A 72,089-nucleotide genomic window follows, 5' to 3' on the forward strand; every position below is an offset into this window, starting at 1 on the left:
ACCAGGAAATCGTGGTTGAGTCTGACCGCACAAGGCCACGTGCTGACTTCCACGGGCACCGTTATTTTTCCAAGGGGCCTGACTTCCTCCCCGCTGAAGCCCACCAGGGGAGTGCTGAAGGTTTTAGTTCGCTCCTTGGCAGCTGTAGCCGATCAAACGCCGACTTGAATAGGATGTCCGCCGAGCTGCCTGAATCTACCAGCACGCGCCTAACCTCGAAGTCGCTGATCCTGAGTTTAATGGCAAGTGCGTCGTCGTGAGGGTAACGAACTCCCCGCGCGTCGTCTTCTGTGAAGAGGATCGGCTCCTCGGTCTTCGGCCTTTTCGGGGGGTTCCGCTCCTCGAGGACCGCTTCGCGAACTGAGGTCCAGGCTGCCGCTGATGTGCATCCCGCCACCACCGAACCTCCCACGATTACATGGATGGTTCCCCGAACTGGCCTTTCTGCCGGAGGCTGTCGCTGCATCGGTTCGGCAGGCCTGCTGCTAGTCTCCGGGGCGTCTTTTAAGTGTTCGCCCGGCTGATCCGCTTTATTGCTATTATTGTTGTGCTGTACAAAGTTTCTTAAGTATCCGCGACGGATGAGCCCCTCTATCTCGTCTCGAAGGTTATTGCACTGCTCGGTACTGTGACCGTGGTCCCTATGGAAACTACAATACAAATTCTTGTTTCTTTCGTTCGGATTTCCCTTTAGGCGAGGTGGCCATTTCACGTATGGGGCGTCCTTGATTGTCATTAGGATCTCGGTCCGCCTCGTGTTCAGGGGCGTGTAATCCGTCCAAACTGGCAGGGGAGCTCGGAACGACTAGTTCGGTTTTGGGTCCCGGGCCGGGTTTCTTTGGTCGGCCGAGCTAGAGGGCTCGCCGCCCCTCTTTCTTTTCTCGTTTCCGCCCTCGGTTCGCTGGTTGATTTCCTCCTCCGTTCTCATGAACTTGTCCGCGAGCTTGAGGAACTCGGCCACGGTCGCGGGCTGGTTGGCTACCATGTGCCATTTGAACTCCTTGTGCGTCACCCCTCTTTTTGCTGCGGCGAGCTGCACCGCGGGGTCTAACCGCGGTATCTGTAAGCATGCCTCATTGAATCGCTTGATGTAGCCCCGTATGGGTTCTCCTTCCCTCTGGACTACCGCGAAGATGCTTTCCTCTGCTCTAGGGCACCGTTTGCTGGTGACAAAGTGTGCAGTGAAGACCTACACGAACTGAGCCCAACACTTCATCGATCCGGGGGCCAGGTTCCTGTACCAAGTGCGGACTACCCCCTTGAGGGTGGTGGTGAAGGCCACGCACATGCATGATTCGCTGGCTCTGGCGAGGTGCATTTGGGACTGGAAAGCGTCCACGTGGTCGTTGGGGTCGAAGGACCCGTCATACTTGTCTAGGGGCGGGAGCTTGAAATCTCTGGGAAAGGGGACTGCCAGGAGTTCTGAGGCGAGGGGGGAAGGAACTGAGAGAATCGGGGCGACTCCTACCTCGTCCGAGCTCGTCTCGCCTTTGCCTCTGAGCTCGGATAACACGCGGGTGGCGGTTCGTCGACTTCGACGGCGCCTTCGCTGCTGAGTGGGCCTTGTACTGGCGCTGCTGGCCTCCATGTTGCCGAGCTCGATGGGCTCGGAGTGCTGGTAGTCCGCTACTGCCAGTGCGCCGAATCGGTTTTCCACCAGTGGGGACTCCGGTTTGGAGACCTGAGGTGCCGACCTTGCGGGCGAGGTTCCTGATCCGCCTGCGAGCCACGAGGTGGGGATGACTTTTCTTTCTCTCCGGCCTGGGGACGAGGCCTGGCTGTTTGGGGGATTCTGGGGCCTAGAGGCCTTTCCTTGGTGGAGGCGCCCATCCTGCGGAGAGGCCTTGACTGGCTTCGGGGCAGGGTGGCGAGGTGGAAGCAGTGGTTGGTTCGGTGTCAGTTGGGGGAACTGCTGTTGATAGTGGTATTGGGAGAGGTTGTGCAACACTTGGTGCTGGTGAAGCTGGTGTTGCTGGAACTGCTGCATCTGGGCTTGCATTGCCCGCATGCACTGCATTAAGTCGTCCAACCGATTTTGGCTAGCTGCCAGGGGGACGGCGGTTGGTTCAGTGAAGGTAGTCTCAATGGGAAGAGGGAAGGGGATGTTTGCGGGAGGTAGGCTTACAGGCGCCACTGCTTGTGGCGTAGTCAGATTGGGGATTCCATCCACCGAGAGGGGGATGGTGAACTGCCCAACACACACCACGGGAACTTGGGGCTGTTCCCCAGTGGTGTTTGTCTCTGTGTCGCGTCCGGCGTTGCTGGATGAGGCCATGAGTATTGAGTTTCTCAGAGAAGAAGAAAAGGGTATGAAAGTTTTGGAGGGAGGCCTTTTGAAGCGTTTCCCACAGATGGCACCAATTGATGATGCACAATCTGGCCGGTCTTAGCTGTCGATGATCTAGCCTCTGAACTGAGTAACGGGGACCTGAAACAGAGGGAGAAGAGAAGCTCCCGGGAGAACCCGGCGTAAGGGCTCCGAAGCTCAAGTTAGAATCCTTCAAAGGCAAGATAAACCAGATAGCGCGAAAGTTAGCATACCTCGTTCCTGGGGGGGTAGAAGCCTTTTATAACCACCTCGCGCACTCACTTCCAGGCTTCCGTCAGGTCGGGCATGATTACTTCTGAACTCCTGCCAGTTCGGATGTCATTTCCTCTGGCTGGACAGAACCGCCACTGTTCCTTTTGTCGGAGCCGTCTCTGCGGCTTGTGACGACGGTTGCAGGTGGCGGTAGCAGGAAGCCGTTTGAAATGCGGCTGTCAGGCGTCAGATCCCAAATCAGTCAGGTACGTCGCCCTTGGATACGAACGTCTTTGGTGTCAGGTACGTTTGGCTGGCCTGGTGCTTTGGAAGTGAAGTGTTGGAGTGGCGAGCGAGGTGTCTTGAGTTCGGTTTGGAGTGTTCCGAGCTGCCATGGGCCAGCTCGGGTCAGCTTTGTGAGGCTTGGGGCCCAGTATAGTTCGTGCTCCTTGTAGGGAGCTCGGGTTCTCAGTAGGGAGCTCGCTCTTAATAGGGAGCTCGGATTTTAGGGAGCTTGGGTTCTTATTTGGGGTGCTCGGACCCTTAACAGGGAGCTCACTCTTAACAGGGAGCTCGGGCTCCTAGTGGGGAGCTCGGACTTAGGGAGCCCGGGTTCTTACTTAGGGAGCTCGGACCCTTAACAGGGAGCTCGCTCTTAACAAGGAGCTCGGACTAAGTACAGCGGTCTGGAGTTCGGGCTCGGTAGTGAGCTTGGACTTGGTTCCGATGTTCGCTTTGGGCGCTCTACTGTCCCGAGCTGCTTGCCTTTGCCACGTGTCGGGCGATCGCGAGGTCGGGCCAAATTTCCCTTCATCAGTTTTCAAAATCGGACCTGTTGATTTTGGTCAGCAAACTGCTGAAGTGAGTGGTTAATCGTTTGAACCATTTGAACAGTTTTGACCATTTTTTATTTTTTTGTCAGAATGGGTTAAGTATTCAGTTCGAATGGTCAGACCGGTTGACCCGATAACTGAACCCCTGACTGATTCGGTCACCGGGTCAGTTTTGAAAACCATGATTTTGCATAAAAGAGGGGTCAGATCTTCTAAAGATCAAAGAAGCAGATGCAAGAGCAACAGCAATTTCTACAGCTACATCGGTCTGAACCAGGAAAGAAACAGAAAACACATGCAAGAGCAGCTACATCGATCCGAATGTGGAAAGGAACAAAAAACAGAGGACGGGAATAAACACAATCTGAAACAAAAGCCTGAATATAAATGGTTTCCAAGATTAGCGGTAGCTTTGAGATGGTAATCAATAGCCTAACGAATGTTTGTACAAAGGATTGTCATTGTCCCTAGCTCTCTCTCCCTCTGTTGCTCTGAATGTCTGTATGAAGGATTGATTTGTTTGTGGTGGTACTTTAAATGGGATAATAACTAGCTTGACTGCATTAGTAAAAGGAACCGTTCTTTCTTTTTCTCTATACATTTGATTTGACAGAGGGTGCTCGTATTTCCTTGAGCTTTTGAGGGTTTGGGTGGTTGTCGCTCGCAAAGAGGAGGGCTTTGATTTGTTAGTTGAATCATCCGATGGAGTATCCGGCAGCAGCTGCAGTGACGATTCCGTCAGCTGATGTCGTGAACCACAGTGGCACAGAGGTTGAGATTCAGAATCTTCAACCGCAGTCACCTTGCAATCACCAGAAACAAATTATTTGAATTGTGAAAAGCATAAAGATAAAGAAAAGGATAATATTGGGTTTTGAAAAAATTTATAGGCCACGTGGTGTCACATGTCTACAGATTCTGACGGAACATTAGTGAATGCTAATGATAGAGGTAGAACTAATCAATTGTAAGAAATTTACCTTTTATTAGTCAATTAACTAAACCATCTGAATAGTTTAAGAAATTTGCCCTTTATTAATTTACAAGGCAAAAGAGTTCAAATTCCATAAGTTGCTTCTGAAAGCAGAACACGAAAATAGCTTTTTTTTGTCACAAACTGTTAACGTGATTTACAAAGAGGTTTGGATCATTAGATGAATTCGGTCTAATCCTCCCACCTCTTTTCTATTTTCGGATTATTCGTTTGCTTTCAACAGCTTCGATCTTTCCACATGTTTGTGAACTTCCACAGGCCAAAAAAACATGTCTGAAAAAGATCTTTTAACGGCTTCCTCTCTGTTATGTAGGCTGTGTTTGATTGCAATGCAAATAAATTTTTGTACTGATACAAAATTATGGTAGTACAAATGATTTGTGTGTAGATTTTAACCTTTTTTTTTTTTTTAGCTTATTTTATTTGATTGCATTACAAATAAAATAAAATAAAATATGATGCAAAATAAAGTAAAACCTAAAGCAAAATTAAACCAGAATCTATTTTTTTTTTCATTTGCACTCCCATGCATTTATGTTAGTGCAAATAAAATTGCACTACAACCAAACATAGCCGTTGTGATTTTGGGTGTCTCCTTATTTAATTTGATAAATGGGGGCATGCTCTGAGCAATTTTAACTTCTTAAACATACAGATTTGCTTTTTGTATGCATTTAAAAATGCATGAATCACCGCGACTGGAATATGTTCATGGGTCCCAGAACAGCTGAACCCCATTTATAGTCTTCCAGATGTATGAGGTTACGACTTGTGGCTGCGTTTATTTTTGGTGTAAACTCCATAAATTTAAAATTCAATTGATGGAATTCAAATTTGACGATTTAAAATTTTATGAACCATTGGAACATTATTAGACGTGATAATTGATATAAAAGCATATTGATAAATTCGATATATAATTTATATCGATTACCGATGGAAACTCAGCTGATGGGTGCATGAAAATATGGGTAAATACAAATCGATGGTGGAATTTTGCACTAAAAACAAGTACGGGTAAATACAAATCGACGGTGGAATTTTGTGTCGATTCACATTTACACTGAAAACAAATACAACCGTAAGGCTCATAAAAGAACAAATATTGCCACTACAAAAAGACATATATTACCACCGCAAAGTGCAAACTGGCTGGTTGGTAAGGTTCTGCTAGTTGTAGGCTTGTAGCGGAGACTTGGGGTTTGGGGGTTATGGATTGAAGATTGAGCCCATTTTTGCTTAGAAAAGCCCATATGGCTCAGATCATGATTGTACCCTATTATGGGTTGAAGATAAGCATCACTTAAGAGGCAATATGCAAAGAGGGAGAAGAAAGATCCACCAACCATAGTCTTATATCACTCAAAAGACATAGGTACAGGTAAATAACTCCCAAATCCTTCCTAACATTTATGTAAAAGAATTCCTAAAAATCACTCAAAAACGGAGGTAAAAAATTCTTCTATGCAAGAAAATCAAGAAGACAGAAGTGGTTAAGGGGAGTTGGGTAGGAAATCCCGTTTGGGTTAAGGGTCGTTTCTTTGGGAAGAATTTCAAACAGAGGGGTTACTGGATGTTGGTTTCACCTACCAAGAACGTCTGTGAGCCATTGGCAAATGGCAATGTCAGTGACACCGTCAGTATCGCATTGGCGGCCTCCCTTCACCATATGGAGCGAAATGGAGGTAGGGTTTTGTTCCTTTTGGATTATACATAGATGCACAATACAACGTGCGTGTGTAGCACTAAATTACTTTCCAGTACCATGCATGCTCCCAACAGTGTGCCGATAAACCACTACAGTCCCACATTGGGAACATCTCCTTTGTATTTGTCTTTCCAGTGCGGATCTGCTCCTCACAAATGGATGCTTAATTCTCCTCACAAAGAATGAAAAGAGTAATATCATAACGAGGGTGGGTTCTCTATTGTTATAAGAGCTATCGCATTTTGACAACATAAATTAAAATGCTGCATTACATAAGATGGGTGAATTCGTCTGTCCGTTAATCTTCTACTTTGTGAGTGTCCCCTGACTTTGGTCTTCTGTGAGCAACAGACGTAGAAAATATATATTTAACTGCACCAATAAACAATAATGGAACATGGATTCTCGGTGGCCTGACATAGATAGCACTGCACCAATTAGCAATAACGAATCATAGTTTTTCGCTGGCCTGACATAGACGAAATGTACCAATAAAAAGACATAGATGAGACCCCACGTCCATGCTAACGCAGCTGAATAGACCAGGCACGCTTCGATCATATTGCTTGTTGAGTTAAACAATGTTGCTCGTGGTCCTAATAATTTGCTATCAAGGGGAACCGATGGGTGGGTCCAGTCCCAATTCAGTCCCATTCGGCCATCCACTGTCTGGTCCAATCTTATCATCACTTTTTTTTTTTTCTTTTTCTTTTTCCTCTTTCCAGAATTGGAAGACTAGACATATGTAGAAGGAAAACTTGGCTGAAAGCGTAGAAGAAAAGGCATACACAGCGTTTTTCTGATACACAAAACAAAAAATCAAACAATCTACAGGATTTTTTTGGAAGCGAACAATCCACAGGAATAGTCATAGTCATAGATGAACAAGAAGAGAACAAAAGTAAATTGTTTCTTGCATTTGCATCCAACGTAACTTCGACCTACCACCCACCACCACGTTGAGAAAACAGAAAGAAAGCAATTTTCTTACGATGAGTAGAGTAACAACAAAACCCATATTGGGCTTCCATAGCAGGAAAAAGAAAAAAAAAAAAAGGAAGGCCGCTCGCTTTCAGTTTCTCCGTTTAATGTGATCATGAGAGAGTGACAGTGTTGAACAGTTTGGACGTTTCGCACCCGAGTCCCGAGTGTCCAAATGCGTGCACCAAGTGATGAGTTGTTCTAAGAAGGCTGGCTAGATTGGCCCAGAACTAGAAGGTTGACAAGTGATTTTTTAAAAAGAAAATTGAAGGATCGGAATCAGGCTATCTTGAGGTTTTTTTTTTTTTTTCTTTTCTTTTGTTGTTCCAATAATTAGTTGGAGGATATTGATGAAGTTGAAATTTGTACATAAGCATCATCCCAATTGCAGAAGACAGACACAACGGGAAAATTGATTTTAACCATCCGATTGCAAGAATGATCGAGGCGTTCCTTAACATTATTCAAATATTCTTCTTTTATTCATAGAAATAAATGCAATTTGTTTGAGGCTGATTCTTGAAATAGGCAATCTGTTAAAGTGGTTCAATTCACTGGATTCAACGAAATGTTCCCCTCAAGTTAGATGGCCAAGGTGCCATGAATGGACCCTAATTACAATTCATATTTTAAACCTAATTTATTTCAATGCAAGCGAAGCTGTATTTGGTTTGAAAGAAAAGGGGAGAGGAAGAGAAAGATAGAGAAACTGTACAACTTAATAATATTTTGAAAGCTATCAAACCATTATTGATGGTAGGAAAACCTGTACAATACATCAATAACGACATTTATGGAGGCTTTCACCAATGTAATGGTTTGAAAACTATTCATTTCAAAAACCACTTATAGGATTGGTACCGAGTGGCAACATTTCAGCCCAGCCCAGAGTTAAGGCCAGCTTGATCTCAGGATATTGTACCAAGCAATTAGGGATAGGGGTGCAACTTGAGTGGGCCCAATCTAATCCTGGACTGACCAATCCCGTAATTTTATATGGGCTGGGCTTGAAATTTTGGTCCGCAGGTTGGACCTTGGCCCAAAAGTTCAGGATTTTATATTTTTTGGGATGGGCTAAGGCCTAACCCTTGGTTAGCCAAATCCACCCTGACCTTATTTCAACCCAAGCCTAACCCGACTGAGATATATGTATACATATAAATGCATATTTGCATATATATATAACATACTATTTTTTTGGTAAACCAAAGATATATGCAAACTACTTCAATTTTTAGCTTGGGATGATTGACCAACCCAAACTCAATTGAAATGCATCAAAATTTGGTGTGAGCTGAACCCGAGTCGAACTGTTTTGACTTCACCTTAGAATGGGACGTTAGGCCCAATTATTCGGATTGGGCATGGGTTGAGCACACACCCGACCATCCCGCCCGACTTGCACCCGTAATTAAGGACAACAATGTGTGGGGCGGGTTGCCTTGAGAGTCTGGATTGGAGCTAAAAAGAGATGAAAGCTAAAATAGTTTTCTTTTTGCATGAAAATGAGTAAAATGAACATTTAAAGAAATTTATTTAATTTCAATTATTCAGGTATACAAAGTCCATGCTGTCACAGGCGTATACAGCGTGGAAATACATGTTTGTACATTTAAATATCTATATAATGAAAACCCTGACAACTATATATAGAATGGATTAGAATTAGCGAATATTAGATGTAAAGATTCGACCAAACCAATTAAGCCGATTTCCTCGAAATGATATTAGGTCATAGAATTTTTTTCTTTTTTGAAAATATGAAATATAAGGGAAGAGGACCCAGTGCACAGCCAAAGCACAAAGCACAAAGCTGTGTTCTTCTCTTTATCTAATTAAACTAGCTCGTTCCATCTTCACCTAGATTTCCAACTTTCCATCCACATCCACATGTTATTCTTTTCTTTGTCCACCACTGTCACACTCACACCCCAAACGGCCACCCTGTCTCTTTTTTTTTTTCTCTCTCACACACACACAGATACACCTCGCAGCAGATGCTCATGCGCTGAGTACTGCAGATTGTAAAGCAAAGCACGTGCCTTGGCTGGTAACAGAACAAATTGGGTATAAGAAGACGACAATTTTAATGCCAGCCCAAAGGTTGCATGCATTATGCAATGCCCACAGGCCACAACCACAACTGCGAAAAAAAAAAAACACAACTTCATTCCCCTTGCGGACTCCCCACTCCCCACACTCATTCACATCTCCCAACTTGGTGCTCTCCACCTTGCGCGCAAATACGCAATGGTCGAGTTGTGGTCGGTGGTTCAGCTAGCTCCTGCCTCCTGGTCCTGGCCGGGCCGGGCTGGGCTTTTCAGTCTTTAGTGGGTAGCAGAGGAATAACTACGCTTGAAATGATAATGATTCATTGACCATGAAATTTTGTCAACTGATTCACGTCTTGTTGAACTGTTAGTTCGAAGACCATGGCAGGATTGTATTTGTGCCCACAGTTCTAATTCATTCTGCTTGTGGCACTGGGGCCACTGCCACGTGCACATTTCCTTAAATAAAATGGAAGCATCCATCCATTGGCGCATGTTAGTGGACCCCATATATAATATAACAACAACCCATTAGATACACCATCTGAAATCAGCATTCACGTCATCACGTGGTAACCACATGAACCATATTTGATGCGCCAATTCCAGAGCCCATGTTCTAATAACTTCTTCACACATTTTCTCTTTTTATTAATTGGACAACACCCACCCTGACCCTTTTCAACTCTACAAGATTAACAAATGCCCATTTATATTTCTAATGTCCCTAATTACATACTAATGAATAATTAGTACAGTAAGATTAAGATAGGTACCGCTAGCCTTGAACAAGGGCTTCCATCAGCTTTCCTATTTGTATACATCGATATATAATTATTATATATTAACCTCTTCACTTGTATCTAAAGCTGATTAGTTAACTAATCATCTCATTTATGTGTACTTAGACGGCGTACACGCTCAACAGTCTTAACTCCGATGCATGCCCTAAGCACCTGATCATTAAACTTATATAGAGACCCTCTCGGTTCCGATTGGGCTAGTCACATTCGGTAGATCGGTTCCGGTTGGTTCAAAAATTGGTTTTAAATCTCTCGGCGGTCATGTCTTCGGAGGCGGACCATAGCCTTGCAGCTTCGTGCGCGTTCGACCCCAGTTTTGAGCTTTTAGCTTCGTTACAATCTATGAAGTACCTGCCTGAGACATCTACCAGTCTTGGATGAGTGGCCACGTAGCAAGTTGTCGCAGCAGCCTGAAGATAATACATACATATTCACCTCATCAGATTAGATAGGTTCCCCATCATAGTTCGGGACTGTGGTTTGTCGATGAACAGTTAAAAGGTAAGAGCATTACCTGAGGAATCGTTTTCAAGAGCTTCGAAGCCAAGAAGAACACCAGATCTGAAAATTTTTATCAACTGAACCTTTCAATGCTTGAAATTCGGAATACACTAGAATATCGTTAGATATCAGATTATTAAAATATGTAGTTGACAACTCGCTTCACCTGTAACGAGGCCTTCCCGATCTCTGGTTAATCTTGTTCTTACTATCCCCGGATGAACGCAATTCACAGTAACATTTGCCTCCATTTTCTGAGTAAAGAACAAACGAATTCAGTTAATTCTGCGTCACAGACTAATAAAAACGAAAATAAAAGGAGAAAATAACAAAATTTCTCTTTTGTTTCGGATAAAATAATCACCTTTAATCTGAGTGCCAGTTCCTTGGTGTGGAGAACGTTGGCGAGCTTCGAGAGAGCATAGGCACGTGTGGCATCGTAGTGGCTGAAGATGGAGACAAATTTCAAGAGAGGTCAAAACCATTTGTTTATTTTCTTCAATCAATCCAACGAGACAATCTGACAATTCCCGATTCACTTCCTTCTTACCTTTTCTTTCTGGTGATAATTTCCAGATAACGGATTGCATCACCGGAAAACCAGCTGTGGACCGTCGACGACACGTTTACTATTCGGCCTTGAATGCCTGTAACTTCTGCCGTCTCAATCATCTTCTTTAGTAGCATTTTAGTCAACAGAAAGTGACCTACAAATGGCAAAAGAAATTAGCTAAGAACAGGGAACAGGAGAGACGAAGGTGACGGAAACGGAAAGAAGAAAAGAATCGAAGAAAATGGAAATTGTCATTAATCCCTGTACCCAAATAGTTAGTGGCAAATGTCATCTCGATTCCATCTTCGGTGACTGCATGTTCGTGGGAGAATTTCCCGGCGTTGTTTCTGAAAACGAGAAAAAGAGATCGTTCGTTCGATCGATCGAACCAGATAATAAAGTAAATAATAAGAGGAAAAAAAAATAGAACAAGTTTAATTTTCTTTTACTTGGGTGCTGACATGACTCACATGAGCAGATTAAGAGGCAAGTCAAGAGATTCAAACTCGGAAACGAAGGTTCGAACGGAAGAAAGAGAGCTGAGATCGAGAGCCATGACGAAGATTCGAGACTCGGGAAACTCAGCCAGAATACGAGCCTTGGCTTCCTCGGCGGCTTTCAGGCTACGAGCTGGGAGAACAAGCCTGACACCACGTTTCGCTAAAACCCGTGCCGTCTCAGCTCCGATCCCAGAGGTGGCGCCTGCAGGTAAATCAAGTGGTTTAAAAAACAAAAAAGGAGAAAGACAGAGAATGCCTGTTAACGTGAGAGTAATGTACATGAAACTAGGGAAGTGGGGGTTACCTGTGATAATAGCGGTAATGGAGCGGAGATCGGGACAGGCTTCGGTGACCTGCTCCGTCGTCGACTTGGAGCCGAAGCCGCTGGGGCCGACCGAACCGAGAAGGTATTTTACTGTGTCGAGCATTTCACTATTATTACGAAAGGGCTAAGGAATGAAGGAAGGGGTTAATGAGGTGGTTTGTTTGTCTGGTTTGGAACCAAGTCCAAACTCGAAAGAACGATATAGATGGGATTATAAATAGTTGGAGGAAGGGGGAGGAGGGGGCGTATGGACGAAAGAGATGGAGGGAAGAAGACTGCCTCTTTGTCATTGGCTTGATTGATTGACCAAGATGAAAACTTCGATGACTCAAAACTCAAAAGCTTCTATATTAATTTATTTATGGCAAATTAATATAATTTATCCGAACTAGTAAACTAAACCAGTGTTAGTAAAGTAAAATATATTGTATTCTATTAATACAAAGTAAACTTAGGAAGTACCCGATAATACAAAAACCTCCTCTCAAATTTTGACAATCATAAAAACCTCCACTATAGAAACGATGGAAAAGAGGGAGAGAGTAGAGAGAGCCCTGAGTCTCTGTCATCAGCGGGTCCCAAGTGCATTGTTTAGAATGTAGATAGTAATAGTAGTATACCATCCCATTCCCATTTACCCAATATTTGTTTTTTTCTTTTTTTAATCTTCCTGTTTTAGCTTTTTAAAAGAAGTTTAATAAATCTGTTAGGTCTAATGATTATCCAATCAGGCGGATGCTTCGTGCAATTATAATCTGTTAGGTCTAATGATCATCAGTTGGAATGCTTAGCTTAGACGGTGGGGGTCCCATCTATTACTCTAACCACCTCCCCGCCAAAAAGAAAAATGCCGGAGGATAATTGGATAAAACCGTTGGTATTGGTTGGTTATCTTATGATCGAAATGGAACCAGGAACCTTGAAACGCAAATCATGAATAGGAGGAAGAGGGCGTAACCACGTGGGCCTTTGGTTATTGCTACTTGGGGGGCTTTGAATTTGCTTTGATTATAGAAAAAAAAAAAACTAAAAAGCAGCCATCAGTGTCAGTGGTATATCTTAACTTAACTGCTGCTATACTTTAATGAAAATCTCTTTGGATTAATTACTTGTTTTTTTTGGTTTAAAAATAATAATCCGCATTGTTTGGTTTGGCAATTGGGCCCTGATAGATGTTAATGCGCATCTAGCATCAAATTAGCCTCCTCCAGGTGTCCGGCAACCACTTTCGCAATATGTTTCATTTTTGTATTTATTTTGTTTTTTTGTACGGCGACACCACCAATATCCGAGTCTTATCTTCTACCCACGATAACTTTGCCCCGTATATTCACATATGATCGCAGCCACACAAGGAAAACATCTCATATTATACAAGGGGTAGTGATATCTGAGTAGACGTGGTCAGAATTATTATGGGCAGGAGATTCGGATTCCCAATTTTTTTCCCACCGTGTGAAATTGGAAAGGGATCAGAGAAGTAGAGCAGAGCAGACGCAACGCCTGTGATATGTGCGAAGCAGGTCTGAATGAAAGTTGTAAGGAGTGAGAGTGCTGAGGTGTGAGAAGGGTGAGAGAGGAAAGTCGGCAACGGTTGAAGGCTTCGAGTATTTAGCACGTGACGTGATTGTAGGGGAGGTAAGAATGAAATACAATGGTGGCACCGTGGCACACCTGTCGTAGGAAACAACGCCAACGTGATTAGCCCGTGAGGGCTTCCAGATTGCAAATTTGCAATTGATGGGTTTGTCATTTTGCGGAGGGGGATTGGTCAAGTAATTAATTCCATTCCACGGGACCACGGCCTTGAATTCGGCACTTCTGACCAGGTGCCGGTGCCGACTGCCGAGCCTCCTGGAGGGGGACTAAATGCTACAGTACAGCGGTACAGCCTACAACCTACAGGCTACAGGTTTTGATCACGTTCGTTTCATTCTCCACTCCTCCTCTATCCTTCCCTTCGTCTTTTCTTTCCGACCTCGATTTCATTTCCCTGCAAATTTAATTAATTGTTCATTTCTAAAATGACATTCCTACCCTTTCATCTATCTTTGTAGCCTACAAACTGTTCCGATTCTCAAGAGAAAAAAAAAAAAAAGTATTTTACTACTCACTTCTCACTGACCTCGCCCCTTCAACCTAGCTAGCTAATTTCAGCTAGGGTACAGTCACACTTTAGGGCGACGAGCCCGGCTCTCTTGCCTGCAACCCCGAAACCATAAACTCTGCTCAAATAGCATTAGAGCTCTGTTTGTTTGCAAATTGCAATATAAATCTTAACCAAATGCAAATTTTGCATCTGTTTTTTATTTATATTTTATGTAATACATTTTTTTATTTCATTTGCACTTATTGATAGTTCAAATTTTGCATTTCATTTTTTCCTATTTGTTTCTCTCTCATATAAAGTGAGAACCATATCGATCATTTTACTTTCATTGTCTTATTAGTTAATCCTAAACTGAGAAGTCACAATTGTATATGTCTTCCAAGTGTTTTAATTTCATGCAAATTGAAGAGGCACAGTGATGTGCAAGAATGATGACTCAATAAATATAATTTGAACTATGACCCACACATTAAAAAAATTGTCATGCTCAAAGTCTCAGTATTCCAGCTAGAATGATATATGTGCCCAAGCCAAGAAAAGAATGGAAATCTGCATGCTTACCAATAAGGTCCCCTCCTGGTAGTAGCCCTTCAAAAGATATCAAAAAAATAAAGAATGGAAATCCTGATATTCAAAATAACCATACCTCAATTGTGGTTTGCGTGTTGAAAATATGTAGATATGTAATCCTCACGCTCTGTTTGTTTTATTAGAACGGAATAGAAAATTATGGGAAATCCAAAAGAATAATTCATAAAATTCCTTAAAAACTTTTCTTCGGCTTTTGAGTTCTCTCTTATTTTCTAAAAAACCAAACATACCCTTAAAGTTACTATGACTTTCTAGGAATTCATATGTGCCTCATGAGGACATATGGATCAAAATCGTATCATAAAAAAAAATTGGTATCATTATTCTCAAAAAGGAAATGGTATCATTAATAATTTATTTTGGGGGAGAAAAAAACAAAAATGGTTCACAGTAAACTCTCCTTATTCTCTTACTTTTTTACGCACTCAAGAATTTCACTTTTGTGAAGAATAACTATAAGAAATTAAGTAATAAACCAAACACGGCATTAATGATGCACAATTTCTCAGACATTTATTTTGTCTTGGAATAATAAACAAAGATGATGGAGTAAGAACTTTACAGTCTCGTGCCGGGCCTTGTGACATCATATGCCATCATCCACAACAAAATATAATGAACAAATATACTACGGCTATAAATGGATCAGATCTGATCACATATTTTTAGAAACAATTTTGATTCCTTAATTTGAATTCAAATGTAATCTTATACTTCCAATTGAGATATGATTAAATTTGAATTTGGATATTGAATAATATCAACAAATTAAATTAAAAATTATTAATAAGTGAAATAATAAAAAAAAACAATATTATGTAAATTTGGATATTGATCCAATTGTCATTAGTAAAAAACAACACTGAAACTATCTTCATTAGTAGATATAATATAAATTTTATGTAAATAGAATTTATCGACCTTAATTAGATGAAATTCAAGTTCTTCCAAATCTGTTTATTATATGTAACTTATGTATCGATCTAATTAAACCTCCACAAAATTTGATCTTTCCCTATAACTTACTTCCACTTATATACTATAGAATCCAAAACTTCAAAACTTTTGGCCTTCGGGATATCCTCTAGCCTCTTGTTTCCTTACGCTCCACTTGGTTTATGAGATATGGGAAAGGAAAAAGAAAAAGTAACATTCTCAAATTTGATGTCATGAGATGGGATGGGGAAAAGATGGGATTACTCTTGGGAAGTGAATCACATCACTCTGGAAAAGGAGGGGGAAATTTGTTTAATATTGAAAAAAAATCACCTTGTGGTATTTTTAAGAGTTAGCATTAGACTCATGACCTATTAATAATTTTTTAATTATTTAATTAAATTAACTAAAAACTAAATGAAAGAATATAATTGTTATCAGAGACAAAGGAATGAAAGAACTCTGAATTATATTGCATAGTAAGAGTAATTCAAGTCATGTTTACAGAGACTATACAAGGTAGGATACAGCTTTGAGATTAGACAAATCTCCCAAGAATCAAGCGGAACCAAAAATCCAGTTCCTAGAATCATGTAATCACGTAATCACGCTACCCCCCCTCAAACTCATGGTGGCATGGTAGATGTCACTTGAGTTTGGAAACCAGATCATGAAAACGATCCAGAAGTTGAGCTTTAGTGAAGATATCTGCAGTCTGGTCAATGGAGCTCACAGAGGCGAGACGAACAGTGTCACGAACTAAGTGTTGTCGAATGAAGTGACAATCATTTTCAATGTGTTTAGTGCACTCGTGAAAAACAACATTGTGAGCAATTTGGATTGCACTACGGTTGTCACAATGAATGGTTGTGGCTGTGGAATATTGGACACCCATCTCTATTAATAACCAACGAAGCCGCAGTTGTTCTGAAGTGGTGTCAGTGAGGGCATGATATTCTGCTTCTGTACTAGATCTGGCAGTGACAATTTGTCTTTTGCTATGCCAAGATATAAGAGAGTCGTCAAGAAAAAAAGCACTAATATGTGGTAGAGCGACGATCAATAGGATCCCCTGCCCAATCAACATCTGAATAGTCAGAAAGATCAAGTGTAGAGTGTGCTGAAAAGTGAAGGCCATGAAAATGTGTACCCTTGATATAGCGTAAGATGCTTAGTACATTGCATAATGTGTGGAGCATGGAGCTGACATGAACTGATTGACTAAATGAACTGCATAGGCTATGTCAGGGCGAGTAATAGTGAGATATACTAGACTGCCAACCAATTGTCGATAGTGAGTAGGATCATCAAGTGGAATGTCGTCCATGGGAGTTACCTTCACATTTGGTTCAAGAGGTGCAGAGACAATTTTTCTATTTGTTAATTCAGCACGTGAAAGAAGATCATAAGTATACTTTGCTTCGGAGAGAGTGTAGCCTTCAGGAGATGAGGAAACTTCTAGTCCCAAGAAATAGCTAAGTGGTCCAAGATCCTTCGTTTCAAATTGATGACTAAGAAATGACTTGAGATTAGTTATGCCAGATGTATCATCACCAGTGATGATCATGTCATCAACATAGAGCAAAAGCATGACAATGCCATTATTAAACTGTCGTATAAAGAGAACAGAGTCATGTGGACCGGAAGAGAAGCCAAGGTGACTAATAGTGGTACTGAACTTAGCAAGCCATGCATGTGGTGCTTGCTTAAGTCCATAAAGAGCTCGACGAAGTCGACACATCTTATGTGGAGGATGCGAGTAACCAGGAGGAGGTTGTATGTAAACTTCTTCTTGTAGATCACCATTGAAAAAAGCATTCTTTACGTCCATTTGTAATAATTTTCATAGGCGTACAACAGCAATGGCCATCAAGCTTCGAACAAAGGTAAGACGAGTAATGAGAGGTTCGAACAAAGGTAAGACGAGTAACGAGAGCAAAGGTCCCCTCATAATCAATGCAATATTCCTGAGTGAAACCTTTGACAACTAAACGAGCCTTGTAATGCTCCACAGACCCATCAGATTGAGTCTTAATTTTATAGGACTACTTACACCCCCACAAAGGTTTTTCCAAGAGGAAGGACTACCAAGTCCCAAGTTTGAGTTTTCTCTAGTGCCTCTAACTCGTTTGCCATAGCTTGTTGCCAAAGAGGGTTAGAACTTGCTTCACGAAAGGAACGAGGTTCATGTTAAGAGACTATGGTAGAGAAACAATGACAAATAGTGGGACGAACAGGAAATTCTCTTACTCTAGTAGAGCACCGAAGAATTGAGGTAGATTCAGGTTTATTAGAAGATATGGGCTCATCATGTTCATGAGGAGTTCCACCAAACGAGGCAGATCCTCCAGGAGAGGCCATAGGTGTCGAGGTAAGTGTGTCATCACCCTCATGAGTTGAGATTACATCAGATTCATTAGGAAATAATTCAAGAGAGGGGTTAGAAAAGAAAGGATTACTATAAGGATGAGAGACTTGGAACATGGAAAGAGAAGAAAACATGATATGCTCTCAAAAGACAACATGGCGAGAGATCCGAAGACGATTAGAAAGAGGGTCCCAACAACGATAACCCTTATGCTCAATTCCATAGCCAAGGAAACAACATAGTTGAGCACGAGGTTCTAGTTTTGTACGTTCATAGGGTTAAAGAAGAACAAAACAAGTACAACCAAAGGCTTTCAAAGAGTGATAGTCGGGGGATTTACCGTACAATCGTTCAAAAGGAGACATATGATTAATAACAAGGGAGGGAACACAATTAATGGTATAGATAGCCATGAGAACAGCTTCACCCCAAAACTGTTTTGGGCGGGACACAGAGAAAAGAAGGAAACAGGTAGAGTGAAGAATGTGTTGAAGTTTGCATTCTGCACGACCGTTTTGTTAAAAGGTGTCTGGAGAAGAACGTTGAACAATGGTCCCACGATGCTTGAGAAAAGTTTGAAATGAAGTGTCAAGATATTCCATTGCATTATCCATGTGTAGTATTTTGATGGTCTTAGAGAGCTGTGTTTTTATCATGCAGCAAAGGTCATGTGAATTTGAGGCAATTTAGATCGATGCTTCATAAGATATAACCATGTAAGATGGGAATGATCATCAATAAACACAACAAAATACCAACGACCTCCCATGGTAGTTAGTAGTAGGGGAAGGTCCCCAAACATCAAAATGTATTAATTCAAAAGAGTATGGAATCACATGTATTAAAGGATAAAACAGGTTATTTAGAAATTTGACAAGGTAAACAATCAAAGGTTCTTTCCTTTACTGATCCTAACAAACCATTGGAAATTAAATGATGAACACTGCTTATAGGGTTGTGACCCAAACGGAGATGCCAAAGATGTAATGAAGAATTTGTAGTAGCAGCTGATGTGAGAAGAGGAGTCTTGGGTGGTATGTGAAGAGAGGTGAGTTCGAACATGCGCCCAACCTTACGGCCTGTCCCAAGAAGCTGTCCATTTTGTGGATCCTGCACTCGATAACTAGTAGCAGAGAAAGTCAATTCAAGACCAATTTCACATAATTGACTGACTCAAATGAGATTTAAGATAAGTTTTGGAATCAAGTATGTGTTTAGCAATGTAAGATTAGATGTGGAGACATAACCAACATGACTGACATGCATAGGAGATCCATCCATTTGCAGTTTGTATGGTGGGTGCATTAGGTGCAAAGGTCTTGGAAGAAAGGACCATGGAGAAATACCTAGCATAATAGACAAAGCAACATGATTACTGGACGAGTTAGATAGAACCTATTTAAGTATGACTTCCAAGTCATGAAGTGAGATAGTGGGTGAGGGTGTGGAGCTTTCATTAATGGATTCAGTAGCTGCAGCAGAATGTGTAACAGAACTGGAGCTATTTCCAGACTTGGAATAATTTCCCTTGTACCGATTAGGTCTAGGAGGTCTAGTGGGACAGTTTTCAAGAATATGCCCCAGTTTGTGGCAATAGCGGCATTCGACTGTAGAGCATTCAGAGATAACATGACCATTCTTTCGACATTTTTTGTAGAATTTCTATCCACTATTGGTTTGCTAATATTGATTGTTCTTTTGGAATTGAGAGGAAGTTGCAAGGACCATGTCGGTGTGCTGAGATTTAGTGTGCCCAGCCGAGTTTCTTTAGAGATAAGTTCAGAAACAACACTTTCAAGAGTAGGAAGAGGGCTTCGATGAAGGAGAGAGACGCGTAGAGACTCGAAGTCAGAGCGCAATGCCATGAGAAACTGAACTAGGCGCAATTGATCTCAATGTGTGATGTATTTGATAGCATCCTCACCACACCCCCAATCAGGTTTTGATTGAGCTAGTTGATCCCAAAGAGATTGCATTTGTGCAAGAAAATCATTATTGGACTATCCTGGCTCTTGTTTCAGATGATGAAGATTACCTAAGAGTTGATACTAATGGGCTAGATCAGTGGCTCTTGTCTTCATATCACCAGTGACATAATGCCAGAGCTTGCATCTTTTCAGAAAACTACGCATTCTTTGAGCCCACATGTTGTAGTTGGACTCAAAGTTTAAAATTTCGATACGATACACCCGATATAGGGTGTATCATATCATATCGTATCGGTAGCGTACTGACGAAAAAGATTTGCAAAAGTTTATAAGAAACAAGTGTGAATCGTTAATTTTTATTAAAGATTTCTCAAATTTTGAAAAAGTATGGCAAAAATAGGTAAATTTTTTCAATCTTTTATAATATCTTGTGATTTCTTTTTTTTTTCTTGATTGTTTAAATTTATTTTGATCTATAACTCTTACATTCAAAATCACATTTTTTTGTGTTATCAGTAGTTTTATAGAAATTTCATGAAAATATTTGGGGAAAATATAATTTACAAAAAATTTGAAAATGTAATTTTTTCTCTACTATAAAGATCAAATATGTTTTAGATCTATGGATTTATCTATGATATCCATAGAGCAATTGAAATTTCTTCTTTAATATTGTTTTTCGATTTTTTATATTTCTAGAATTAAAAAAATAAATAAATCATAATTAATTATATTTTATCATTTTATCACAACAATTGAATATATTATGATTCTATGGATGATCTACCATATCCATAAACCAATTGAAATTTCTTCTTTAATAATTTTTTTTTATTTTTAGAATTTTAGAATTAGAAATAATTAAATAATTAATTATATTTTATCATTTGATCACAATGATTAAATATGTTATAATTCTATGGATGATCTATCATATCTACAAAGCAATTGAAATTTCTTCTATAATAACTATTTTTTGAATATATTATATAATGTTTATTTGTTTTTATAATTTTTGGAAATGGATAATAAATAATAATTATTTAAATAGTAAATAATTATTAATTATATTTTCACATAGAAGTTGTGTCAATGCATGTTTTATGGTTGGATAGGAGAGTTCGGTTTTTCTCATCCCATAAAACATTAAAACTTAAGAATTATAATTTATAAATTATAGTTAAGCATAGGATTTTTAATGAAATTTCAATTAGCTATAATATATTTCTTCATAAAACCATTAAAATATATTAATTAATTTAATGTATATACACCTCATTGAGGTCTTATATTTAGTGTTGTCGGTGTATTTTTATGATTTATTAAAGTATTTTTAGTGTTTCCAAGCGTTTCTATGCGTATCTTACTTTTTTTCTAATACGCATGCATATCTAAGGCATATCCCAATATATCTCTTAAAATTTCCTTTCCAATACACTTGGTGTTTCCGATACCTTAAACCTTGATTGGACTTATTCAAAATAGTGGAGATAGGTTGAACAACATCTGATTTTTCCATGACAACAGAACAAAACAAGGGAGATTAGTAATGAAAACCAGGGGTACTAACCTAAAACTTTGGGAGATGGTGGAGAGAAACAGAAGTATGCTTTTCACATATTAGATATCGATGGCTCTGATACCATGTTATCAAAGACAAAGGAATGAAATAACTTTGTGAATTATATTGCAGAGTAAGAGTAATTCAAGTCATGTTTACAGAGACTATACAAGGGTATTTGTACCTGTAGAGATGGACTATAAAAGGTAAAACTATACAAGGTAGGATACAACTTTGAGATTAGACAAATCTCCCAAGAATCAAGCGGAACCAAAAATCCGGTTCCTAGAATCATGTAATCACGTAATCAAGCTAACAATAATTAATAAAAATAACAAAGTATTAATTAACTAATAAAGTGAAAAATATAATGCAATTAATGTTAACAATTAATTAACTAAGTATTTATATTAATTAATTAATAATTAATATCTAATTAATAACTAATAGTAAAATATAATTTTTTAATAACAACAAACTATTAAATAATTAAGTAATTAATTAAAAAATTATTAATTAATTGATAATAAAAATATTATTTTATTACTTCATTAATTAATTAATGCTTGTTACTAGGGCTAATTTACTCACTATTTTCTCTTTTACAACCAAACAGTAGAACACAAAAAATAAAATAAAATAAAATCCACCCATCTTCCCATTCTCGTCTCCATCCCATCCCATCCTTTTCCATCTAACCAAATTAAAATATTTTCTCAAACTAAATACAGCCCTAAGAATACATACAAAGAATAGAGAAAAAACAAAAAAAGAAAAAGAAAGCTCAAAGAGGTGCGTGTTAAATCTCCTCTGTCTATATTGTTGTTTTTGTAAGCTCAGATTCATTCGTTGTTGATTCCTGAGCATAAGATATCAAAGGACACTCACAAACCGTCAATTTAGTGGGTCAGGATGTAGTAGGCATGTTAGGTAAGTACAATGAGTGAGTACATAATAGTTGTGTGATACATGTCCTAGTTAATGTGTCTTTCATCCAAACGTTTTTGTTCCATTAGACAGGAATTATCTATTATTTTATTTTCTTTGTCAAAATAATTAAAAATAAAAAGAATGAAAAGGGAAAATGTAAATGCATCCCAAATCCCAACGTGTTTAGGTTTTTCTTTTTATTGTTTTTATTTTTAATTATTTTGACAAAGATAATAAAATAATGATAATTTCTGTTTAACGAAACAAAAACGTTTGAATGAAAGGCACATTAACTGAGGCATGTGTCACATAGATATTACGTGCTCACTCATTGTACTTATCTAGTGTGCCTACTACATCCGGACCCCAATTTAGTAGGGTATAACGATCGAGGTTTATAAGATCTTTGCGATATTACCACAACACTCTAACCAACTAAGCTAATAAGCCACATGTAAAGCTGTCAACGGGTTGGGTTTAGGTGGGATCCAGGTAGAACCGCTCCTGAATTGATTATTAATCAGGACACTATCATAGACCCAAAACCGTCTGGATTAATAGTTAGGTCTACCAAGTCAAGGCTCGATTATACTCAAAATTATATTGTTTATTTAAATAATAATTTAAAATTTAAAATTTGACAATATAACCTTAAAAATAACAATAGAAAAATATTAAATTATTTATGTTAATAAATTAAACATTTCTAATTAATATTATCTAACAAATTTATTACTTTAAACATAAAATATGATAAAAATTTATCAAAATACTATATATATTTTAAAAACTACTTGGTTCTAGATATGAACCAGTTCAGAACAAGCAAAAATTGGAAGCACTAAAACCACTATAATCGGTTAAGTCAGTCAGGTGTATGAGGCAGACCCTACCCATTGACAGCCCTAGCCACATGAAATAATCTTCCAAGTTGTATAGACTGATAGTTTTTTTATACCGGCATGCACGTCTACTTTTTTTTGGGGGTAGAACCGTAAAGAAATACAAACGGGACTGAACAAAGAAAACGAAAAAAGAACAGAAACTCGCCAACAAGCTGGAACAGAAACAAACAGCTACCACCTACACCCTCTTTAACAAGGCTCTACCCCAAGCATGGAAGAAACAGATCGAAGAGCGGCTTTCCTAAGATGTTGAATGCTCCTCACGAGCTAGATTCGCCAACACGTCCACTGAATCCAATTCAGCCCCCTATCTTAAGGTCTGGATATGCTACCCTCACATTGTTCTTACACCCTTACCCATGGGATAGACAGTGCTCACACCCTATATTCACAGCAGCTAATAATGGTGTATTGGGAATATCTCTCTTTTATTGAAAGAGATATTTCCTATGCACGGCTGCAAATGTGTGAGGACGGTGTGATCATGGTTTGTAATTACTGAATCCGAGTTCTATCATAACACCCTTCCTTCCTTCGTTTGCCATTTGCCAATATTGATGTATGCGCACGTGTTTACTTTGCTTTTGAAAAAAAGGTAAAGTGGAAAATCAAAGGAAAAAAGTGTTTTCCTTTGACCGCCGCGTCTTAAAGTATTGTCTTGACTATTGAGCTTAGCTGAGGTTACAGCGAACCGGCGGGTCCCGCCATTTGTGATTTGTCCAACCGAAGTTGATTAATAAGGCTAATCAGATTTTCTAATATGGATTTTTATTTTTTCCAACGTTTGGAATCACGTAGCAGGGTGACTTGTGCTCCACGTAAGTTTGACTGGAAAAAAAGAAGAAAAAAAAAAAAGCCTCTTCGATTAAAGAACCACGACACTATCCAATGAACAATTAACGAACTTGTTTGGAATCAATAAAATGAAGACAGATTAGGTGATAGGTCCCTGCGTAGGTCCTGCCTGATTCCAAATCAGGGGGGGGGGGAGGGCACAGAAAAAGAGAAAAAAATGATAGCACCAAGGCAAAAACCTTGACAATTCTAATGGGTAATTTTTTCTTTTTTAAAGTGAATTTTTTATGATTAAAAAGGGTCTATTTTATTATCTTTGTAGTTTTAAAACTTTGAGGGGGGCACTTTGCACTTGCATGCCATTACCTTAATTAATAGGACAAAAGAAAAGGGTATATTTTTTTTCTGTCTTGGATTTAAGAAAGTTGTTTAGCAAAATAATGGAATAGTTGAAGGGGGGCAGTGGAAAATCTTTAGGGGATGGATAGATGATTCGATGAGTCAATAAGCAAAGAAAGGGCCTTTTTCTAATAATTAATGAAATTTGAAACTATAATCTATAGAAGGTGTGACAAGACAAGGACCAACACCCTGATAGGCCGGTTGTCCATGACTGAAGAATATGCCCGCCGCACTTGCTAAAAGTTGATACTATCTTAATTAATTTTGCTGTGACGGGACTTAAATGGAGGCAGGCCATCTATTGATCTACCCGTTTGGAAACCTGTCTCCGTGTCTCGTCGCGGCAAGGCAACGTCTAATCAAGGCCTCTCTTGAATCTTCATAACCTGGGCCGGATTAGCCCGAATTCATTCCAAATCGGATGAGTCATGTTAGGACTGTAATATATATGTATATATAAATCGATTTAATTTTAGGTTGGGTTTAGGTACACTTGACGCCTCGAGAAATTCCATCATCACGTCTTCTTCATCTCTGTACGTATCATTATTTTATATATATATATATATATATATATATTTGTGTAAACATACTACTCTTAAAAGTTAAAACACCATAATATTGGGGTTGTACATGTAATTGTCACCAATGAGCAGTTTAGTTACTTGTACCCTTTCGTTTCATTTCAATTTATCTGGCCCTGATCATCCCAATATCCCCATAGCCAAAACTTACAATGTACAGTTCTTATTATCTCTGCCCCTGAGGCCTGATCGGTTCGGTACTTATTATATAGACAAAGTGCGAATTTCATTAGAGGTCACCTGTCACAAATTGACTGAATAGACATCCGGGTCCGGATCTCTTGCACTTTCATTAGAGGTCACCTGTCACAAATTGACTGAATAATTGCAAGAGAAAGTGGAGGAAAAAAGGTGTAGGGGGAGATCCCGAGTCTTTTTCCTCCAAATTTGTCTCGTCTCATGTACAGAACAGATAGATCATAGATGCACCTGGAACTAGATGCGGCCCAACTAGACCTACCTACCCATATCTGTTTCTGCCTTTAATCTTTATATTTTATTCATCTCTCTCTCTCCTCTTTCGTGTTCTAATAAATTTCTAAATATATATTCAGTATTCCATTAGCCCCAGCCTAATTTTGACTAGTGAATGAGAAAGGCTTGAGGGAATCTAATTCGAATCCCGCCAGATCTGACCTCCATTTGTAATTGAATACTGCTACTCTTCAATCATTGGCACGCTTCTCTTTTCTGTGCAAGCTCCGAACGTCGCCCATGGCCCATGCCCCTCTTCTCCCTAAAACTAAATTAAAGCCATGGTTACACACACCTACCCTAGACGAGGACGGAGAACCTTTTTCTTCTTCTTTTTTAATTGGACTCCCTTTCCTTTCTCCTTGTTAAACATGTCTTAACTACAAACTGGGTTGGTGGTTGTCACTTTACACTAATTCTCTTTTCAGTCAATTCTCCTTTTATTCCTTTCGGTTTGGCTCTTTATTTGTATTTGGATTTCCTGTGGTGCTTTAATTTGGGTAGTGAAGCCCATCGGATTGAAAGTAGAATTGCAAATCGGGCTGCCTGACCTTGAACACAAGGTTTTTAAAAACCCGACCCGGAATCAGATCCATTCTGACCACCAGTTCTGAGTTGATGGTTCGATGATCTGATTTGGATGGACGACTCATTCCAACTAAAAAAATTAAAATAAAAAACGGCCAACACCATTAAATTTGGTTTAATGAATCGACAGGTAGATTGTCTAGGTCAATGGATTACTAATCAATTCAGCAGTTTTTGGCCAAAAACTAGGTTTGGAGTAAAATAAAACCAGTTACTTGAATGATTTCCGGGTCAACCACAATTTAAAAATACTGCTTCAACGAATTTCCCAACCCAATCCCACACCTTGTGAGGAATTTTGGTTGCTTTTTAGCTTTCTTTCACTTTCCTCCTCTTGGAAAAAATAAGTGATGGATGAAAAGAATGAATATAATATTTCAGAAACAACAATGCTAGGGCTATAAATGGATAAGATCCGATCAAATGTTCTTGACTTCTTGGAACCAATTTTTATTCCTTAATTTGGATTCAAGTGTAATTTTATCCATCCAATTTAGATACGATTAAATTTGGATATTGAATATTATCAATAAATTAAATTAAAATTTATTAATAAATGAAGTAAAAATCACTCTTATGTTGTATATCCTCAATAAAATGAGTTGAAAATAATTAACTTATATGAGACTTGATCCAATGGTCATTGGTAAAAAAACAACATTTAAACTATCTTTATTAGTAGATATAATATAAATTTTATGTAAAATAAAATATATATCAATCTTAACTGCATGAAATTCAAGTTCCTGCAAATATGCTTATTATCTTTAATTTATGTATCTATGTAAACATCCACAAAATTTGATCAGTTCTTGTATTCTTCTACTTGTATACTATTTCTAACACGTATATCTTCATTTGGAGGAATTTAAAACTTTTGGCCCTCGCAATATCTTGACTCTCTGCCTCTTGTTTCCTTAGACTTCATTAATTAATGATTAATATCTAATTAATAACTAATATTAAAATATATTTTTTTAATAACTAACAACAAACTATTAAATAATTAAGCAATTAATAATACAACAAAACTGTTATTAATTAATTAATAATATAATAAAAATAATAAAACCATTATTTTATTACTTCACTTATTAATTAATACTTGTTATTGGGGCTGATTTTCTCATTATTTTCCCTTTCACAGCCAAACAATAGAACACACAAAAAAAAAAATCCACACATCTTCCCATCCAATTCCATCCTTTTCCGTCCAACCAAATCTTTTCTCAAATCAAATACAGTCGAGCCTGTAAATAGATCAAATTCGAATCGAATCAAGCTAGATTTGAATTCAAAACCAATTATGAACACTAATATTCGAATCCAATTCGATATTCAACACATATCAAAAATTCTAGTTCCAATTCAATTTTGATTATCAAATCGAATATTCGATTTGATTCAAATCCGACTGACAATTTAACTTTTTGAATATGAATCCAATTTGATTAATTGTAAATCATTGTAAAACATTATCTAAATCAAATCTATTGTAAGGAAAATAAACATTGTTTAGACTTTGGCATTCAAAAATCAATTTACCTTGAGAAAAGAGGCAGGAGATTGAGATGGAGACTGTAGACTCTATGGGCGATGGGCCAAGTGTGATGGCAGCAATCGTGCGTTCCACCAATGCGAGTGCAACAACAGTAGTGGCTGGTATGATGCTAGACTATTGGGACTCTCGCAATCTTATTGGTATTCTTGGATTGAGCAGTGGTGAAGTGATGAGCTAGAGAGAGAGAGGGGATGGGATGAGAGGTGGTGGTGGCCGATGACCAATGATGGTGGTTGCTCGAGTGGTGGTGAAGGTGCTAACTATTGAGTCTAGACTCGAGAGAGGAGAAGATGAAAAGCAAGAGAGGACTAAGGATAGATAAAGGATGAGGGCGGTGACCAGTACTTGACCCCGAGTCGTTGATGTGGCCAGTGATGGTGGTTGCTCAGGCTGCGGCGACGAAGGGAGGGTTAGGGTTTGAAACTTGAAAGTAGGATGACTTTGAGAAGGAATGAGAGAGATGGAGAGATTTGATTGAATCAATGAGAAAGGAGATTTGAGAGTCTCGAATTTACTTTTTTAATCGGTTTGGATCAATGTATGTCTGAATTCGATCCGATTATTTAATCGATAAGAAATTAATATTAATATCCAAATTCAATTCAATTATATAAAATCTCATATTCAAATTCGGATTTTCGAATAATGTTTACAGGCCCACCTAAGAATAGATACAAAAAATAAAAGAATAGAAGAAAAAAGTAAAATAAGTAAAATAAAACTCAAGGTTGTGCCTCTTAAACCTCCTCTGTCTATTGGTGGAAGAAGGAAGATATCAAAGGCCACTCACAAATAGCCATTGGCCCATGCAGGTCTCGAACCTACGACCTTTGCGTTATTTGCGCAATAATAGGCCACATGAAATATCCATAGGCTGATAGGCTTTCTTCTACACGCATGTATGGATTGTTTTTAGGGTAAATTTCATAAACTATCCTTATGGTTTAGCAAATTGATTAACTCTACCTTTAATGTTTGAAAATTGACTAAGTGTACCCTTACTGTTTCTGACAATTGAATAAGTGTACCCTTAACCATTAAATATGGACGGAAAAGGTAAAATGTTCGTTATACCCCTATACAAATCTTCTTCGCAAATAGGAGAAGATTTCTCCTATTTTCTTCTTCCTCCTTGACACCAGTCTGTAGATCTGGGACGTTTCAGAGAAAGAGAGAGAGAGAGAGAGAGAGAGAGAGATTGAATACAGAGGAAGAAACGACTTTGAACAAAGAACAGAGGAGGAAAAAACTCACCAACCTCTGGTAGAAGTCCATGGTGGTTCTAGAGCCGTTCGTTGTTGGCCGAAGTCGATTTCTGTTGAACCTCCGCTGTTCGATATTTGCAGTGACCGCTGTCTATGACGATAGCGATGGCAACCTGTCTGAGAGGGATTGAGTTAAGTTAAAAACAGGGATAAAAATATAATTTCGCATAGGGGTATAATGGGCATTTTACCTTTTTTGTCCATATTTAACGGTTAAGAGTATACTTAGTCAATTGTCAAAAATGGTAAGGGTACACTTAGTCAATTTTCAAACAGTAAGGGTAGAGTTAGTCAATTAACTCTATATTTATATATAATATAAATATATTTATATATATTTATATATAATATATAAATAATATGTGAGATATATTAAATATATGTAATATACATATAAATAATATATTAATTTGTTTAATTAACCGCTGATTTTTTCTATATTGATCCTTCGTTTTTCAGAAATACCAAATTGAAACCGAACCGATCAGTTTGATTAACCATATTTTTTGTTTGTTATTTTTTTATGAGCACCCCTACGGCCTACCAAAAATTCTTTTCAGCCCCATGTCTTACCACCTTCTTCCTTTGCCATTTACCGGCGTGTGTTTTCTTTTACTAAAAAAAAGGAAAAAGTGCTTTCCTTTGACCGCCACATTATAAGCTACCGTCTTGAACTTAGCTGACTTTATAGATAAACCGGTGGGTCCTGACATTTGTTTAAATGGATTTTTCTGACACTGGACTGAACCGTTATTCTCCCTTTTTCTTTTTTTCAATTTTTGGAATCAAGTATCAGGATGACTTGCTTTCGACGTAAATTGTCAGTATTTATAGAATTAGTTTTGAAAATTTAGGCCATGTTTGATTTACTGTTCTACGCCTCATTCTCTTAATTCTTATTCATTCTAAGTAATAATTGACAAGAATGAATAATTAGAGTATTGAATAAGGTGAAGGATATAACATTGTTTGAAAATTTAATTTCTCCCTATGTTTGTATCTTGAGTTCATATTTTTAAGTCAATGAATTATAGTTTTTCTCCTTCTCTCATGATAAAACTACAAGTAGTAACCTAAACTCTGATCCTGGTGCTATGTAGAGACAAAATTTTAGGGTCCATTTGATTTGCAGTTAAAATTGGAATCAAAGCTCTTTGAAATTGGAATCCCAATGGTCTACTCCTATTTAGTTCAGATAGGAATGAAAATAAAAATTAAAATCAACAGAAATAGGATTTCATTGCCAAGAAAAAAACAGGGAACATGTTGACCCCATCTTCATCCTCCTCTTCTGCCCAAACCCAAAACAACACTATATACCAGCAACTGTTCCGGAAGTTGCTATTGTAACAAACCTAAACTTGACTGCAATTATTGCTATAGCCTGATTACTATGAAATTAGATCGACACAACTATTTGTTGTGGAGACCACAACACAACTATTTGTTGTGGAGACCACAATTTATTCCCATACTGAAAGGATTTTATGCTGTGAGATTTGTTGATGGATCGATCTGTCCATCACCGAAATTTTCTTCTGATGAAAGGAGACTCTGCACAACTGATGAATCCAGACAATGCACTACGAATAAATTTTAATTTCATATAATACATACAAAGCTCGGTAGAACCCCTTTTTTTTTCTCTCAAGATTTCGCTGTGCATTGCCTCCCAATTATTTAATTGACATGCCTCTCAATTCCGCTTTAATTTTGAACAGAATTCCACTGGTCTGCCGCATCTCTAATTCAAATTCAGCAACTGGATAACTCGTTCAATCTCTTCGCTTTCTTAATTTCCCCTGGAGATCAATAAATGGGTCAGATTCAGATTCGGGTTGAATACTCAATCCAATTGGCCCACTTAAATCCTGTGATTATAAACAACACAGTTCTTCCTTAGGTACTTTGACCACATGTTTAACGCAGCATGTAACATTGTTAACAAGACGGTTGATGAAAAGTTGAAAATTCAGTGGTTCCTTGCAAATAAAAGACAATAATATGTTTAATCAAATGCAGTGCTAGTAATGTGCAAAAGCAGAAAACTTTAGAAAAACTCCATGCAGCAGGATCACTTCAAAGTAATCTAGATCCTGAATTGACCTCCGGATCCGGATCTCTTGCACTTTCATTCATCTCTGACGATCCGACCACATGAGTATTTACACACATCAGAGGACACTTGTCACAGATTGACTGAATAATTGCAAGAGAGAAAGGAAAAAAGTGTAGAAGATCTGGAGTATATATATATATATATATATTGAAAATTAATGTTCGAATTGGAATTCGATTAATTAATTATTTTAAATAATTAAAGTAATTAATAAATATTTAAAATATTTTATTTATATAAAATATATAAATATAAATTATTTATATATTATATATATAAATTAATTAATTGATCAAATTTGAATATTTATTCAATTAAATCAGAGGATATCTTAATTCGATTTAATATATGAATACAATATCCAAATTCAACCGATAATAATATTCAAATTATTCAAATTCGGTTTAATTATGTCAAACCCAAAATTCAAAATCGGATTTTCAAATAATGTTGACATCCCTAATAACCATTAGCCCTCCTCCTAGTCCTTTTTCCTTGTTAACCAAAGTCTTTCCTACAAACTGGGTTGGCGCTTGACAACTTTACACAAATGACTGAAGAGAATAAGACGGCACCGATTTCAGGCAAGGCATGCGAATAAATTTCTAAAGTTTATCTTCTATAACAAGTGAAGATATGAATACAGAAAGAACAAATCTCTACTGCTGGAGAAGATTTGGGATTACCCTTGGGTTCCGGGGCTGCTTGGATTTAGGATCCAAGGCCCGAGTGTTGGTGATAACAACATTAGAAGGGTTAGGGATCTGATTGACCAAAGCACTAGATCTTGGAAAGAGGGGTTGATAAGAAATACTTATCTCCCTTTGTTAGCAGACAATTCTGGTTATAAACCTTCCCCAGTTTGAGAGGGAAGATAGGCTGTTTTGGATTCCAAATAAGAAAGGTGTGTTTACAGTTAAGTCCGCTTACCGTTTAGCAAGACAACAGTCTCTCCCCAAATTTAGAGAACAGAAGTCTGTGGGCCATTATGTAAAGCCTCCCCATCCCTCAAAAAATCAAACATTTTGTTTGGAAGGCAATTCTGAGGGGGCATTTTTTTGGATTTTGGGAGGGAGGAAAGTTGGTCAATGGGATTTTGGTTTCCATTGGCCAATAATTTCATGTTATTTTTTCAGATTAATGTGGGGAATAAGGAAAATTTATTTTCCTGGGCCATCTCCTAGGAGAAAATAACTTTCCCACATAGGAGAAAAGTTGTCAGCACTTGAATGAGACAAGAATAGCTCTTTTAATAATGGATTTTTATGGATAAAATATTCATTGCCTTATTTACCTGAGAAATTAAAGAACATGGGTATACACTTATCCAGATAAGTATTTCCCAAGAAAAACTTACCCAAATAATTGCATTTACCCGGATAAATAATTACCGAAAAAACAAAAGATGCCTAAATGCTTTACCCGTCAGAAAAAATCTCCTTAGTAGACATATCATTGATAATGCTACCTGCCCCATATGCCAAAACAATATCCAACCAACTTTCCATCCTCTTTGTTCTTGACAGGTGTTAGTTTGGGAGTCAATTGTGCCTAAGATTCCCCTCCGATGGTGATGACCCAAACTAGAAGTGTCATGGTTTAATTTGTGTTCAGCCCAAAAAGAAGAAAAGAGACCTGTCTTTTCCGGCCCTTGTATTGTGGAACATATGGCTCATGCGAAATGACCTTTCAATGGGAATAATCCAAATATGTTCTTAATTATTGACAGGATTCAGAGGTAGTGGCAGAACCGTCAGGATCTGAAAGTTATATCATCACAAACACATTCCCATTTTACAAACGAGGCTGGGTGGATCTGCCCCGATGAAGGCTGGAAAAAGGTCAACGTGGATGCAGGTTTCTTAAGCCCAGGATCTGCAAGTTATGGAATTGTTGTTAGAGACTGTTCTGGTCGATGTTTATCTGCCAAATGTGGTCCTTTAAAAAGCTTGTTCAGCATTCCAAGCTGAAGCTCTGGCGTGTTTTGAAGGTCTCCGCCTAGCAAAATCACTCTTTTGATCAGGTAGACTGTCTTGCCTTGCTTCAGATCTCTCAGTTGTTTTTATACATTCGGGGAGGAAAAACAACTCTGTGGCTCATGGCCTGGCTAAAAAAGGCTGCGTTTTGGTTGGTTTTTGGATGGCTGATTATCCAAGTTAGTAAGTTGGTAGTTGAAGCTTTTGCAATCTGATTTGCTGCTTTCTGGTTAAAGTTATGGTTTTTCTGTGTTTTCCTTAGGTTTTTTAGTTTGCTTGTTTGTTTCTGATTGTTTTGCTGTTCTGTTTATCGTGAATATGTTTTCCAACAAAAAAAAGAGGATTGAACAAAGATTGAGGCATGATATTTTTTAAGCCCTAGGTAAATGCAGTTACCTAGGTAAGCTTTTCCTAGGAAATACTTATCTGTGTAAGTGCATTTATCTATACTTTTATTTCTCATATAAATAAGGTAATGACCATTTGTCATAAAAATCTATTATTAAAAAGGGTATTTTTGTTCCATTCAAGTGTTGGCACCTTTCCCCTTAGGTGGGAAAGTTATTTACCCACCTAGGAGATGGATTATCCAGGAAACTAAACTTTCTTTGGTCCCCATTATGGTTTTCAAAACCGGACCGGACCGTGTGGTTAACCGTTCAAATCGTTCAAACAGTTTTGACCAGTTTTCATTTTCTAATTTTTTTGTCAAAACGGGCCGACCGTTCAGATCAAACAGTCAGACCATTCGACCCAGTAACCGGACCCCTGACCCGTTCAATCTCTGGGTTGATTTTAAAAACTATGGTCCCCACATAAATCTGAAAAAAACAAAGGATTCTTGATCAATGAGAATCAAAATCCCATTGACCAACTTTCTCCCTCAATGAGAACACATGCAACAGAATTTTTTGCTTTTTCATTTAAATTTTGAAACGTATTCTCCTCCACATGTTAAGGGTGATGATGGCTCATGGACCGTCCTAAACCCAACCGGAACCAATCATGAATTTAATTGTGTTAGTGATTGCACCCTCGGTGTTTTTCCGTCCAAAAATTAATTATATCAATTTATCAATGTGAGAATTTTTTTAATTATAACTTGGAATTTTTTTTTAATCGGGTTAGTAGAAAACAATCTTTCATTGGCAAACAGATACAGTCAACACCATAGAAGGAAAAAACATTACCGACCCCAAGAAACAATCATGAAGCAAGCTAAATACCAGGCTATATGAGAACTAAACATCAATAAAGGATTATGATCTCTTTACCAAAAAAATAAAGGATTATGATCCACGATTTTGTTGGAACATTTAAAGATTATTCTAATAAATGCTTTTACAAGATGATTCATAGACAGGCTATATTGGATCCGATTCTATTACAGCCCTAGTCAACAAATAAACACCAAACATCGGAATCGAGTAATCACCGCAACATGGTACTTCAACTTTTGATAACGGTTTTCTTTTTTTTCATTTTGTAATCTCATTAAGATACTTGCAACTAAAAAATAATAATAATTGCAACTTTATGAGAACATCTGATTTAATAACGAGACAACCAATGACTACAGCTTCAGAAATTCTAGCTCTCATAGTCATATGACTCGTATCCAAGGCCTCATTCTTAGCTAACCCCAGGCTATTTTTTTGAATCTTCCCTCCTTGCAACAGCACAATGTAGCTGAAACCAGACCAATAGCTGGACCCACTGCTTACTACTCGGCTGCACTTCTTTTTGAATAGTTTCTGGAAGAGAAATCTCTATCCGTCACCAACTCTCATCGGTATTTTATGAAAAACCTTAAAACTCTATCAAGTCAAGGTTTCATTGTTGAATATATACCTGTTCCCAGCTATCCAAATATCCAAGATGCACAATTTCTAAGAGTGTTAATTTTGGTTACTCCAGAGCTCCATCACAGTATCCACTCCTAGAATAGAATTTAGGCTGTGCTTTGTTTTTAGGATGGGAAGGGGAAAAAATAAATATTCTCAAATATTTTTCCCATCCCATTGTTGGCCTGTGGTATGTTATGAGATGTCATGGCTTAACTCTTGGGAAATGGACTCGCACCATTTTGGTGTGAAAAAATGGGACAAGGGGAGACTCGTTTGACATAAAAAAGCACCCTTTTTACCAACCTCAAAAATGGAACCACTTTTCCGTCTAGGTGATGAGCTAGTATGATGAATAAGAAATTAGCAGAAAATATAATTAAATAATAAAAATATAATAAATAGATAAAATACAAAGCAATTGAAAAAATATGATAACCTAATAAAGTTCAAAAAATATAATAAATAGATTAAGTGTCAAATAAAAATTATTTTTATATTCATCATAATGATGAAAATACTATACAAAAACCCAAAAATGAAGAGTTAATATTTGATCTCCGAGCCATTAATTGGGTCAAATGGTGTTCAGTTCAACTGGCTAGTCATTGGGTTGTCAAGTCAACTTTTTGCAAACAAATAGTTCATCAATAGTGAAACGGACCTGAAATTTAGGCCAAGTGTTAGGTTAATTGGTTTGACAAACTGTTCAACTATGGTTTGAATATTTCTTTGAGGATGTTTGGCTCCATTTTTTATACTTGTGTGGCTGCAAAACCGAAAAATGCAATTAATAAGGGCGTTTATGACACAGGTGCCATTAGACACTACGTCAGCAAATTGCCAATAAACGCCTATCCATTTCAGAACAGGAGGCACAAGAATCGATGTTTGCTTTTGCAAACACAATTCGTATAGATGAAATTAATGAAGCCTTTGCTGATGGAATGCTTATGTGGCAGGATTTACTCAATAAACGTAAACCGAACTAAACACATACTTTGTTAAAGGGGATGATGTTCCCACTATTTTCCCTTTTGCAACCAAACGATGGAATGTATGTAAACCCATTTTCCCTTTATCAAATGTAGCTTGGAGTCTTTCAACAATTCAGTTCTCAGAGAAACAAGAACCAAACCAAATAGCTGCTGCAAAAGGGTACAAGAACAGCATATGCTCAATTCTTCCTCCTGACCTTGACATCTTGGACAGTCTCAATCCACCCAAACATGCTTTTTAACCAACAAGTTTCTCACTGCAATAGCTGCTGATACGCACCCTAATAGAAAATCCCTAATTCTTCAAGGCACTGACAACCCCATATTATCTCTAATAATAGATCTGACTAATGGGTAATCTTGGGCATTAGTTCTCTGTTCAAATGACACGTATAAGCATCAAATGTAAATGTAGTAACAACCTCTTCCACCCCCCAAACTTCAGCTTCAAACATTCACATTCAAAAGAGAACCACAAGCACATCGCAAGATCATCTCAACATCTATCCAGCTCATGCCCAAAAATACCCTAATATCATAAACTGGATTCCATCCAGTGCCAATCACAATCAGATCATTGTATGAGCAAATGGTGATTTTTTTCTTCGAAGAAAAAGAAAACTAGACGAAAGGTGACAAGAAGTCACCTGAGAGAATAGCACAACACGACCACTAAAAAATCCAACCCAACCAACAATAAAAACAATCCACCAACCTCCCTCAAGCCTTTAACATGATATACCAATGAAAGAGAAACCAAAAACTCAACCTTGGCCCCCCAAAACAACACCATTTCCAGATTCCAGACTAAAAGGACCCACCCCAGCTGAGAAGAAAAAATAAAATCCCCCACCATCCACCCTTTTAATCATCTGCATGACTCGAGAAATCATAACCACTTCCAACCCCCAAAACAACCTTGAGCTCAGATACTTGACTTCTGAAGAATCGCCTTCAACAAGCTTGCTTCCTTTATTGTTGAACTTCTGAACTTCTTTACCTTTTTGACAGGCCCTACACCAAATGCGCTTCACATCAACCTTGCAAAAGCTTTAGACACTGAAGGTTTGTCGACACTTTAACTTTCAAAAGTGTTCCACTGTGTGACTATCTTCTAAGGCCATGATCATGAATTCCACTTCTTCACCCCCTTCCCTATCAACCACCCCATCAAGCCCCGTAATCCCAATTTTAACTTGACTCTCCATAACCCCTAAATTGAAACCCTCCTCATCATAAATCAACTTCTTTTCCACTCTTTCCCTTTCTCCCGTCTCTTTAAAAATCTTCCTTGCAAACTCTTCTCCTCCTAAAAAGGATAAACCTAATCTTTTACTTCCACTTGTTCACCAAATCCAAATCAACCAAACTCATCACAACATGTGTTTCATCCATTGTAACTTCCTCTTCTTGATTTTCTTCCCCTTCATTTTCAGATCCATCTTCCCTTTCATTCAAAGGTCTTGTTCTGAACTTTTGATTCCTGTTAGCCAACTTAGCACAGCCCACACCCTTACTCTCTTCCACCAATTTAGATTCCTCCTCTGCCACAAAAAACTCTTCAGTGTTTGTAATGACCATTTGTCCACCCCAGGAGCATTCCATCCATCTCAAGTTGAACATTTTCATTACTGTTCCTATCAGCTTCTTCCCTTTCCACCCTTCCCTTTCAACGAACCCACATTGAACAGCAACAATCACTCTTTCTCCCTCAGTAACCATCTTCTTTATCTTTTTCTCTTACATCCTCCTGTATCACATATCCTGTCAATTTCTCCCCTACAAATCATCCACCTCCCTACTAACCTCCCCTTGACATCCCTCCTTTTTCAAGTCTACAAATCTCCCCCCCTTCCTTGCAGCCCCACCCTCTCCATACTATTATCAGAGAACTCATTTTGGATCCTCACATCGGAAGATTGCATTGTAGCTTCCAAACACGCACACTGATATTAACAGAAACCCCCCCCCCTCAGTTTTCTTTCCAGTTGGATTGACCCTACTTAAACCCCACTCTTTTGAACTATGGTTCAAACCAACAGCCTTATCGTTGTGGACAACCCTCAGCTTTTGTACAAAAACTAGATACACAACGCTTGAGTTTCCAAGCATTGGTGATTATCAGCTCTGCCACACAGAATGTCAAGTGTTCTTCCTTTCAAAATTTGCAAGGGTTGAGCTAATACATAAAGCATTCCCAGTGATTACTGCTTTTCCAATATAAAGTTCAGTACATGAAGAGTCTTCCTGTATTGCCCAGGCTTCACCAACCGTCCTAACAAAATATCCCTCAAGACTGAACAACATTGCATCCATAACCACCCTTTCCCACTTTTATGTCTTTGTTTCTGTGTCTACTTTCACACTGTTGATACCAATTTCTTTTTTTTCTTTCAATCAGTAACTGTTACTTCATCAAAAGGATTAACACATCAATACATGAATTGTGAAGTGTACAAATTGAAACTGGAGATATAACAGCTCTCTCCAATACCAAAAGGCTTACAAGTGAGCCCAAAATATCTGATCCCTCCCAACCCCTTGCTTTGCCAAAGAGTCAGCCATGTTGTTAGCCACCCTTTGCACCCATTGGATTCTAATATCCATGCCCCTGGTTATCCATTTAAACATTTTAAACGTATTTTGGCACATCTATAAATCACTCCCCTTGTTTAGTAATTGCTTGATCACCAATTGTGAATCTCTTTCAGAAATCAGTTTGTGCACATTCAGCTCCTTTACTCTATTTACCCCTTCCATAACTGCCATTACCTTCAGCCTTCAAAGAATCACCAGTGCCAACCCGACCTGAGAATAGTGGCACAACATGCCCTAACTCATTTCTGAAAATGCCTCCTACACCTGAAGGACCTGGGTTCCTTCTCCTTCTTCCGGATGCCAATCTATTAAATTGCACTGTCTGTTAACAGTTATGCCCCCATAATGCTTGATTCTGATCCCATAGACCCACCTTCCCCAACTTTCCCATCATTGTCAAGTAAAAGAAACACAGCCTGGCAGACTTGATCATACAAGCTGATCACATTCACAGCATCTCCCTACATAAATCAATACAGTAATATGGTGAATTAACAAATTGAACTGCAAATGCAAATACACCCTCTATCATTAATGACTTCACAACATCTCCAAATTTTTTTGTTGTGAATAGGAAGAAGCAGCAATGGTCCCCCAATTTCTGACAAAGTCCACCTTGAAGACCGAGGAGAGAGAAGAGCTTTGACCGCATGTGCCACTCTTATAGTAATAGTTTCAATAATTGTTTCCGAACTCCTCTCCACTTCCTAAAAAATACTCTTATTTCTTTCTTCCCATACTGTCCACACCACTACTGCTCTAGTACATCTCTACCATAACAATCTACCCCTCCTTTTCCTGCTTCTCAACATAGCAGGGCTAAACAATCACTCCAAACTGTCAGGGGGTTCCCACCTACACCCAAAAAGAGAAAAGAAAAACCACTCCCAGATACAGCAAACAAAGGGATAGGAGATTAAGAGATAGAAAGCAATCTCACCATTCTTCTTACATAAACAACACCAATTGGGGGACAAAAACCAACTTGGTCTTTTCCTTTTCAGCAGATCACAAGTATTAATGGTACCATGGAAGACTTCCCAGCAAAAAGCACCAACTTTCATGGGGATAGGAAAGCACCAAACTACCTTAACAGGAAAGGGGGAAGGAATTGTCCATAGAGACTTATAAAAAAGGATTTACATGAGAAGCACCTGTGCGGATTAAGGGACCACAGGACTTTCAGCATTCATCAGGTACTCTAGTTCTAATTCCCCAAAACACTAATCTAGTGTAGTCTTCCCCTCCTAGAAACAATAAACCCAACTTCTTGCCAACTTGGACTCCAGTTGTTGTTTAACGGAATGGATCATTTGAAAGAGTAATTTAACCAAATGGAACTCTTTTAGGCTACAGAAAAGAAGAGGGGGTTTTTTGTCCATAATACTAAATTTATAAAGTAGACACATGCCAGATAAGTCACGCCTCACCAGGAAAATGGTAAGGTCGCTTTTCTCAACATAGTAGTATAAATGTATGCTTACTGAAAGGAAAAAGATATAATATGAGAAAGGGAGAGAATCTAAGCATCTTTCTTTGGTTAATAAGAATATAAGATATAATTAGCAGAAAAAAGGGGAACCCAGGGTAATGGCCTACTCCAAAGGTGAGAAACCACCTCAAAGCAAATGTTCTACAACTCTTTGATAGTCCATCCTACAAGAGATCTCATAATAAACCACAGCAGTCATTATGTCGTTTTTACTTTCTAGAATAAGATGTTCCAAACTTTCAATCAGTCACATATCTCAATCCAAATTCTTCACTCAAACTTCAAACATAAAAAGTCTAGGTCATCCACAAAGTGGGCCATGATCATCTTCTATGCTATTCCCTAAATGTATATGTGTGGCATAAAGGTTAACTCCTATCAAACCGTAGCAATTAAGGATATGAATACCTGGATCTATAACCAAATCAACAAGCTTCCAACAGCACAACCAATTCAGAGAGAGAATGAAAGGAGACATCAATCAGTTAAGAAATTAACTTGAGAAGGAAGATCAAGTCAATTGCAGATGGAATGATATGGATAATTTTAATAGTTAAGGAATCAGAGCACGTACGAATGCGAAAATGGTTCTTGTTAATCTAACTGGAATAGATAGGCCATATGATGCACAAAAACAAAAGTATGAAGAAAATAGTAATAGTTAGATGTAATTATCAAAAAAAATGGTAATAGTTAGATGTATGATAAATTAAGATATCTGAAGAAAATCTCCCGGATTGTGGGTAAAATTATGACATGCCATCTTCTATGGTCACGCTTTGGTAAAAACCTGAAAGAAAGAAAGAAGCATACATATCGATGTCATGACAGCCAAAGGCTTCTCCGTTTAAATTTAATCTTTTTTTGGATAGTGATTTGATGAAGACAATAAAAATTAGCAATATCAGACAATTAAGGGTGGACGTGATAAAACCAACTGAGGGATGTTGATATTCATTATGAAAATGAGAAGGTAATAGACCAAATTCTACAACCAAAGAAGTATTCATCCTCTTATGTTAGAATTAAATGAAAACTTTGATCAAACAATTCCTAACAAACAGATAAAGTAACCTATCCCATCCAAAATAACAAACGAAGAGAAAAAAAAAAAGAAACAAAGATAAAGGTATGAGAATTGCAGGTTGCAAGTTGGCAATTGCCACACATCCGAAGCCAAAAAGATATTGAAAAAAAAGAGCAAGTATAATACCAGATAAGCATACAGCAGAATTGAATTACTCAAAGATAACCCGTTCTGCTAAACTTTCTAGGTACCAAAAGGAAACACCATTTGATACAGATCTCTATTTCTACAACATCTTGGGTGCAAATTTGGATCCCCAGTTTCCTATAACCACCCCATAGAAGAAAAAATAAAAATAAAAAAAGACAAAAAGAGGACAGAGATTAAACATAGATGTCTTGCAACAAATACATAGGAACACAGATCTTGGATTCATATATGCGACGACGAACACAAACTGCCCGAATTTCTACAAAGCGGAGGGGACAGCATACCAGACAAGAGACTACAAAGCGAGAAGGGCAAAATCACATGTTAGATAAGACCATCGACATGACGTAGGAAACGGGGGAAAAGTACCAACACCGACCACCGATCGATCAAACAGGGAGCTTATCATTATCGTTGGTGTCAGGGCCATCGTGGATAATCGGCTGGGTGAGCATCAGAGGACGATCCTTGGCCTCTTCATCATCGTCGTCTTCGATATCTTGGGTGCTGAGGTTGATGCAGGAACACCTCTCCAGCGAAGCGAAGAACGCCGATGCAACACTGGTGCCCACCCAATTCGCCATGCGATCGAGCTTTTCGCATGATATGAAGCTGCTGTTCTCCATCTTCAACGATTCAAATTCCTATTGTCCTTTTTGCCTTCAACGCTTTGAAACCCTAAGAAAGAATGAGAGAGGATTTACAAGATTTAAATGATTTTTAAAGCCCAAAGGAGAATAGGAACCCGGGGGGCCGGAGTAGACGTGAGTAAAGCGCGTGAGCGGTTTTGGATGTTTGTTTGAGAGAGAAGAAAAGATGCATAATAAATCCACACCACCTATGTTTTCGGCAGCGGGCTGAGTTGGGCACATCCCATTTTTTGAACGAGAAGGAGTACACGTCCTTTAAAACGACAAAATCACCCACGTATGTTCGACTATTTAGTTGTTTTTTATTTTAATTATTATTTTTTTTTATATTAAAATGAACCATCCATTCGAACCGAACTGCTAATCTATAAACTGGTGGCCAAACGGTTCTAATTTTGGGTTAGTATTTAAAACATTGTTCTCTTGTTCTCATAAGAGTAGGGATGGATAACAATAAACGATCAACGATGTAAGAGATTAGAGAGGGAACATCAGAACAATAGATTAGTGGGAGATGAAAATAAATGGATTAGACTTTTGGCATGGTTTGGACGGGAAGGCTGGTAATTCTAAGGGGGCATTCTTTTTCTAAATTTTGACGGGGGAAGTTGATCAATAGGATTGATCAAGAATCCCATACTCTTTTTTAGATTCATGTGAACATCAAGAAAAACTTTATTTTCTTGCTATCTCCTAGGTGAATAAATAACTTTACCACTTAGGAGGAAATTTGCCAACACTTGAATGTGACAAAAATGTCCCTTTTAATAATGGATTTTTATGGATAAAATGGTTTTGCCTTATTTACATGGAAAATAAAAGAACATGGGTAAATGTATTTATCCGGATAAATCTTTTTCTGGGAAACACTTACCCGAATAAATAGCTTATCAAAAAGCTAACGGACCTAAAGATGTACACATCAATTGATTAATCATAAATAAAAAAATATATTTATTGTGAGAACAATTTTATTGGATAGATAGCCAATTTCACTCTCAAAAAGGAGACCAGATTCAATCATTACAAAATTTGAGCTCATATCTTCCTCACAACACTTGCAGTTGTGCATTTGGAACATTTCAGTGCTTATGTTTTTTAATTCATATGAAGATACTCCCAATTCAAGGCCGTAAATTTTGTGAAAACGGTGTGAGGACAAATTTTTGGAGGATGAACCCGATTCCTCAATTCTTTTACATAAAAGGTAAATCTATGATATAAAAAATATATAATATTGAAAGAGTTTTGACCAATCAAAAATCCCGTAAATTTTGTTGAACGGTTATATTTTTTTGGACATCATAGTCCAACCCTTTAGATAAATTGGGTTATTATTCATAAGTAGAAGCTGAATAAGTTTCTTAAATCAAATAAAACAGTTACCATTTCTTCTTTGAAGGACAAAAAGTATATGTCAATAAATTTATTGAACAAGAATTGACTTCAAATGGCGTGAGACCCATGGTAATAATTACCAACGTTTTACTTGAATTCTACGTATTAGAATTTATCAAAATTCGTGAAAATCTACTAATCGATCGTTATTATAAAGTGGTAACCAATTAGATGAATTTATCAAAATTTGTGAGATGGTTTTGATTAGTAAAAGCTTTTTTAGTATGATCATGTTTCTTCCGGCAGTATATATTTTTCTATTTTATTAAAGCACAAATTGAGATATGGTGCGAGACCCAAACTAATTGAAACTAATTGAAATTCCACTCAAGTTGAAAATATATCCTTTAATACAAATTTCTAATCTAACTTGGCGTGGGTCTCATGCTTTTAAATAGAGTGGATTATTACTTACAAAGGATGATTCAATTACTTTGATCAAATAGAATACCTAATCTAAATTTAAATTTAGCATATAGATAATGGATCCCAAACAAACTACCTAAGAACAGTGACCCTATATTTAGGTGACGTTCAATATGGCTGAACAAACCTCGGAATGCTGAAAATATTGTTTTTTCAGTAGTCGGAGGTCCCTAGGTAGCATCTCCGAATACATCCTCCAAAAACTCCAAAAACTTCAAAGGTGAAGCTATTTAGGGATGCAAATGGATCGGATTAGATTTAAATCAGGGTATATTCGAATTCAATCCGACATTGTTCATGTTGGATTCGATCGGATCTGATAGGACTTGATTTGAATTTGAATTCTATCGACAAGTCGGATCTTCATATCTGATCCGATCCGACTTGTTTTCTTTAAAAAATAATAAATTATTAAAAGAAAAATAAAATATATTAATTTAAGTAAAGTAAAAAAAATACAAATATTTTAAAATTATTTTCATCATATATATACATATTTTTTATAAGAAAATAAATAATATAACAAATTATAAAAATATAATATAAAAAATATATTTATAAATAAATAATATATATTATATTTATAAATATATAATATATCGGATCAGATCGGATAGGAGTGATCCGAATTAGATCCAACCCAACCTGAAGATCTGAACAGGAGGTGATCCAAATTTGACCAAATGAGATGAAATCTTGGATCAACATGGTCTGATCCATTTGCACCCCTAGAGCTACCTTTGAGCACGTTTGGAGGTAGCGGACACATTTGTTTCCTACCGATGTCCTTTCATAAAGTTGGAAAACCCAAAAATATTCAACATCTTTGCTTTGATTCTTGCACACAGCCACAACTAGAACAGGAGAAACACTTAAGGTGTCTTGCATAGGAGAAACACTTAATGTTTATAAATATTATTTTATCTTAATATTTTAAACTAATTTAATATCAAAGTATTTTATAATCTTAATATTTGAAGACAAATATTAAGATTTTCAAGACAAATTAAAAATAGCAAATATTATTTTATAATATTTCTAATTGATATTATTTTGATCATTTTAATCTTTTAATTAATATTGTAATCTTATTTATTATTTATTATTTTCTAATTTTACTATTTCTTAATATTTGATATTTTTATTATTTTATAGTTTTATAATATTATAAAATTTTAATAATTTATTGTTATATAATAATTTAAGTAACAATTTGAGGGATAAATTTGTAAACTATACGTTTTTCAGATGTTAGAGCATTTAGATTATGGAACAACTTTATTACACTCAGATATATGCAAAAACAGAAAAGCAAATTTTCTTTGGATTGCTTTTAGAGCTTTTTCGGACATTTTTTTTTGCTTTTCAGACTTCAGATTAACCGAACCCCACCTTAGGGTGGTCATCAGCTAATTAAGATGTGCCCATTGGCTGATTTATCAAAAATAAGGATGTGTCTTAAATACTATTTTTCCAAAGTTCCCTCTCTATGTTACAAGTCTTGTACAGGATTCCATACCTTTCTCCTTCAAACCTACAACCTAAATGATTGTTCTATGTAAAAACTAAAAAGGTAGAGATATTGCCTTTGGGATCGTCTATTTTGTCTTTACATTTTTTATAGGAACGGGAGAAGCCAAATGGCAGCAGTGTCTTACAAAAAATAAAATAAATATTGGCACAAGGATGAGATGTTTGAAAGTGTCCTTTATCAAAATAAAAGAATATTAATAATACCAAAACAATATTCATTTGCTTTAATACAAATTTCGGGAAAAAAATCCAATGGAAATAGGAGTGTAACTTGGGCCAGGTTAGCTCAAACCTAACATGACCGAATTAATTGGGTTAGTTTAAAAATTAAGTTATGGTCACAGTTAAAACCTATAAATTTGACTTCAAATTGTTTTAGGGTTGAGACATTTTAATTCAAAATTGACATGTGTTCATATTTGTGTATACATATATGCATGTATGTTTTTATATGCTTTTAATTAGTCTGCTGGTTGTAGTTTAAAAAAAAGCTTGCTGGTAAATCTCAAAGGCTGTGTTTGTTTTTATTGTAAATGTGAATCGACTTAAAATTCTACCGTTTGTTTGCATTTGCCTGCGCTTGTTTTCAGTGTAAATACAAACCGGTCTAAAATTCTACTCCCAATCTGTATTTTCATGTATCTGTTTTTTTTTTTTCAGTGTATGGTTTACTTTGAAATTTGATGTAAATCTCTCTATTGATTGACTTTCCCATTGATAATCGATGTAAATAATACATCAATTTTGTTGATGTACATATACATCAATTATCACAATTGAAAATGTTCCAACTGTACACAAAATTTTAAATCCATCAGTATACAACTCAATTGATTGAGTTTATATTGATGAAGTTTACACCAAAAATAAACCCAATCTAACTGATTGTAGAGGATTTGGTCTCACCTACATTGGGGTTAGGCGTTTAGGGGTTACTTAAGGCTTCATGTGTTAGATGCATTATTGAACTTCAGATCTGTTGCCCACAGAGAATATTATCAGCAAGGTTTTAAAAACCAACCCGGGAATAGAATCGCTTTAATCATTAATTTCCAAGGTCAGTGGTTCAACAGCTCAGGTTGAACAGTTCAAGTGGTTTGACCCTTAGATTCGATTTTTTTTTCTTTTTGGTATTGTAGATTGGAATATTAGGGTTGACATATATATATATATATATACATGTCCCTTCTTTTATGAGAAAAGAAAGAGAAAAGTGATCGTCGGTTGAGAAAACAGGAAAGAAATGAAATAAAGGAAAGTAAAGATAAAGGAAAGAAAGTAAGGAAGGAAGAAGAAGGAGGAGACAACAACGCTCACTGGTGATGATGATGGCAACGACAACGTTCACGAACGATGATGATGGCAGCAGCAACGATTCTCTTTCTCTGTGACTTCAAATCTTGCTTCTCTCTCTCTCTCTCTCTATCTATCTATCTATCAGATCTCAGTGATCTCAGACATGAGATCATCTCAGTCCCTCCCCCATGTCTCAATTTCCTTTTTTTTTCATTAATAATCTTAAAAAATTAAATATTTTTTTATTAAACCACAAAACCATTGCCTAAGTTGAACAGTTTAGCGGTTTGACCATCCAGGTCAGTAGTTTTCTAACCAATTCAACATTTTTCTTTAAAAAAGTGGCCTTGTTCAAAATCGGACCCAAAAAGCATGACTGCTTCCCAAATCAAATGGTTCAACCATCTGGTCTGGTCCATTTTCAAAACAATGGTTATCAGTAACATAGAAGTGTAATGTGGGTCGTGTAACTCCTGTGCAAGTTGGGGGTAGGGCCTAGCATAGCCCAAGCCCGTGGCTGGGCTTTGGATCAGCTAGACTGGCCCTATTCTTTAATTTTCTTTTTTATTTATGTTTTTACTACAAAAAACAACAAATTATAAAAAGTAATTAAAATTGACAAATTCAATGATTACAATAACAATTTGAAAAAAAAGTCATAAAAATTTATCCCATATGAATAATTAATTCATACAATAAAAGTAATATAATTAAATGAAATTAAAAATTACATGAAATTAAAAATGCTATAATAAAACAATTTAAAATGTATTGGGCCATGTCGTGCCAGCACAACTTGTGGGCCAAAAACCCTTAGCCTAGCCCACCCCTGTTTGTGTCAACCTATGGGTGGCCCAATCCGTTTTACACCTCTACAATATTAGACTATCACTACAATTGTTCATGGTGGCTTTATGGGTAATGTGGTTACAGGACTTGTGACCAATGTTTTAAAAACCGACCTAGAGGCTGAATCATTTTTGCCTTCTAGTCTCAGGTCACTAATTCAACCGTCTGGGTTGAATGAATCAAACTGTTTTACATCATCAATATGTAAATACATATATATATATATACATATGTTTGTACAAATATGTATAAATATACATTTTATTAATAAATAATATAAAATTATATTCTACATATGTATTATTTTATATTTATCACTAAGTCGAATGGATTAATAATCCATCTATCCAGATTGAACGATTTTTAACCAAATCATTAGGTTTTGATCATTTTCCAAACTTTATTAAAACCAGACCGAAATCTTTATGAGATGATGGTTTGAACGATTCAATCAACTAGATAAACGGCGGGTTGAAAACACTACTTGTGGCTTGTGAGTGTAGCAGATCCGAGAGCTGTCGAACAACCGGGAGCTGTCGAACAACGACAACCAGCCAACCACAGTTTCATTATGCACTGTGAAGTGCGTGGGTCATGTGAAATTATGAATCACTTTTGATATGGCGACGACAGATTTGGACTCGCCGTGTTTTTTTGACGAGTTTTGATTGACTAGCCACAGAAGATCTGGACTTGAAGATAGGGATCTGCTGAACTGCACAATATTCCACGTGTCGTGAGACGTGATGGATAAGACTTAAGAGAGATAAAAAGGCACAGATGAGGGGAGACAGGGGCTATAAATCGAAGACGTTAAATTCGCATTCGACGTTTGGGAAGCTGAAATGGCAACTTTTTCCATTTCTTTGTCCAGAAACGGCTTACCTCTTCAACGCCCTTCCGCCATACTTCAAAAATCTAGCAAACAGAGATTCCAGTCGCCTATCCTAATCAAGTGCTCCAGTAAGAACGCCTCACTGTCACTGAATTTTAATTTCACTAAACATTTTCATAATTTTCCTTTCTCCCTCTTTCTTGATTTCTTCTCTGAATGCACTGGGCCGTATTTGGGTTCCGAAACCCTAGATCACAGCACAAGTTATGAGATTTCAAGATAACAGTGCAGTTTATAACTCTATAATTGCTGAGGTTCCAGTTGAATTTTGTCATTGGACAATGGTTCTTTAAATTCAATAATTTAAAGTTTCGGACATTTTTCTTTTAAAATTTGTACATAAACATCTGAAACGTACGAGAATTTTTTTGGGTGAATTCTAAAATCGGTTCGAGAAATATGAAATTTAAGATTTTTTGCATTTGGAAGGCAACCATGCTAGTCTTTTCAATTTATTTTATTTTTAAGCATAGGCTACTAATTGGCTTAATTCTCTAACGTAATTTAATCACCCATATTCTATTTTCTTATTTTTTTAGTTTTTACTCTTGCCCTCTGCACTCCCCCTCCCTCATCCTATACTAAAAAAATAAATCTTCGTTCTACTGTATTCTCGTTTGAGGTAACAATCTATTTGGTCACAATCCCAAGTTCAATTACTGGATTTTTTAATTTTGAGTGGACAAATATAATTTATGTTCATTTTATCTTGGTGCAGTTAGTGAGGACAGGTCTGGACTCCAGCAAAATTTATCTCCATTATTGGAACTTAAGAATGTAGCTTGTGGCTTGTTTGCTGTTTGGGCTGTAACTACTGCCTCACCTGTTATTGCTGCCAGCCAGGTTAATAGCATGTTTTCATTCTTAATTCCATTCCACATTCAAACAAAAAACTGTAATAACTTGTTGACAGTGATGCCCCAAAAGACCCAAGTATACTGTTCTTCAGTAGATAGCTACTCAAGTAAACATCAGTAGCTGACTTCTGTTGTGTATATATGTTTGTCTTTTTGAGTTTGCCAGCTTTCCATCTGAGCCTTAGCTTGACCAAAAGACCCAGCCGATATTAACTGCTATGTATACACTATTACACTGTGATAATGGTTGTCGTCAAGAAAAGTGAAACCTGAATTACTAGTATACCTGATATTACAAGAAATTATAGATGGAAATTTATTTGTTTGGCTTTGGTTGACCAAATCTTAATAATATAACAAGCATAATACTTATTTAGCTCTCTGTTTTTGGCTCGTTGAACAGCCATTTTCCACGTCATCCTACTCTCTTTTACAAAATATGCATGTTCCTTTTGTTACTCAATTTTGTCACTCTGGTTGTGGTTGCAAATATCAATTCTGCTAAATTCCATGCATTATTTATGTGATTAATACATGCTAAATTCTTGTTTATTTTAAAAAGCAGGCAAGGTTATTTTGTTTAATTGCACACCCAATATCTTGTTTGCTTTGATATGACTCCATCATCTTGAATCTGGTTTGCAGCGGTTGCCTCCATTGTCAACAGAACCAAATCGCTGTGAGCGTGCATTTGTTGGGAACACTATTGGTCAAGCAAATGGTGTTTATGACAAGCCAATTGATCTCCGCTTCTGTGATTACACAAATGACAAATCAAACCTGAAGGGGAAGTCACTTGCAGCTGCCCTCATGTCAGATGCCAAGTTTGATGGTGCAGATATGTCAGAAGTGGTCATGTCCAAAGCTTATGCTGTTGGTGCAAGTTTTAAAGGTATCATTTATTTTTATTGTTCTAATTAAGTTCATTTAATTTGTTTTCCTTCATCTTCTAGGGATTGGATTATCATCCTGATGACTAGACCTGTTCATGGGCCAGGCTCGGGCTTGGCTTTTGCCAAATTTTGAATGGGGCCCGGCCCAAAGCCCAAGCCCGAAACAGTGTAAGTCAGGCCCGAAGCCCGGCCTGTGAACAGGTCTACTGATGACTAATTGGTTCAACATGCTTTTATCTCTATGAAGGAAGACGATACTTTTTAGTTGTGTTTAGAGTTGACCCTGGAGGTCACGCATCTTCTCCAGGAAATTCAATAACTTGTCTTGTGTTAAATGTTAGCACTCAGAATTGTGAAAATTAATACAAGTATGGTTATAGGAAGAAGTGACTGATATGATGATTCAATGTTGCTGGAAAAATACCTTTTAGTGTCATGTTTGCACATCGTACTCATGTTGTTGATGTCTATTTCTGAACATCATTTTCCTAAGGACCATAGTGGCTTCCTCCTCTGGTGGACAGTATAGAGTGTCATTTGAGGGTTAAGAGTGGCAGGTTAGAACGTTTCACCTAGGGAAATTTTATGTCACAATTCACACCAAAGATTATGAGTCCATATATAACACTTAATTAGAATATTTTGTTTTAGTTATAGAGGCTACAGATTTGTTAGTATCACCCCAACTTATTATATTGGCCACAGAGGTCAAAAGTGGGTTTTGTCATAAGAACAACCTCTGTTATCTACCTAAGGAGGATTCCACCATGATCCCTTTCCCCAATCTTAATGGAAATAACCATTGACTTGTAAGCCACTGGAGGACATTATTAGCTATTTCAATTACTCTTTCTATTTCCATTTGACAAATTTGATGCCTTTTTAGGAAATATTGACATCCATTTGCTTTTTGTACGAAGCAAATTACTCTGGTACAAAATGTAATCCATTGAATTCTCTTGTTGACTAACAAGAATGCCCTGAGAGAAGTTTACAAGGCCTAATTTTCTTAGCTGGATGATATTCTAGCTCCTGACACTCGTGCAAGTATAACTGTAATAATTGGTTGAATAAAAAACAAAATCGTGAAGAACAGTCAAACATAATTACAAATACTAGCCAACCTAGCTAATGCACTATTGTTAAATTTTAAAGAGCCAAGAATACTGCTTTATCATACATTTCCTGTATGATGATGCCCTTGCACAGGTGTAGACTTCTCTAATGCAGTTCTGGACCGGGTGAACTTTGGAAAAGCAAATTTACAAGGAGCTGTTTTTAAGAACACTGTATTGTCAGGTTCCACCTTTAATGAAGCTCAACTAGAAGATGCAGTGTTTGAAGACACTATAATTGGCTACATTGATCTTCAGAAACTATGTGGTAATACAACCATTAGCGCTGAAGGAAGAATTGAGTTGGGATGTCGGTAACCGGTGTTTTAATTTTCTGTTTCTTCCTTTTTATCTTTTGCTTACCTCGTCCATACCAAGGTCATCAATGATCAATGCTGGGTCTCTGGGCTGCCATGTATCCATTTAATACTGCAGGTTCCTTGCTTGGTTTTGTTGATTAGTTTACAAAACATAGAGGGAATCGATCATGTAATGTTAAGGCAAGCGGCAGCTTTTCTTTTATTTTTATGTACATTTTGAAGATATAATTTGGTTGTCCATCTGTTTAACTTTTACAAGGAACGTGATTTTTATTTTTTATTTTTATTGTTGATTAATATAAACTGTGTAGCATTATATGACGTTCCTTTCTGATTAGGGTTTGACTTTGATTTGGGAAAGATATGATATCTAAAAAATTTCTGACCAGTAAACTAGAATTATCAACGTGGTAGTCAATCAGTATTATTTATCAAAATTCATGAGTGGGTTTTGAAGAGTCCCACATCATAGATTTTCCCTTCTGATTATTGTCCGAAAAGAATGGCCTCGGTCAGAATATTTTCTTTTTCTTCTTTCTAGCCTCCATCGGAACGGCATACCTGATAACCAATCATCCCAACCTACCAATGGGTATTCATCAAAGTTCATGCCCATCCGGCATGAAATTGCCATGTTGAAAAATAGGCATAAGTACATTATACGGTCCAAACTTTGTTTATCACCCCTTCTATAAGGAAAAAAATTAGCGTTAAAGTTCAAACATATGGCATATACACAGAGAAAAAAGGAAAAAAAAAACATTGAAATGTAAAAAACAAATTGTTATTCTTATCAATTATAAATAATATTAAATTCAATTGATTGGCAAACAAGCGCATCTGGTGTAGTGGTATCATAGTACCCTCCCACGGTACTGACCGGGGTTCGATTCCCCGGATGCGCATGTTATTTTTCCAACAATGAACAAGGGCATCCTTTTTAACCCGCTTGTTTTAATTTTCGATATAGTTTTTTTTAATTTTCTATAATTTTTTTTATGTTTATAAAATAATTTTTATTTGTCATACTTATTTTTGTTTAATATGATGAATATATGAAGAGATGTATCCAAATGTTTTTCACAATTTTTTTTTTGTATTTTTATACTTTTGTGTCTTCTTATCTTTATTATTATTATTATTATTATTATTATTATTATTATTATTATTATTATGACATCAATGATTTAAGGATTAACACATTTTACCCAAAAGGTTGAATTGTTAACCCTTCACCAAACAAGAAAATAACTCTATTTTTTATTTGGTTTTAAATTTGTATTTTATTTCTATCATCAATAAAAATAATTATTATTTGTCACACTTATTTTTCTTTAATATGATTAATTAATAAAGGATTCAATTAAAGAATGAATTTAATACCTTAAATATAAGACTTAATGAGAGGGAATTAAATGAAGAGAAATGTAGTAGTTTAAATTACATTGTGTGTGATAAAAAAATACATTTTGTGCCTCTGAATGTTAATAGAAGTTAACACCTTAAAATAATACTTAACTAGCAGGGACCGTGCGATGCACGTGATTAATTAAGCAAAAGATAAATAATAGAAAGGGTCATTTATTAAAATACCCTTATAGTTTCATGGATTTACTAAAATCTATCCTATAATTAGCATTTTACTAAAACACCACTTATAATTTAAAATGGATTTAATCAATCTTCCACTAAATGACAATGGAAAATGATAGTGTTGACCCTAATGTTTATTTAAATAAATTTAATTAAAAGAAAATAAAAAAAAATACCATTTTCGCCCTTAATAAGACATAGACAACCACTATATTGGCTATATTTGGTCAATTTTGTTTTTTATACAAAAAAAGTGTTAAGAGTATTTTTGGAATAAAAAAATGGGCCTAATGGCAAAACAAACACTCCTTAATGAAATGTTGATTAAGTGAATAAGTTGTAAAATATATGAGATGTTTTAGTAAAATGAAAACTATAAGGTATGTTTAAGTAAATATGTAAAACTATAAGGTGTGTAGGAATGGCAACGGGACGGGGATCATATTCTCCATCCTCGACCCCAATTCTAAAATTAACCCCCATCCCTGACTCGATGGGGATGGGTTCCCCGTGGGGACCCAAATCCCCAAAATGTATTCAAATAATAGTATGTTTTTAATAAATAAAAATTTTAAATTAGAAATAATGTTTTAAATATGTTTTGATATATATATAATTGGTAATTAGGGTCGAGGTGGGGTGGGGACCTCAATCCCCATCCCCGACCTTGGCCCCGATCGGGGATTCCTATTAATCCCCATCCCCGACCCCGGCCTCGATCGGGGATTCCTATTAATCCCCATCCCCGTCCCCGTCCCCGCCCCTGCCCTGCCCTGCCCTGCCAAAACAATCCCCATCCCCAGCCCCGGGTCGAGGAAGTCGGGTCCCTATCGAGGATGGGGAAATTGCCATCCCTAAAGGTGTGTTCTAGTAAATGACCCTAATAGAAACACATAAGAGTATACAATTATTTTGTATTTTCAACTTTTTAAAATAAGTAATAATTAATCATATTTTATATACTACTTTTAATATAATTTTTATAATACAAAAATAACAATAATTAATTTCAGTTAGGTTTATTCATCAAACTGATGAAACCGACCAACTCGATTAACTCGACCCGAGTTGATTGGTTTTTCTAGTATTTGAGGTTGGCTTTGGTTCAAAAATTTCCCAATTCGACCAAGTTGGATCAATTTCACTTTGGCCATTTATAAACTGACCAAAATTGAATGACTTAACCATGGATATATATTAATATTCTATATTTTAAATAATTTTTAATTTGGAAAAGTGGGAATTTTCCCATGTTTCTAAGTCTAAAATGTTTTATATCATAAATCTAATTTTTGAATTTATTTTTTAATAATTGCACTATAATTTTTAAAATTTAATTTTCAAGTTTAAATCTTTTGAACCGATTGATCAAACCAAAAAATTGACCCAAACCGATACAACTTGAGTGGGTCGGTTTTCACAAAAGGTTAGTCGATTTCAGCTAACCAACTCCCTAACCTGACCAGGTCAATTTGGTTGGTCAAATAGCTTACGATCGAATCAAACCAACTCATGAACACTATAATTTCAACTAAATTAATAGTCTTATCTATGATAAATAACAATAGTTTAATCTCCAATAATTATTGAAAATTTATAGCGAAAATACACAATTATTGAAAATATATTGATAATGAAAAATACAATAATTATAGAAATTAAAAAATACAATAATTACTAAAAATATATTAACTTAGTCAATAAATAGTGTAATTTCATATAATAGTTTAATATCTAATAAATATTAAACAATAACTTATAACAAAAATACAATAAATTAAATTTAAGAATTTCAATAATAGTAATTTAATCTCCAATAATTATTGAAAGTTTTCTGTTGAATAACAAAACAAAATAAATTTATACATAATCATTGAAAATACATTTATCACAAAAAATAATAAATATTAATTTTAGTATATATAACTATATGATAAATACAGATTAAGAGTTTAAAATTATTATTAAGAAATATTAATTTTTTGAAAGTTATTTTCTCGAATTATTACTTGATATAAGTGAAATTAATTATTTACAATATTATGTAAAAATATTAAACTATTATTCATTTCAATATTATGTTATAATTACGTTTCTACTTTTTAGAATTTTTAAAATTTATTCGATAATTTCTTTATATTAACTATTTAAAATATAGTTATGTTAAATATTTTGTTATTCAAAATATTTATTTATTTAAATACTTAAATAATATGTAAATATTTAAATTTTAAGATATTAATTATTTATTGAATTTAATTGTCCATAAAATCATAATTTATACTATTATTACATAATTTCATTATTAATTTTGTAATATATTAAATTATTATTAATTTCACTAATATGTTATAATTATTTTTATACTTTGAAGATTTTTTTAAATTTATTACATAATTTCGTTATTTTAACTATTTAAAATCTAGTTATGATAAATATTTAGTTATTTATATATTTAAATAATCTATAAATTGTTTAAATTTTTTATTTGAATTTTATTTATTTAAAGCTTTTACATATTATTAAATATTAAGAAAAAACATTTAAATTGATAATCCAGAAAAACATAATTTAAATTGTTAGTACATAAATTCGTGATATATTTTGTAAAAATATAAAATTATTTTTTTTTGTGTTTTTAATAAATATTTTAAAGTAATTATATAATTTTATTAGAATATTTAAATGATTCTTAAATTTTTTAATCCAAACTTTCTTTAGAAAGATATAGATGAAAAGTAGGGGAGAGGATAAATAGGAATTAGAGATAATTTAGAAGATAAATAGGAATTAGAGATAATTTTAGAGAAAGTGGGGAATAGTGGGGGAGGTAGTTTAGGAGAAGAGATTATTTAGGTTATTGGGAAAGTGCATCTTCCAAAAATGACATGGAATAAAAAAAATAAAAAATTCAAAAAAAGGAGAAAACTTCTTGTCCTTACAATTACATTTCTTCTCATAAATATTGGGGTATTTTATTCCTTACAATTACATTTTTGAATGAAGAGAAATATGTTTATTCAAATTACATTTTTGTCCTTACAATTAGAAGGGATCAAATTAAAAAATTTGGGTATTTTAGTCAAACAAAAGATACACACTCTCATTCACACTTTTAATAATAATATAGATTATAGGGGATTGCTTACATAAATATTGTTTCATTTAATTTTATTTAGTGCCACATGCATTATTAAATTATTAACATTTAAATAATTTCTTAACACTTTGACCCATGTCCTTTTTGGTCTTCCCCTACCCCTTTTAATCCGTTCAACTTACAACAGATCATTTCTTCTCATAGGTGCTATCAAGGGTTTTCTCTGCACATGACTAGACCTGTGGTGTGGGTTTGAGCTTTTGCTTTTGCCAAAATTTGAATGAATCCAGTCCAAAGCCTACATATACACATGACCAACAGACCTTATACCTAACTTTAAGAAAAAAAATCATACGATTTAAAACAAGCGTCGTTTTTTTTTTTTGCTTTTGTTTTTTGCCTTATGTGAATGTTAATGCTATGCCCATGCATGCATGCCATGCTAGAGCCAAATTGGACTTTTAAGGCTGAGGCCCATACCAAACCCAATGTTTTGCTGGTCCAAGTTTGCGTTGGGCCTATCAATTTGCACATTCTTCTTTGAAATTCGGAGCAACTTAACTCTTTAGCTGTGTAACATGTTGTATTCCACACCAGTGAGATTTTAACCCGTCACCGTGGACACCATGTATTTTAACATTCAATCACTCAATGTGGGTTTCATGTATTTTAAACACTGGAGTGGCCGTGTGGGACACTATTATTGCCTATTGGTTACACAGCCCGAACATTGCATTCAGCTAATCTATCTCTCTTGTTTGAGTGCCCTACCATCTTGGCATTTCATCCTTTATTAAAGACTTACGATCTGTTAAAAACAAGATGTATAACACAGGTTTATGGCATCCAATCAGAAATAAACACATCGGTGAATCCAAAGGATGGTGCATGAAAAACTAAGGTACTTTTCTAGCAGACATCAACTCTTTGTATGAAAAACTTGGTGGAGTATTATTCCTAATCAGCGATGCAATTTGGGTGGATTTGGATTAAGCTTTTATCAAAATTTGAATGGACCCAATCCAAAAACCCGAGTCTAAGAAATTCTCCATATCCAATTATGCTAATACCACTAAGAGACAGAAAAACAGGAAAGCTAATTCTCCATCCAATTAGGAATATCAATCAGATCTACAAGTGGTAATCCGCATTGGTCACAAATGGTTCAAAGGGTCACATCTCTCTCACAACGATATTTTTTTTTTTGTCTGTTTGATAATTTAGTTGTTTCTTTAGGTTAAGGAAATGGTTGAATTGAATGGTTGTTTATCCGAAATCGCAACTACATATGTATATCTGTTTTCAATTGGGTTGTCATTGTCTTATCTGGTACTTGCCTCTTTCTGCCGCATTTGTCTGGCCGTTGGGTTTCAACCACCCGATCTACCATTCCATCAATCCTTACATATCTGCAAGTCTTCCCCTTCTAAGCCCCCAACTGAATCTTCCCTCATCTTTCACTTATTTCTAATCCATTTAGTTCCCAAAATACCCTCTAATTTAATAAATTAGTTATATGTATGAAACGGAAATCGAGTTTTTTTCAGATTTATTTATTTATTTATTTTCCCGTTAGGAGCATCAACAAAATGTCGGACTTGTCACGCAAAAGCTTCTTCTTCCCTCCTTCAGCAAAGTTCAGTACCGTGGAGGTGGAGCCCATCATGGGAGACGTGAAGTCATGAACCATACAAATTGGCTAATTCCACCATGTGGGCATGTCAACTTATTCTCTTTTTTCATTTTTGTTTGTTTGTATAAGCCTTCACATGGGATATCTTACATAAAATATATAGACATCTTATAAATGAATTCCCATCTCCTACCCACAAGAACCCTACCCACGGCTGTACTTTGAATAGGCGTGGTGGCCACGGTAGAAGATCTGTATTTTGAATAGGCGTGGTTATCTAATTGGTTCTATTTTTCCCAAACCTGCTTTTTCTTCTAAAACCATTGATTTTGGTTAGTAACCGCTGAACCGATTGGTTAATTGTTCATACAGTTTTCACCATTTTTTCAAATTTTTTAATTTTTTATTTTTTTGGTCAGAACAGGCTGGCAATTCGGGTCAAACGGTCGGAACTGCCGTTTATTTAATCTATTTGCAAAAAAAAAGGGACAAAGACAAAATCCCTTAAAGAAAATTTCCTCAACATTTTATTTATCTCTTATTTTCTAAACACAGCGTTGGTAATAAAACAAACATATACATCCACCTTTGTCCAACTCCAATGGGCCAATTTATCACTCATTTTTCTAGGAATTAAAATCCGCCCCCCAAAAGATAGTTTCTCATAACGTCCCACAGCATATCTTCGCCATGTATTGAAAACATCTGATACTAATTATCATCAAGATAGTTTCCAATACACGGTAGGGTTGTTCTATGAGATGTGGAAAACTATGTATTTGAACTCTTGTTCTAGTTTAAAGTTAAATACCTCCCACTTTCCGCATGTTATTCATAAATCATAAGTAATCCAAATCCAATGAGTATTGTAAGAAGCCAAACATAGGAAACCCAGATCTACTTCCAGTTCTCTTGACATTTGAAAAGGCATTTGAGTGGGGTTTGGGCTCTACTTTAGAATCTTGTATAGTTTTGTTTTTGAGAACTGACGGTGTTTGTCCCCCGCTTTCAATCCATCAAAGTTCTACTATTTTTGTATTTGGCAATCAACACGAGTAATCGAACAAGTTCTAAAAGCTTGGCAAAATAATTCAAGAAAAAGAATGCGTTTTGTGTGGTTTACGTGAAAAGATAAAACGTTACTTAGTGAAATGTTGTTTTGCAAGATTAATCTAGATGCATACATGTGTTGGCTTCAATCCAGAAATATGAAGATGATCCCAAATGATGAAGTTGCTTCAAGAATGGATGCAGCCATGCAGGGTTTCCGTTTCGATAAAATTACAAAAAGAAGAATGTTAAGAAAGTGTATCACAGTTGTTAGATTAATATGAGACGTGACTCGTGAGAAGTAACAAATGCTTTCTTGGTTTTGAACCTGATCCTTACAATTTGCTAACAAATTAAATTGGTTTTCTCTATCTTATAATTAATTTGGATAGTGTTGCTAATAATAAATTGTGGTAAAAATAGTAAAGAAAAGGCAAAATAGAATTTATCAGTCAACGCTTTCCAATTCTGAAGTGTAGAAGATTTGCGGAGCTGTTGTTGAGAAATTGAAAGTTGCAGTAAATAGAAGGTGTAATTCGTGACATTTGATCATTTTCCTTAAAATCGCATTTGCTCCCTATGGTACAGCCGGGTAAATGTAAATCGGTCATCAAGATAAAATAACCCACAAGCTACTGGTATGTGTGCATTCGCTTACTAGACATCCACAAACCATCAAGAATGATGCTTAGAGATGGACAATTGACAATGATGAAAATTGTGTTGTGTGTACTAGTATGTGTAATTGGGTCGACCAATACTCTATTTATAGAGTGCTCTCAGTCACCAGAATGGACACAAATGTGTCATTTCATACAGATGTCTCTCTAGAACAGTGCACCTATTCGAATAAACATAGAGAGGAAGAGACACAAAAAAGAAATTGTTTAAAAGGAAAAATTAAATTTTAAATGGTTAAATGGTTACAAAATAAACAATCAAAAGGGTAAAATGTTAAAGTGATGCACGTGTGTACACACGTGCACGTGCAATCACACCCTGGCTCGGCCCAACTCGGATTGATGCGCATGTGTGTGTGAAACCCCCAACCCCCTTCACATGCATGTAGTGGTATATAGTGCTTTCCTCTAGGGGTGGCCACAAATCAAGCTTCTCACGAACTATTCGAGCTCGACTCGGTTTAAGCTAAGCTTTGAGTTAAGTTAGAGCTTGATATATAATCTTGTATGCTAATCGAGCCGAGCTTGAGCCCAATGAAGCTCGGCTCATGAGGCTCACGAGCCTAATCGGGCCTAGTATAATAAATACATAATTTTTTATTATATACATACATACATACATACATACACATATACATATATATATGTACATATAATAAATATTTTTTATTATATATAATAATATTTTATGTATAATATTTTTCTTTTTTATTTTTATGTATAATAATAAATAATTTTTATAATCCTTAACTTTTTGTAAGTAAAATAAAAAAATATTTTTATATGTATAAATTTTATTTTTAGAAAAAAACTAGGCTTAAAGTCGAGCTCGAGCTGAGCCGAGCTCGAACTTGCAAGCTTTGAACCGAACCGAGTCAAGCTCGAGCTCAAGTCTCTAGCTCGAGCCTAACACAATTTCAACGAGCCGAGCTCGAATAGCCAAGTATTCGATTCGGCTCGGCTCGGCTCGGCTCGAATCCACCCCTACTTTCCTCATACGGGTCCCTACCCATAGAGAAAGTAAGCTTACTAATATACTCAAGTCTATCTCTTTCCAAGCAATGTGGGACAAAAGCTCTTCACCTACATGCAAGAGGAGAGAAGAGAGAAAAGACAAAAACAAAAAAGCAAAGAGGAGGGAGATAAGATTCTTGAAATTTTGAATCTCCCTCCAACAATCCCCCACAAGATTCAAAATTACAAGAATGACCAAATAACCTGAGCATTTAGGTGAGAGAAGTATAAATGGTGATGTCCTTTGGACTTTAATCAACACTTAGGTATGACAAATTATGTTATAGAGTACGGGTAAAGTCAAACTCATTCAACCAATTCAACTCACAATTCCTTAGTGGTTATTTTGTTTTGGAACATTTTGACACTGTTCCCCTCTTGGAATTATGAATGCTTCAGAGAGTTAGCCCTTAAAACTTTCATAGAATCAGCCATACTTTGCACTTAGGTCAATTATTTAACGTACACTACACAAACTATTCTTAATCGATTAAGAGTTTTACACTCAACCTCCTCATTTTGTAGTGAGTACCATCTTATTTCAGCATCTGTAATGGGGCACAAATTGATAGTACTTTCCCAAGCCATCCAGTGATTCATTCTTACCCATTCAATGCCTCATAAACCATTTTAGAAGTTTGTAGTTTGGTTAACGAATCTGCAATATTCTTTTTAGACCATACAAACGCGATTGTACCTTCGCTGAGGTATTTTTTACCAAGTTCTGCCTTAGGAGGATATGCCTTCTTTTACCGTTGTAACTTTTATTCTTGGCTTTGGCTATCATTGCTTGATTATCATAATGGAACTGGCCGTGGACAAAGTGGTGTATTTGCTAGTAAATTCCTTAGCCACTCAGCCTTGATCGTTGCTAATTATAGTGCAATGAATTCAACCTCAATTGTCGAACTTGTATTATAGGATTACTTTACCGATTTCCACGATATTGCTCCACATTCAGGGTAAAGACATATGTGGAAGTACTATTCTTTGAATATGAAATACAATTCACATTAATAAAGCCTTCTAAATCAGGAGGAAAACCTGAGTATTGCAAATCATAATTTATGGTTCCCTTCAAATATTTTAATAATCTTATTAGAGCTTCCAAGTGTTCATTTCCAGGATTATGAGTATGTCGATTTAGTTTTCCTACAACTATTGCTATACCTGGTCTTGTGTAGTTCATTAAGTAGGACACAAAACCAATTATACTTGCATATCTCTTTTGTGAAACATGTTCCCCTACATGTTTTCTTAAGTGAATACTACAATTAAGTGGTGTCTTAACAGGTTTACAATCATAGTGTCCAAACTTTCTAAGTATACTCTCTACATAGTGTGATTGTGAGAGAATAAAATTTCCTTGTTGTTTATGGATTTTAACCCTTAGGATTACATCAACCTCACCCATGTCTTTGGTATCAAATTTGGATATTAAGAACTATTTTGTTTCTTTCACTATATCCAAACTTGTTCCCATTATCAACATATGATCAACATACAAGCAAATCATGACTCCTTTATCATGTACAAACTTGCTATAGACACATCTATTGGAATAATTTTTAATATACCCATTTGTGATCAACACACTATCAAATTTTTCATTCCATTGTTTGGGATTTTATTTTAAGCTATACAAAGACTTAATTAGTTTGCACACTTTGTTTTCTTGTCCTAGTACTATGAAACCTTCAGGTTGCTTAATATATAAAATTTCATCATCTAATTCCCCATTTAAGAAAGCTATTTTTACACCCATTAGATGAACTGCTGGTTTATAAATAAATGCTATTAGCAAACAAGACTCTAATTGTAGTTAAACCTTGCAACTAGACATGTTCATGGGCCGGGCCAGGCTTTTGCTCTTCATAAACAGGATTTTTATAGGCCCGAGCTCGAGCCTGGCCCAACCAATGAGCCTACAACTTGGGTCCGAGCCAGGCCCTGATAAAAAGCCCAAAGCCCGAGCCCGAGCCTGAAGCTCGACCTAACAGAGGACTCACCATTGGCGACTATGTTTGTCGGTGCTAAGTTCGCCGGTGAGCTAAGATTTAGACAATGAAAAGTGAAGTCAGTTCGCGTCTGAGAGAGAGAGAGAGAAAGAGAGAGAGAGGACTCACCGCCACCGCCGGTGCCTGTGTTCCCCGCCTTGCCAATGTCTAAGATTTGAGAGAGAAGAAGTGAGAAGAGAGAGAGAGAGAGAGAGAGAGAGAGAGAGAGAGAGAGAGAGAGAGAGAGAGAGAAGACTCACCGCCGAGCTATCGGAGTTTATTGGTTGCGCCGATGAGTGTTCGCTAGTTCTGTGGTTGCCTGAGAGTGTGAGGATGTGATGTGAGTCACTATGAAGAGAAGAGAGGTTCGGCAGTTCGACTAACTCGAAAGAGATGAATGAGGAAGAGGGGTTACTTAGGAATTAGGATATTAGGATTTTTGAGTTTAACCTATAGGTCGAGCCAGGCCGGGCTCGAGTTGGGCTATTTTGGCAAATCCCGAGCCTGGCTCGAATTATTACGGGCTGGGATTTTTGGCCCGAGGTCAAGCTCGCGGGCTCAAATGTATGTTCAAGCCCGTCCGAGGGCCAGGCCAGCCCGTCGGGCCACCTAGCCCATGAACAGGTCTACTTGCAACCAAGGAATACATGTCAAAGAAATCTATATCTTTCCTTTTTCTAAAGTCTTTAGCAACTAATTTGGCTTTGAATTTATCTATTATACCATATGGCTTTAACTTTTTCTTAAATATCCATTTATAGTCTATTTCCCTAGTTTTAGGTGGAAGATTTACAAATTCTCAAGTGTGATTTGTGATCAAAGAGTATATTTCACTTTTTATGGTTTTTTTCCAAAACAATGCATCAGGGGAGGTTATGGTTTCCTGATAGGTTACTGGGTCTTTGTCTAATAGAAATGTGAATATTCTATCACCCAAGTTGGTTTCTTTCCTTTGTCTTTTACTTCTCCTTAAGTCTGATTCTTGATTACTGGAATCAACATTTTCTTGTGTAAGTGAAGTACTGACTTCTTGAGTAATTCGTTCCTATTCTTGGTTTCTGTGGTAGACTTGGGATGGTTTCCTATTTATTACTTCATTTTTCAATGGGAAGATATGTTCAAAGAATTTTGCATCTTGGGACTCAATAATTGTATTGTATTCTACAACATTTTTTATTGTTTTTATCACAAGGAATTTGTATGTTGCACTGTTTTGTGCATATCCAATAAATACATAGTGACAAGTTTTGGGTCCTAGTTTCTTTCTTTTAGGTTCAGGTATTCTAAATTTTGTTAAATAACCCCAAACTTTTAACTAGTTTAAGCTGTATTTCCTTTTATGCTAAAGTTCAATTGGTATTTGACATTTTTCTTGAGAGGTATTCTATTATACAGGTGATAAGTCGTTAGGATTTCTTCCCCCATAGGTTTAGTAGTACACTTGAACTAATTAACATAACATTCATCATTTCTTTTTGTGTTCTGTTAAGTCTTTCTACAACTAATAAGGGGTTGTAGTCTCATGTGTAACAATTCCGTTCTCTTTAAAAAAAATTCCTAATTGTTTTTTATCATACTTAGTTCCTCTGTTAGTTCTGAGTTTATTGATTTTCTTTCTTAACTGATTTTCTAATTCATTCTTGTAGGTTTTAAAAGCTTGTTTAGCCTCATCCTTTGTCTACACATTTATGTGTTTTTTTAGTGAATTTTGCTTCTACACATACTTGGCATTTTTTCAGTTTTAAAGCGTATAAGAAGTTAGGAACATTTAGAACTCCTAATTTACAAACCCATTTTAGATAAGGAGCACTACGATGTCCTAGTTTAGCATGCCAAATATTAAAAGATTCAATAATATAGGTAGAAGAAGAAGCAATCTTATTCATAATAATATTAGAAATATTTAATACAAACAGTCCACCAACATTATATCATTTTTCCAACAAATACATTGTTTTTAGCTAATACAACTTTGTCTATTTCAAATGTGAGATTCAGTCCTACTTTGTTGAAAAGTGCACCCGGCACCAAGTTTCTTCAGATCTCTGGAACATGCAACACATCATTTAGCATTAGGATTTTTTTCGAAGTCAATTTCAGGAGCACATTTCCCTTGCCGATGACCTTTGAAGTCTATGCGTTTCCCATGAATACTTGCTCTCCCTTAGTCTAAGTTGTGTACTCATAGAAATAGCCATGATTCCCACATATGTGCTTAGTAGCACTAGTGTCCAACACCCATTCCTTCGGTTTATCAACTACGTTTGCCTCGGTTACCATGCATGCAATAACATCCTCAGTCAAGTTGACTTTTGGTTTCCCAGAGTCTTTATTTTTTCGGTGACAATAGTTTTTCTTGTAGTGCTCAGGTTTACCACATACATAGCATTTTCCTTTCTTTTGTTGTTTCTTAAACTTTTGATCATTTTTCACATTTAGGCTCTTTTTGAATTTTGTAGTCATTTCCTCCACCATGTTGGTTTTGGAAAATTGATCTTTCTCAATTTTATCATTCTTTCTATTCTTTTCTTTAATTTTGATTCGGACCACTACTTGATCTAAAGTAGTGTCCTTTCTCTTATGCTCCATACTTGTTTTGAAATCCTTTTATGTATGTTGCAATTTTTTTTATGAGAGAATTGACAACAAATTCATCTGATAGTATCATGCATTTCTTTGTTAGTTCCTCCACAAGTACTTGAAACTCATCCGTCTTGGCAAACACATCCATGTCCTCCTTTATGGTAAAATGTAGGAAATTGGCTATAACATATTTTTTGTTTTCAATATTTCCAAAGAATATTTGTTGTCCAAATCACTCCAAAATTCATAAGCAAAGTTGTAGAAACAGTAGACATTGTACGGTTCATTGGACAAGCAATTCAAAATATGGTTCTTATAGAGGTGGTCAACCGTGAGTTAGTGTTTTGCAATAATAGAACAAGTTGGTTCCTCCATGTTTAGTGGGTTGAGTTTAGTCCAAGCGGAGGCTACCATGGACTATTTTAAGGAAAATAGAAGGTGTTGTCTTCAATGCTTGTAGTTGGTTCCATTGAATGGTTCAATCTTTAACAAATCAGGAATTGTTGATAGTATCTAGTTTTCCATGAAAGGGGTAAAAGAGATAGGCTCCATAAATGCAGTTTTAAGATTGTTGTAAAAATAGTAAAGAGAAGGCAGAATAAAACTTATCAGTGAATGCTTTCCAAACCTGAAATGTAGAAGAGTTGTGGAACTGTTGTTGAGAAACTAAGAGTTGCAATAAATAGGGGGCTAAGTCATGCCACTTGGTCACTCTCCTTAAAATTGCATTTGCCCTCTATGGTGCAATCGAGTTAATGCAAATCGGTCACTAAGATAAAACAACCCATAGGCTACTGGTAAATGCATGCTTACCAAACCTCTGTGAACCACCAAGAATGATGCTCAGAGATTGATGATTGATAAAGAATAAAATTATGTTGTGTGTACTGGTATGTGTTACTGGGTCAACCAACACTCTATTTATAGAGTGCTCTTTGTCACCTAAATGGACACATATATCCTTTCAAAGAGATGTCTCTCTAGAAGAAAATTTTTGAAAGGAAAAAAAATTAAATGGACAAACCGGTTAAGGTGATGCTACAAACCAAATGGTCAAAAGGGTAAAACGTTGAAGTGATGTGTGTGTGTACATACATGCAACCATGCCCTAGCCTAACTCAACTTAGCGCGCGTGTGTGAAAAGCACCCCAAACCCCCCTCACATGTCTGTAGTGATATATAGTGCTTTCCTCCTTTAGGTCCATACTCATAGAGAAAGCAAGCCTACTAATATACTCAAGTTTATCTCTTTTTCAAGCAATGTGAGACAAGAGCTATTCACCTACAAGCAAAAATAGAGAAAAGACAAAAGACAAAAACAAAAAAGCAAAGAGGAGGGAAGTGAGATTCTTGAAATTTTGAATCTCCCTCAAACATGAATTAAGTTGCATCTCTTAGCGGTGGCCATACTTGCGAAACATGAATCATTTGCTTCAAACTCACAAGAAGTTATTGGATTTTTTGAAAATAGTTTCATTGCAATAGTAAGCCATCGATGCATGTAAGGTGTAAAGGCTAGAACAAAGCTAGGGCCTGGGAAATCCTCAAACAGTGGGCTAGAGCTTTTGATATATGAAACCTTTTTACTTTATTTGAACCCGTTTACCTTAGTAACTTATCTTCAAGAATGAAAAGATAAGCAAATGGATGGAGCAAGCGCTGGTGGGAGAAATCAAATGGACTATGCAGTTTTTTTTTTATTATTATTGTAAAATATCATATATATGTAGAAACAGTAATGTTGCAACCCAAACTATAGCAAATATGGCTAAGCAACAAGGAGATTTTGCCATTGTCTTAGGGATTTGTTTTAGAGATCAAAAAGATTGGATCGGATTTGAATCCTGGTATATCCGAATTTGATCGGATAATATACAATTTATATCCAATTTGATCCGATGATTCCATTGAATATCACCAAGATCAATTCGAATTCGAAATTGTTACAGATGTCAAATATCCAAATATGATCCAATCCAATTTAATTTCTATAAAATTTAACAAATCATTAAAAGGAAAAGCATAATAATATTGTGTATACTGAAAAGCATTTTTCAATTATTTTTATCACATATATACATGTCTTGTTATAAAAAAATAAATAATATAAAAAGTTACAAAGATGCAATATAAACCCATTTATAATATAGGATTGAATAAGAGGGTGATTTGAATTCAACCCGACTGTTAATCAAACCCTATTATTTTATCCGTTCGGATCCAAAATTCTGATAGGGAATATCCAAATCCAACAAAATAGGATCAGATTTGAATTCGGATTGGATCCTGATCCGGTCTATTTGCACGGTTGCACCTCTAATTTCTTTCTTAGCCCTAGTTATTTATATACGTTATTTGCACAATTAATAAAATGTGTCTATATATATATGTTATTTATTTATAAATACGTTTATGTTGAATTTTTGTAATTTTTTATATTATTTACTTTTTCTAAAAATGCATGTATAAAATTATATGGTTGTAATGTTTTGATGCAGGGATAAGCTTCTATCAGTTATCTTCCTGTTAGATATTTGGATTGGATTGAATCAGAACGGATAATAGGATCCAATATTATTAGGCACATTTTATTAGTAGAGTAATGTTTTGATGAGATCCTTCTTAGTGGGTGTTTTTTTTTAAACCCTAAAACTTACTTTACATGAAGAGGTGACCATCTTAAAATTGTATTAACCATTACCAAAGAGAGAAATAAAATTATATGGGAGGGCGTAGACCACCTTGCCTCAGGGCCTATATACAAGAATCTCTCCCTAAATATCTTAACCCACTCAAGGTAAAGCTTCAATGAAGCAAACAAAAAATAAAACACCATTAATAAAACCTTACTGAAGGGATATTAAAGAAATCTTCTCTGAGTAACTACTTGAGACCTATAGGAACTTGAGAATATGAATAAAACAGATTTCATCTCTTTTCATTTACACCTCTTTTAACTAGACTAGAAAACATGCACATGGCAATTTTAAATGATGATGATGATGATGATATATGGGTACAAATTTTTCTATAGTTTTTTATTTCTATGTGTAAAATAATTCTTACTTATCACACTAATCATGTTTAATATGATACATATATAATATTAGAGATGTGTCCAAATGCTTTTTAAAAGAAATATTTATTTTTTTATATTTTTAGGTATTTTATCTTTTTATTTTTATTATTTAATTATAGCATCATGGATTAACCCATTTGACTTGGATGATTGAATTGCTTACGTACCCACCACCCACACATAAACAGTTTCATTTTTGGGCCAGTTTAGAAAAAAACACGGGTTTTATATTGTTAAAAATATATGACATGGATCTATTTAATACAACTTATTGGAAAAAATACCTTATTTAACGAGAGAATAGGAGCTAATACCTTAAATATAAGACTTAAGAAGAAATTGAATGAGGTAAAAAACAGTAGTTAAATTACAAGATCTTTCGTAATTTTAATAATAATATAGATAGATATATAGAAAACGATAATCATCACATTTGTCACCTTACACAGAATGTGATGGAACTAGGGCTATTAATGGGTTGGGTATGACCTGATGGACCTAAACTGATTTGGCTGGTTCTGGTTCCAGGATGTGTACCAATGGGTTAGTTCTGGTTCCTAATCTATTGTCCCAATTATTATTGGTTGGGAATGGTTCTACCCAGTCCCAAACCAATTTAGACCCTTCCCAAGCCATACATACATTTTAGACCCAGAACTGGATCGATTGGTTCTAGTGTCTGATCCAACTGAGGCCCTACTTGGTTCTGATTCCAGGATCTATATATTTTAAACCCTAATTGATTCTAGGATCGAACCAACTCAGACCCTAGAACTAATCATTTCAGTTCTGGGTCTAAAATATCAAACCTTGTAGGGTCTGATTCGGTTCTGGGACCTTAATATTTCTTATTGGATCAATTTCAGTTCTACCCTATCCCAACCCAGATCCGATTCTTTGACCACCCTAGATGGAATTCAATCTTCAAAGAGTTGGTGAGAAAATTGATCTTTTTAGTTGGATTGTGGAAATACTATCGTGGCTGTCATAATCATCCTTGAAACAAGTTTGAAAATTGTAAATAAGATCCGAGGGACCATTCGGAGTAAGAGCAAACCAACAATTTACACCAACAAATCTGCTCCTTGATTCGCTTGTCTATAGTCATGGGAATGTTGATTGACATAATGCCAATGTAACTTGCTTTTTGCTCTAAATACAACCTATTGCTTTGTCTACGTACCCAGGTGTCTTAGACCATCCAAAGTTTATTTTGATGGCTCTGAAGATGGTAGGTTTCTATTCTACCATATTCGATTACTATTTACCATGTCGAGCCTTGAATTATATGAATATTAATGAACAAGCTTTTTATATTACCTACCTGATCAGGAGGGCCCAATTTCTTTATTATATAACCTTCGATATTTTTACCCATTTATTATTTGATCATACAGTTCTACAGTCTCTCTCTCTCTACCTTCCCGTTCCATTGCAATGTCATTCTTCCACTTCCATTTCATGTGGTCAGGTTTCTGTTAGTTAACTCCTGTGGATGATAATAGCGTGGTGCCGTGGTCTATATATGTCCTTTTTCATTACTGAAAACAAATTGTCCAAGAAGTGTTAGGAACATAATTAGCAATTTTATGTGCTTTATAACATTGTATTTCGAAAACATAAAACATGTGAATAATTCAGGAAATATATATATAATACATAAATAATATTAATATTACTTTAAAAAACCTGGAATAATAAATTCAGGAAATTTTAGTTATTAACTTTAAAGTTTAAAATATATTTATATTTTTATACTTTTTTGCTTCTAAAACAAACATAATTAGATAAAATATGATTTATACTTATATGTAATGTGTTATATTATACTAGCGGGGACCCGTGCGATGCACAGTCTTTATTAAACCAAAGCTAAACAATATAACACATAAGATTATATGATTGTTTTATATTTTAACTTTTTAATGACCAATCCGATTGAATTCGACCCAAGTTGGTCGATTTTCTAGTATTTCCGATTAGTTTTGGCTCAGCAATTTTCCAACCCAACCAAGTAAGGTTAGTTTCGGTTTGGCCATTTGTAAACCTACCAAAACTAAATATAATATTTTAATATGAAAAAGTGGGGAAAATCTCATATTTCTTAGTCTAAAATATTTTATATCATAAATTTATTTTTTAATTTACTTATTAATAATACAACTGCAATTTATTAAATTTAAATTTAATTTTTAAGTTTAAATCTTATGTACAAACAAACCAAACCAAAAATAGACCCAAATGATACAACCCGAGTTAGCGGGTTTTTACTAATGGTCAGTCGGTTTCAAGTGACAAACTCCTGACCTAACTAGGTTGATTTGGTTGGCGAAACAACCTGCAACCAAACTGAACCAATCCTTGAACCCTTCTAGTTTTAACTAAATTAATAGTTTAATCTCTAATAAATAACAATAGTTTGATCTCTAATATTTATTGAAAATTTATAGCAAAAATAAACAATTATTAAAAATAAATTTATAATGAAAATACAATAGATATCTAATAAAAATACAATAAATATTGAAAATATATTAAATTGGTTAATAAATAGATCAATCTCAAATAATGATTTAACCTATATTAAATATTAATCAATAAATTATAAAAAAATATATAATTACTAAAAATAAATTTATAACAAAAATTCAATAAATTAAATTTCAAAATTTAATAATAGTTCTTTGATCTCCAATAATTATTAACAATTTTCTATTAAATAACAAAACAAAAATAGATTTATAAATAGTTATTGAAAACATAATTATTTAAAGTTATTTTCTTTAATTATTAATTGATATAACTGAAATTAGTTATTTAAATAATATTTTTATTTAAAATTTTAAAATATTAATTATTTACTGAATTTAATAATCCATAAAATTATAATTAGTACTATTATTACATAATTTGTTATTAATTTTGTAAAATATTAAATTATTATTAATATGAATATTATGAAATATATTATAATTATTTTTCTACTTTTAAGTTTTTTTTATTTATTACATAATTTCATTATTTTAACTATTTAAAATTTAGTCATGTCAAATATTTCGTTATTGAATTATTCAAATAATATGTAAAATATTTAAAATTTTATTTATTTTAAATTTATTACATAATATTAAATACTTTCTTATATAATTATTGAGCTATTTTTAATGTTTTGTTATTTAAGATATTTAGTTATTTATATATTTTAATAATTTTTTAATTTTAGATATTTATTATTTGAATAAAATTTAAATTTAATAATTCATAAAATTATAATTTATATTGTTACTACATAATTTCATGATGAATTTTGTAAAATTATAGAACTATTAATAATATGAATATTGTTAAATCTATTATAATGAACTTTTGTGTTTTGAATAAATATTTTAAAGTTAGTATATAATTTCATTTTAATATTTAAATAATTTTGAAATTTTTTAATTGAGACTTTCTTTAGATAGGTGTAGATAAAATGTAGGGGAGAGGATAAATAGGAATTAGAGATAGTTTAAGAGAGAATCTCTTTACTAAATTAGAGATAATTTAAGAGATAAATAGGAGTTAGACATAATTTAAGAGATAAATAGGAGTGAGATAATGTAAGAGATAAATAGGAATTAGAGACAATTTAGTAGGAAGTTGGGAAGGTGGTGCCACTTGGCTAAACATTAGAAAAGCAAATCCCTTTTTCTTTATGGTTGTTAGAAATAGTTAAGACTATGTTATTTCCTTATTGGTTTAATGGGTAATCAAGGCTCAAAGTATTGATACGTATCAACCTATATTGGTCGATACGCCCCTACAGAGGGTGTATTGGGGTTTTGACTGGTTTAGGGGGTGGACATACCTTAAACCGGCCCCTTTGAACCAGATTTGAAAAAAAGAACTAAAAAACTACCAATACGCCTCTACCAATGTATCATGCGTATCGATATTTTGAACCTTATGGGTAATTATATGGAATTAAAAAAAATAAAAAATTCAAAAATATAGAAAATTAGGAAGGGGGTTGAGTCATGGTGACGTGAACCGTCTTGTATATATATTTGCACATTTACATATAAAATATGTCAAAATATTCATATATTCATACTTC

At 35.8% G+C, this 72,089-nt stretch overlaps 3 protein-coding genes and 1 non-coding gene across 4 annotated transcripts; 2 read left to right on the plus strand and 2 right to left on the minus strand.

Moving 5' to 3' along the window:
* Positions 1-9,645: 9,645 nt before the first annotated feature.
* LOC104594289 (short-chain dehydrogenase TIC 32 A, chloroplastic-like) lies at positions 9,646-12,086 on the minus strand. The gene is made up of 8 exons (XM_010254530.3): positions 11,750-12,086; positions 11,416-11,647; positions 11,213-11,292; positions 10,943-11,099; positions 10,757-10,838; positions 10,559-10,646; positions 10,406-10,452; positions 9,646-10,301 (listed from the first exon to the last, which is right to left on the minus strand). Exons 1-8 carry the CDS (start codon positions 11,871-11,873, stop codon positions 10,122-10,124), a joined length of 990 nt encoding a protein of 329 aa, XP_010252832.1. The 5' UTR covers positions 11,874-12,086; the 3' UTR covers positions 9,646-10,121.
* A 28,896-nt stretch (positions 12,087-40,982) lies between these two features.
* On the minus strand, positions 40,983-41,828 carry LOC104594297 (uncharacterized). Its single transcript, XM_010254540.3, has one exon. It carries the CDS (start codon positions 41,656-41,658, stop codon positions 41,422-41,424), a length of 237 nt encoding a protein of 78 aa, XP_010252842.1. The 5' UTR covers positions 41,659-41,828; the 3' UTR covers positions 40,983-41,421.
* Positions 41,829-47,979: 6,151 nt separating this feature from the next.
* On the plus strand, positions 47,980-51,585 carry LOC104594306 (Tetratricopeptide repeat (TPR)-like superfamily protein). Its single transcript, XM_010254551.3, has 4 exons — positions 47,980-48,147; positions 48,798-48,922; positions 49,582-49,828; positions 51,039-51,585. The coding sequence occupies exons 1-4, from the start codon at positions 48,030-48,032 to the stop codon at positions 51,260-51,262; spliced, it is 714 nt and encodes a 237-aa protein (XP_010252853.1). The 5' UTR covers positions 47,980-48,029; the 3' UTR covers positions 51,263-51,585.
* A 513-nt stretch (positions 51,586-52,098) lies between these two features.
* TRNAG-CCC (transfer RNA glycine (anticodon CCC)) lies at positions 52,099-52,169 on the plus strand. The gene has a single exon. It is a non-coding gene; the product is annotated as a tRNA-Gly (tRNA).
* The last annotated feature ends 19,920 nt before the right edge of the window (positions 52,170-72,089 follow it).

Source organism: Nelumbo nucifera, chromosome 3 (assembly GCF_055504915.1).
Source record: "Nelumbo nucifera cultivar China Antique chromosome 3, China Antique-T2T, whole genome shotgun sequence".
NCBI lineage: Eukaryota > Viridiplantae > Streptophyta > Magnoliopsida > Proteales > Nelumbonaceae > Nelumbo > Nelumbo nucifera.

What these genes read in the sequence shown, in the direction of transcription:
- LOC104594289 (XM_010254530.3), bottom strand. Translation starts at nt 11,873, where the DNA reads ATGCTCGACACAGTAAAATACCTTCTCGGTTCGGTCGGCCCCAGCGGC. An exon ending in ATTTGCCACTAACTATTTGG is followed by an intron (nt 11,100 to 11,212) that starts GTACAGGGATTA and finishes TGCCATTTGTAG; the next exon opens with GTCACTTTCTGTTGACTAAA. An exon ending in AACTGGCACTCAGATTAAAG is followed by an intron (nt 10,647 to 10,756) that starts GTGATTATTTTA and finishes TTCTTTACTCAG; the next exon opens with AAAATGGAGGCAAATGTTAC.
- LOC104594306 (XM_010254551.3), top strand. Translation starts at nt 48,030, where the DNA reads ATGGCAACTTTTTCCATTTCTTTGTCCAGAAACGGCTTACCTCTTCAA. An exon ending in TATCCTAATCAAGTGCTCCA is followed by an intron (nt 48,148 to 48,797) that starts GTAAGAACGCCT and finishes ATCTTGGTGCAG; the next exon opens with TTAGTGAGGACAGGTCTGGA. An exon ending in TGTTGGTGCAAGTTTTAAAG is followed by an intron (nt 49,829 to 51,038) that starts GTATCATTTATT and finishes GCCCTTGCACAG; the next exon opens with GTGTAGACTTCTCTAATGCA.
- LOC104594297 (XM_010254540.3), bottom strand. Translation starts at nt 41,658, where the DNA reads ATGGAGAACAGCAGCTTCATATCATGCGAAAAGCTCGATCGCATGGCG.